The sequence below is a fragment of the Hydra vulgaris genome, chromosome 12 (genome assembly GCF_038396675.1).
Source record: "Hydra vulgaris chromosome 12, alternate assembly HydraT2T_AEP".
NCBI classification, from domain to species: Eukaryota; Metazoa; Cnidaria; class Hydrozoa; order Anthoathecata; family Hydridae; genus Hydra; species Hydra vulgaris.
Genome location: NC_088931.1, coordinates 24,586,897 through 24,658,985, shown reverse-complemented (window position 1 = coordinate 24,658,985; position 72,089 = coordinate 24,586,897). Strand labels below are relative to the sequence as shown.

The following is a 72,089-nucleotide window of genomic DNA, read 5'->3' as shown; positions in this document are numbered from 1 at the left end:
TTTTCATTTGTGAAAAAAAGTATATTTTATAGAATTAACATTTAACAAAACAATTTTTCTGTTTTTACTTACGATCTTACGAATCCTTTAAGATATCCTATAGGATAGTATAAGAATATTGCAATCCTACAAGACTTATAAGTTTTCTGATAATCAACTAGGGCAACGACAGAAGGGGCAACAAATACCCTTCCCACCCTGACTTATATATATATATATATATATATATATATATATATATATATATATATATATATATATATATATATATATATATATATATATATATATATATATATATATATATATATATATATATATATATATATATATATATATATATATATATATATATATATATATAAAGGAAAACATTATAGAAAAAGTCATTGAAAAGAATGTCTTTAAATTTTTTTTAAATTTATTTGTTGTTATTGAGGTAATAAAAGCGAAAGCGCATATAACAGAGCACCTCAAAAATAAAAAAAATTGAAACTGACTAAACATAAAGTTATTCTATTTGAAAACAAGTGAGAGCTATTTTTAAGCATTTTATTACATAATTAAGTTTTAGCATTCATCATTTAAATTAGGTCTTTTTTTGATTTCAAAATAGGCATTGTTTCCCGATTACGCAATTGCGTATTTACTTATGTTCAAGTTGTCTTCTTTATTTAGTTCTTTTGCGAATTTTTTGCGTCTTTTTTATTTAATTCAATTGCGTATTTACGTATGTTCAAGTTGTCTTCTTTATTTAATTCTTATTCATTAAATTACATTCTAAAAAGTATATTTTATGAAAGTCTTGATTTTTTTATTAAAGTTTAAAACTGAAACTTATCAATATCTTATAAAAAATTAGTATTTTAATTACTTAGTTAATAATACGCATTTGATTCATAAAACGTAATTAAATATATTTATTATGCCGCGTTTCGTAATTTTTTTTCTATTAAGAACTGTTTCGCAAGTTGCGGTGAGAAAGAGTTTCGTTTCGAAAGAAATTTGTTTTTTTATCATTATTTTAAAAAATTAAACCTTAAAATGTTCATATGTTGCAATACTGAAAATAAAATTTTATTATAAACATTATGGTATAAAAAAGTTTTATTTTTTACAATTATATCCGTTTGGCCAACAAAATTTTTTTATAGACTTCAAAACGTTGTTTAGCGAAAGAGCTCATTTCGCAAGTGCGACTTCCGTAAGCACTACTTTCGTAAATAGCAAAATAGTTTTATTTCGTAATTCAACTTGCGAAAGGCAACATTTCTTAAGTAGCATTTGCGAAATGAACATCGACGGTTTTTTTTGTTTCGTAAAATTCGGTACGAAAAAAAAAAATTCCTGATTCTCAATATCCTTCCGGAAGAATTTTATTTTTCCGGAATTGTACAAAATCTTCCGGTTAACAGCTCTAGTTTAGGTCGGTTTGTACCAAAGGTTTGGTTCAAAATGTAATCAAAAGCAAAAATAAATAAATGGTTCTTTTAAATATATAATTCTAAAAATAAAAATATTGCTATATGTATAATATAGCAATATTTATAAATATTGCTATATAAACGCATACACATTTTTCTTTCATTTCTGATGAGATTTTGTTGTTAATACTAATAATTAAATAAAACTAAGTAATACCAAATATGTATTTTTATTAAATAATTAAGTAATATCTCAAAAAAATAAAAATAAAAATAAGTAATAATTAAATAAAATTAAGTAATACCTAATTTTATTTAATCAAAATATTACATATTTAAAGAGCTTATTTAATTTTTTAAACTTCATGGAACGCATTAACAAAAAAGTTCATACCCTAAATCATTAAACAGTAATTTTTATTTTTAAACTCCTGATTATAAGAAGAAAACCCTTTTTGACTTTAAAATTTATTTAAAACAGTTTTTAAACGAAAAAAAGGAACCTGTTGCCTAAAAACATTAAAGATCTTTAAATGTCCACTTTATTAGTTTTCAAACTTGTGTATAGACTATGGTTGTGTATAAATGATGATTGTGTATAAATTATGAGAGAAGAGAAAAATTTGAATTTAGTTCATTTAATTATTAAGTTCTGAGAATTAAACCGCAATACGTCAAGAAATAAGAATCAGATCCCGAAATTATTAGAAAAGTGGACCACAAAACATTAAGGAATAAAATTCTGATCCCGGAAAAAAAAGCAATTAACTTTGATATTAAGTTTTGAAACTAAAATACTTAAAAACCAAAAAACAAGGAAAAAAAAGTTGGCATTTTACTGAACTCCATAGTATTGTAAATTTCAATCATGCCTTTAGCAAGCAAAACGAGGCGTAAATAAACAACTAGCTGATCTCAAAAATATATATATATATACTTTTCTGTTGTATAACGTATGTATGTTGCATGCGGTGGCCTATGACTGGACCTAATTTTAAAATTTCTAAAATCATCGAGTATGATAATTTTGGTTTTCAACTTACAACTTTTTATTTTTTTTATTTTTACTACTAATTAAAACATGAACTACTTATTTTTAAGTCTTCGACATTTTCAACCTACTGAAATTTCAACCAATTAAATTTTCAACCTACTGAATTTTCAACCTACTGGGTTTTCAACCTACTGAATTTTCAACCTACTGTATTTTCGACCTACTTTTTTTTCGATCGACTTTACAACCACGTCTTTTCTGGTATGTATTTTATTTTAATTAGAACTCAATCTAATCAGCCGTTGAGCGCTGGTTTATAATTGAGAGGTCTAAGGTTCGACGCCTTGTTTAGGTATATAAGGCAGAATGAAATTTCGTTGCATGCAGTTGTATTTGTTGTATAAGGTTGTAACTGGTTTTTATGTATTTTTAAACGCTAAATGTCGTTTTTGACGGCAAGCTTTATTTGCACGTGTCGCGTAGCTCAACCTACAAAAACCTGCACCTACAAACTTGATCTACAAAATAAAACATCTACTAAAAAGTGGAAATAATTTTCAGAATTCTTACTGAGGCAAAAATTGATTTCAACCGATTATTAGCTTTTTTCAATTCGACCGATTTATGACGTTTTCAATTTCGAACGAATTTTTTCTCAACCTATTTTAGAGACTTTTATTTTCAACCGATTTGCGATTGTTTGATTTTCAACCGATTTTCAGAGATTTTCATATCAACCTACTAGTTGGTGTTTTTACCGTTTTTTCCTTACGTTTTTAAGGTTTTTTTTTTCCAAAAACCATTAACAAGAAATCAAGAATACACAAGTTTTTGTTTTCAGAATTCCATCAACAAGAAGCCTATGTCATATCAGCCTATGGAAGTTACTGACCTCTTTGTATTATTTCTATTATTAACTGCCATTTTTATTTTAACTAAATGCATACAAAAACAAACTTGTGTTTTTTTGTTTTTGTATGCATATATTGGCAATATATATCACTCATATATATATATATATATATATATATATATATATATATATATAATATATATATATATATATATATATATATATATATATATATATATATATATATATATATATATATATATATATATATATATATATATATATATATACATATATATCAACGGCTGATTAGATTGAGTTTTAATTAAAATAAAATACATACCGGAAAAGACGTAGTTATTAAGTCGATCGAAAAAAAAGTAGGTCGAAAATACAGTAGGTTGAAAACTCAGTAGGTCGAAAACCCAGTAGATTGAAATTTCAGTAGATTGAAATTTCAGTAGGTTAAAAATGTAATAGACTTAAAAATAAGTAGTTCATGTTTTAATTAGTAGTAAAAATAAAAAATAAAAAGTTGTAGGTTAAAAACCAAAATTGTCATATTTGATGATTTTAGAAATTTCAAAATTAGGTCCAGTCATAGGCCACCTATTTGCAATAACCAAATTATTTTTTTTTCAAAATTATATTTTTCATTGACATTTTTATTCAATATTAATGAAAAAAGGTAACCATTTTATTCTTTATATCAAACAAACTATATAATGGCTTTTTTAAATTAGCATAAATGCAAGAATAATCCTAACGTATTCCGTTATTTTTATTGCTTCTTGCCGGCAAAAACAAAGCATTACTAATTTTGTAAAACTAGCAAGATAAAAAGAGAGCTCCAGACATTGTGAAGTAAAAAAAGAAAAAGAATTTACCTTATGAAGTCCCTATGCTTTGGAGAGAACCATTAACCCTAATTGATGACTGCTTTTTATGCCTTGTTCATGTTACTGGCATTGGAGGCAAAGAATAGCTTATCTTAACATTCCTTCAACTATTAGATCAATTCAACATTCTGACGAGATTCCAACTCTAGCTTTAACCCTTTAAGGCCTAAGCCTAGGTATTGTATCGTAATATCATATCATTAATTTATTTAGGGTCAAAATACCCAGTTCAAGAAATATTTATTGTACACATAAGTGTACATTGGGGATTTGAGATAACAAAAATGTTAAGGCAAATCCGCCACATCCAACAGCAAAAACAAAAAATAATTTTTTTCATAATTAAACACAACGTTATAACTATATATTACCCCCATTCCCCTGCAAAAACCTCAAATGAGCACCTTTCCAGCTCAGGTCCTCCCATGCTTTGCAGGTGTTTGCCCCCCAGCAACACGATTGAGTAAATAGAAGTACTTAATGACTGAAAAAAAAAAAAAAATTCCTATTTAAAAACTGTTTTGCATGAATTCAGCGTGTTATAAGATCATATGTGCACAAAATAATGTATTGTGCCTTATCTCCCTTATGTGCTTAAAGGAATTTAGCATGGCGTAAGTTCCTTATATAAACAATGATGTACAAAATATTTATATTTTATTTCTTAAAAGCATAAAGTAGCAGAACCTTTACAAAATATTAGAAAACATTGTTTTAAGCTTTGTAAAATAGTTTCCCTTCAGTCATTATTGCGTGTGCATATTTTTTGCTACACAAAATTTCAGAAAAGTATATGGCACTTCGCCCAAATCTTTACTTTTTAGTCAGTCCTAATCTTGATAGTGTATTTAAAACACGAAAATTTCCCGACACACACTAACGTCGTTTTTTATGAAGTATAGTTTCTAGAACTAACTCAGTCAATTTTAGCTTAAAAAAATGTCATGATTGAGTGCAATACTAAAATTTAAAAATGCCTATTTATGTGGAAGGGTTAAAATAACTATTTTTATCAGAAGATGAAAGCATCGCTGCTACAGAAACGGAAGAATTTATATCAGACTTGGATGTCTCCTCTAATGATAAACAATTAAAATCGTTTAGTATTTTAGCCAGATTGAACGGAATGACTTAGTGCGCGATTTATGACTTTCTACGCAAGCAGGAGAACGATTAGCTTCTTGATTAAAGACGAAGAATCTTCTTAATAAGTTTGCAAAAGCTTTTAAGCAAAATAACTGACTTTTTTTTTAGTCAATTTATTTTCTGTCATGATAAGGTCTCCTATTCCAGTTAGGTATTTTATTATATAACTTAACAAAATAAAGGCTTATCAATAGCTCAAAGCGAAGACTCAACTTTGTCTTTTTGCACAATCGCAAATAAACAGAATGACACCAATTACCATTCTGATTTTTGCGAAAGACTTAACATGACATTAAAATTGTGTCTAACTTGAATAAATGTGGAATAACTGAATTATTTGTGTAGATCTAAAAATGGTTTCTCCGTGATCAGCAGAAAAGTTTTACTAAATTCCCGTGTTATCTCTGTGCGTAGGAATGTCGATCAAGAATTCAATACTGAATAAAAATATGACCCATTTGCAATACTCTCACAGTGGGCATGTCAAATATTGTAAATAAAACTATTGATAGTAAAAAAGAAAGTATGCACATTTAGTTAAAAGTCTTTTGTGGTCTTGGATACAAAATAAAAATTCATTTTATAAATAGTTATCTTAAGGTGGCTACCCACTATTTAAATAAAATTTTTAAATGAACCCTTTTATCCCCCCATATTTAAACATTTCTATTGCATTGGAATCAAATAAGACAAAAAAAAAAAAAAAATTTATAATTTTATTATTACGTCATCAATTATGCGCATAATTAACTCAAAAATAGCATATTTTCTAACAAGGATAACTAGTTGCAGAGTTTTCCAAATTAAGTGAAACTTTTCAAAAATCTTGCTTCTTATATGAACTGTGTGCTGAGTCAAAAATAAAACTGATACTTTTATTTAATTCTCTGAAATTTACAATTTAGTATAAATCCCTAAAAAATGGCCCCATTGACCCAAATTTTAATTTGAATGGGATACCATAGCATATATATATTTTTGACTCAGCACATTCATCTAACTAAGTTTTACTTCTGTAAAAAATTTCAAACAAAAATATTTAACAAAACCAAAGATATCTTTGTTAGAAGGTAGAAAATCTTTAAATGGAGAAAAACGCATTGGAAAAAAAAATTCAAAAATTCAAATAAGGTCTGATTTTAGTACTTTTGACTTATGTCATTTAGCTCGGGAATAACTTAACAGTGTAGATAAGAACTTGGTTAAAGGTACAGTAAAAATATGGAGAAAAAGTGCATATTAGTTCTGGAGGAAAAAAGTTCCAACTGTCACTAAGGCCGTTGCTAAGGAACTTTTGGATGTTTGCCCCTTTTTAAGGAACAAAATTAGGGCAAACTTATAATTTTTTCTTCCATTGTCATATATTTTATTGTTTATAAAGGTTAAAACTTCCAAAAAATAGAAAGAAAATTTTTTTTTTTTAGACTTTTAATAGTGGGTAGCCACTTTAAACAGTTTCATAAAAATTTTGGAGATGTTAGTGAAAAGCAAGGAGACTGATTCTACCAAAATCATAAAACGATCGAAAATTGTTACCGAGAACGATGGGAGAAGCACGCGATGGCAGACTATTCGCGACGTTAGAATTATCTTGTTCTATCTCCACTTTTTGAAAAAATTGAGTTATCGATAGTGTTGTGTACCTCAGAATAATGTTTTTCTACTGTATTGAAATCTAAGAAATAAAAAAAAAAGTTGCCGAGAAAACATAAATTATAAAAAAAAATTTATATGCCGTCTCCTAAAATCCTTATTTTTCAAATTGTTTTATCTCAAAACTCAAAAATGTGGAGATAGAACAAGATAATTCTAACGTCGCGTATTGTTGGAGAATCAAACAAGATGACTCAGACAAAGTTAAAAGTTTTGAAGTTAATAAACAAAAGAACAACAATCAAAAATTCAAGACTGATATTTTTAAAATGCTCATTTTTAACAATTGACATTTCATCTGCTTACTTTTATTGTTTTAGTTTTGTAAAAAACTAAAACAATAAAATTTTTAAATTTAACAAAATAAATAAATTCGGTATTACGAAAAATTTGTAAGTCAGACTTGTGTTAAGCGTATCAAAATCATGTAAAGGCAAGTGTCAAAATTAATGTATTAAATTTTTGTAGACCAATGTTACAGGTAAAAGGACCTCAGAATGCAGTGGGACCTCAGAATGTCAGGTTTGAATTAAACCAACATAGAACTCGATTTTTTTAATTAAATTCTAAAAGCGTTGAACAATCTGATTAAAGAATATAATGTTAAGTCATAAACAAAAAAAAAAAATAATACATATAATCCTTACAAAATAATCTAAATTACGAAGACGTTGAAAATAAGTTTGCAGAACCTTATCAGAAATGTTGCTTTAAGACTCTAAAAACAGTGCTAAAAAGATGCGTGTGCAATCCAATTTTCTTAAAATTGTTTTTTTAAATACCTAGCATTTTGAGGTGCTGCACCTAACGTTTTGAGGTACCAAATCAAAAACTATATAACAAACTTTTTTATCCTTTTTTTTTATAACATTAACCAACTTAAAAAAAAAGGAATGAACAAAAAATATAAAAATAGGATTCAGGTAAACTTTAATTCAAAAAGAGGCGAATAGAGAACGCTAGGTTGTATTCTAGATAAAATCAGTTATAGGAATGAAGTTTTCAATGTCATCTTCATCAGACTCAAACTGAAGGCATTTTTTGGGTCCTATTTTACAAAAGGGTTTGATCATATTGAGTTTTAAACCTGTTTTACCTCGGCATGATGCTTTACTATATGAAGATTTCAAAACATTATGACAACACGAGCATTCTCGAAGTGAATGCTCGTGTTGCCATTAATGTGAATGCTTGTGTTGTCATTTGCTGTGCAAACATTCTTTCCACATGTACACTCTTCCTTACATTTATAGAATGCCTCAATTTGTTGTTGTAGCTTGGATTTCTTTTCTTTATTTGCTTTCTCCTTTTTGGCTTTGTCTTCCTTGATTAAAGAAACCGTTTCCAATATTTTTCCCCACTCCATTGAGCCGTGAACCTGGTAAATCTAATATTTTCTTTTTTCAATTTAGGTGTTACTTTGGTTAAAGGCAACAAGTTAGGTATTTCTTCCAGTGATATTGATTTATCAGATATTGTTTGATAAGCTTCCGTGGCACTTTCGTATTTATGTTTCCAATATCTTGCTGAGCCACAGCGAACATCTTTTGGAGATGAAACTGTTACTGCTGTTGATATATGATCTTTTTCGGTATTTTCATGAATACACAGCTTTGCTCGTAAAAACTTATCTTCCTGCTTTTGTGCAGTTAAGGGCACGATTTATGGATACAGTTCCTTGTCTCTTTTTGGTTATGTACTTTTGATATTTTGCATCCCAACGGTTCCAAAAAGACTTGCTAAGCTTCTTTATTCGGAGTGCTCGTTGAGCATTTGGTGATAGCTTAGTGAACGGTTTCTACAGGCTTGCTTTCTTACTTCCAAAACATTCAACATTATCCTTGTCAACTACGACTTGTTCAAACCTTAAAAGCACCTAAATATATTATTGAAATAATAATACAAGAAAACTAAATAGTGTAAGTTTAGTTTTCTTAATGAACAATATTAAAAACAAGGATTTTATTACAATTATAAAAAAAAATGTTTCATTTCTCAATTATGTGTAGATATTACCTATTCTTGTTTCTTATCTAACAGACTACCGACTCTTCTTCATCTTTTGTAAAAATGGAACAATATCCCTTTTCGTTTTCAGTTACAATGACACCATCAATTCGTTTATTAATTTTAAGGGGTAAACAGATTCTATCTGTTGACCAGCCTTGCACCCCTTCTTCATTTATTAGGCTGGCGCAGATGTATTTTTAATACATTGTTTCCAGTTTAGGATGTTGAATGCTGGATCTTCTTGACTCAATGCATGGGTTTGCTTGTGTCACTGTATTTATGACTAGGCAAATCATTCTATTATCTCCTTATGAGGGTACAGCTCTAAAACTCAGTTTTATGGTTCTGAGGCCGGCTGGTAGTCAGGTTTCCCGAATTCTGTGGTAGCTCTCAGAGAGGCTGATTCCATCAACAGCTGGAAAATATCAAAGTATTAACAGTGCCATGATGCGCATGGATGGTGTCCCTGTTTGTACTTTTGGTGTGCATTGCGGAGGCCACATTTGGAGCCCTTTGTTACGGCTTAGGGTTTATTAGTAGTAATGAGGCAATTGCTTGGGCTATTTAACGGTGTTCTGAGTACTATCTATGCTTTGAGTCAAGTTCCTCAATCTAATTTAAAAATGAATAAAGTACCAAAAACTATAAAACACAAAAAACCATCATCATCACCAAGTTCTCTAAACCTATCATTCACTAATATTCGTGGTCTTTGAAGTAACTTTTCTTCTGTTGAGTCTTATCTCTTGCAAAGTTCACCAGACCTACTTGCTCTTTGTGAGACTAATTTGAGTTCGGCTGTCTCATCTTGTGATCTTAGTGTTGATGGTTATCTTCCTCTGATTCGTAAAGACTCCAATAGTCACATGCTTGGCCTGGGCATTTACATTCGTAAGAATTCACCTGTTTGTCGTGAAACTAGGTTTGAATCCACAAACTATTCTTTCATGTGCTTTTGTTTAGCACCACTTCACTCTATTGCCTTACTCATTGTTCTATATCGCTCTCCTTCATCTCAAGACTGCACTCTTTTTGATGTTATTTCCGATCATATTGACCAAGCCCTCACTCTTTTTCCATTAGCTAATATAGTTGTTGTTGGTGACTTTAATGCTCACCACTCTGAATGGCTTGGCTCTAGTGTCAGTGACTCTGCAGGCATTAAAGCCCACAACTTTTGCCTTTCTCAATCCCTAACTCAAATAGTCAACTTTCCCACTCGCTTTCCTGACAACCCTAATCATTTACCTTCTCTACTCGACTTATGTCTTGTTTCTGATCCTAATCAGTGCTCAGTTTCTCCACATTCACCCTTAGGTGCTTCTGATCACAGTTTGATCTCTTTAAAACTAATATCTCATTCTTCTTCATCACTTGAATACCCCTATTATCGAACCTCTTACAACTACAATAAAGCTGACTGGGATTCTTTCCATGATTTTCTTCGTGATGGCCCTTGGGTAGAAATCTTTCAACTTCCTGTCGACAAATGTGCTTCTTACATAACTTCGTGGATTCAGGCTGGCATGGAATCTTTTATTCCCTCTCGACGATTCCAGGTCAAGCCTCACTCTCCTCCATGGTTTTCCTCACACTGTGCTGCTGCGATTGCCAATCCAAACCGTTACTTCCATATTTATCAGCAAAACAATTCTCCAGAAAACAGACGTCTGTTTATTACTGCTAGAAACAACTGTAAAAAGGTTTTGTCTAACATTAAAACCCGCTATTCTCAGGTCATGAAATCTCGTATCTCATCTCAAAAATTAGGCTCTCGTGACTTCTGGAGAATCTTTAATAATATCAATAATAAGGGCAAATCTATAATTCCACCTCTCTTGTATGGTTCAGACTTTGTCACCTCATTTAAAGACAAAGCCGAACTGTTTGCTAAAAACTTTTCATCAATATCATCTCTTGATTCCACTAGTTGCGTTCTACCTGATATTGCCAACAAACAGGTTGATCCATTGCTTGACATTCATATCACTCCAGCATCTGTATCTAAAGTGATCTCCTGCCTAGACTCTTCTACAGCTTGTGGCCCTGACAACATACCTGTTATTGTCTTGCAGAAGTGTTCTCCGGAGCTGTCGTCTATACTCTCAAAACTATTCAACAAGTGCTTATCAGAGTGTTGTTTTCCAGCCTGCTGGAAAGCCGCATCTGTTATCCCTATCTTCAAAAATTTTGGGGATCTGATTCGTCTAACTACCGTCTGCGATCTGATTCGTCTAACTACCGTCCCATAAGTCTTCTTCCTATCATAAGCAAGGTTTTTGAATCTTTAATTAACAAACACTTAATTTCTCATCTTGAATCTAATAACTTACTTTCTGATCATCAATATGGATTTCGATATTCTCGTTCTACAGCTGATTTGCTAACAGTAATAACTGACAGGTTTTATCGTGCATTAGATGAAGGTGGAGAGGTTAAGGCCATCGCTCTTGACATTTCAAAAGCGTTTGATAAAGTTTGGCATGCTGGTCTTCTCCATAAGCTTTCTTCTTATGGTGTATCCGGCAACATCTTTAAGATCATTGAATCCTTCCTTTCCAATCGTAGCATAAAAGTTGTCCTTGATGGACAACACTCTTCTTCTTATTCTGTAACTTCAGGGGTTCCTCAAGGTTCTATCCTTGGCTCTATACTCTTTTTAATTTACATTAACGATCTTCCAGATATTCTCACCTCTAAGGTGGCATTGTTTGCTGATGATACTACCATTTATTCTTGTCGTGATAAGAAACCAACACCCTCTGATTGCTAAGGTTGCATCTCTTTATCGAGCTCGCCACTTTCTTACCCTGGATTCTATTCTCTATCTCTATAAATCTCAAATCCGGCCTTGTATGGAATACTGTTGCCATATCTGGGGCGGATCTTCTAATGATGCCCTTTCTCTTTTAGACAAGGTGCAAAAACGCATTGTAAACATAGTTGGACCTGCTCTTGCAGCCAACCTTCAACCATTATCACATCGTCGTAATGTTGCTTCTCTTTCTCTTTTCTACAAATACTATAATGGGCACTGCTCTAAAGAGCTAGCGTCTCTTGTGCCATCTACTAAAATTCATTCTCGTGTTACTCGTCATTCAATTAAGTGCCATCCTTTTTCTGTGACTGTTCCTAAGTGCTCCAAAAACGCTTATTCGTCTAGTTTTTTTCCTCGAACATCAGTTCTTTGGAATTCGCTTCCTTTATCTTGCTTTCCTGATTCCTATAATTTGCAATTTTTTAAATCGTTATCTTGCTCTACAATCTTCATCTTTTCTCTTGCAGTAACTTCCAATTTTAATTAGTGGCTGCTTGCAGCCTTGTTGGAAGCGAAGATGTTTAAAAAAAAAAAAAATTGTTCCAAGATCTTTCATTAGTGGAAATTTTCCTGAACTGATTGCGGCCCAACCACGTTTATTGTTGATTCGGCACCACTCAATTGCTTCCTCTGACTGCTTACTTTTCATCATTATGACATCTCTTAGAACATTCGCTTGTTGGTTTAATTCTAAAGGACTTTCCCATATCTTATTTATCTTTTACTGAAAGGAATATCAAAACACACTTTTGTACTTGCGCTTTACTTTAGTAAAGGCACTTTAGTTTAATTTATTTAATTTTTTAAAAGCAAACAAAGAAAACACACTAAAGTGTGTTTTGAATAAAGTTTCGTGACAAAAATATAAGCAGAATATTCATTTCATAACGTCGAGATGAAATTAGATGCAAATAACTTTTTTTTTTTTTAAATTAACTTTCATTTTCCTTGCGTTTTGAGGTCCTAGCATTGTGTGGTGGAATGTAAAAAGTATATAAAAAAAAGTGAACCAAACATTTAAAAATATATTCAGCATGGAAAATAAATAATTTATGCAGAAATTCATGATTCCCTAAGCAATATTGGCAACAATACTACCTACTATTTAACCGGACATTCTCAAGTCCCTAATGAAAAAACAATGTCCTAAATATTTATCTAAAGACATAAAAACTATAGTATAAAATTATTAAAACATTTTGGCAATCTAGCCGGAGTATTACTTTAACTCATAAAAGTGAAAACAAAGTATATGCTCAAATATTTGGAGCTTAGCAGAATCTTAAAAAACACCTAACATTCTGAGATCCCTTTACCTGTAATGGCAAAGCGCCACTAAATTAAAGAAAACTGTATATAACCCCCCTTTAGACTCTAGATAGAGTTGCAATGTTTTCCACAAAATTATTGTAAATATTACTAAATATGTAAGTATATACTTACTTCTGGATAGATGGCTTTAAATGTTTTCTGTTTTAAATTCAAAATTTTAAAGAGTAATTTGTAAAGACATATTTACTGGCCTTGTTACAGATTGATCACATGTAACAGACAAATCACAAATTACACTGATCAACAAATAAAATTTTATTGTGCATATCTTGTTAACTAGGTGGTTTCTCAAAACAAATTAAATATGCTGATTTCAAATATGCAAACCATTTTTCACCATCACGTCAAGTTGTAAAGATATTTGGGTTCAAATCTTTAGTATTTAAGGTAAAGTCCCTAATATTGTCGAAAAAAAAGTTTTTCAAAAGTATGTCAACCTGGGTCTCAAAAGAAGCGTATTTTCATAGAGATTTTAGAAAAGATAAATATTTTTACTTAAAATTAATTGACACAAAAAATTATGTGAAAAAATGCTAAAGACTTTAAAAAAAAATTTAACAAAATGTTTCTCAGCATATTTGAAATCAGCATATTTAATTTGTTTTAAAAAACCACCTAGTTAACAAGATATGCACAATAAAATTTTATTTGTTGATCAGTGTTATTTAAGATTATTTTTACAAAACTGTTATGAAAAATTTGATTATAAATATTTTTTGTAAAAAACTCGTTAACTTAATTACATTAATTTAATCAATATCATTGCAGTATTTTTTTATTTCATGCATATCATTTTTTTTAAAGATTTATATAGAAAATTAAAAGATGCTTAAAATAAAATATGCTAATCCTCAGATACTCGAGATTTTTTAATGACAGGTTCATCGTTTGAAACTTTTTTTACGCCAACTGCAGGCACCGATAATCCAGGAATCTAAAAATAATTCAAATGCTTTAAATGAATAAAAAAAAAATTTGAACAATATTTTCAAATCGCAAAAGGAAAAACACAAAAATCTAAAATAAATATGTCCAAACCTCGGGACGAACTAGTTTTAATTTCATCTCGGAGGTTTGAATAGTTTTCTTTTCTATGCTAACTTGGACAATGACTTTATCAAAAACTTTGATAGTTACGTTTCCAAAAGTTTGAGAAAGGCTCTAAAAAAATAATTTGAAATCGGCCCTAAAAAATTTATTGGTTATAGAACATCACACAAAATCTATAATGATAACAATTATTTTGTTTATTATTATTTAAAAACTTCGTTAATATTTTTACTTCTTCATCAAACCTAAATGGACTTTCGGCGTCTTTATTAGAAGATAAATAGACGGTTCCTTCTAGTCCGTATTTAGGAATAAGAATCTGAAGAGCATTTTTTCTGACAAACAAAACATATCCAATTTCGTCACAGATTCTGTTTTTGAAATATATCTAAATTAAATGTATATAGCTCAGTAATTTAGAATTTGTAAAAAAAAAACAAAAAAAAAACAAACAAAGTGAACATAAGTTAACATAGTAAAGTTCACATTTATAGACATTTACTTGAGTATGTAGATTGATTGATGCTCTAGCAGCATATTGCGCCATTTTATGTCGATGATTCATATGCGAAGTTATAGACTATAAGTTAAAAAAAAAAAGCATTAATATTTACTTTCACTTTCTATTTTTCAAAACTTTTTTTGCGCGACATTTTTTGAACATGCAATCCTTTCTGATCATTGAGAAAATTTACATCTTGTCTACTTTTTTAACTTGCGTTTTATCTTTCAAGATGATGAGTTTTTTTATTTTTCATCAAATAAATCTATCTCTTTCAAAACCACGATTTTGCCTTTATGGTTTTGTGTTTGATTAAAGTCTTTTTAAGTCAACATTCTTGTCTCTAAATGACATATCAAAAGTAAAAGAATTCTGAATAAGATATTGTAACTAAAAACATTTATATAATGATATTTTCATCATAAAAACATATTTCTATATTATTAAGTTAATTTAAATTTGGACTGAATTGTAAATTTATAAGCATTTTACTTAATATAGTTAACATGTGATATGTTAGTCAGTATTTTCTTCACCTAATAAAAGGCGCAAGATAAATTTTTTTACCATGAGACAACCTCCTATTTCAATACATTAAGCCGTAAAAAAATAGACAAGCTATATTAATTGTAGAAATGTTTGAAAAATTAACACATAGGATAAGCTCTGTAATACAGTTTTCTTAATAAGCAAGTGTTATTGGTTATGTATTATGTGTAATGTGCTATATATAACCAGAAAATTCATGGGCACCCGTGGCGCCCTTTTAGCAACCTTTTACACTTGTAAATGATAATTATTTTGAGAAGTGATGTCGGTGAAGGCAAATAAATCTTATATATATTATGCATACTTAATGGAGTTTATAAGAGAAAAAGAATTAAAATTAAAAATTTAAATGACTTAAAACAAATGTTTAAAATAAAAATTTCATTAAAGAAATTCTTTATAAATTATATTACTCTCGAGTCCCAAATAAAGGAAGGAGGGGGTGGGTGGGTCATTTATTAATTTTTGGAAAATTTCCCCACCCACCCCAAGCTTATTAAGACCCCGTCCCCCTGTTTAATAATTTTTAATTGTTGTCAGCAAAAACTTTATATCTTAAAATTAAAAAAAAAATCAGCCTTAAAAATAAGAAAATAATTCTTTCAGTCATCGATTTGCGCATTTGACCGCAAGCCACGCTAAAATTAAATTGTTTTAATTAAAAGCATATTTTTTAAAAAATATTAGTTCGGATATAACTAATTGAGTTACAATATTGTAACGCAATTAGTTAATAAAGTTTAAATAAAATAAATTTGTTTTGACGCATAATCTTTTTAAAGTAATTAACGCGCTTTAAAATAAAATAACTTCCGCATGATTAATACGTCAGCGTTACACTATCAGGGAATCAGTGACCTGGGTAAATATATATTAGATTTCAATTCCTTTTACAACATGAAAAACTTCAGAATAAGATTTTTTGTTTTAACAATTGCTTGTTGACATTTTTTTATTTACAAAAAAATTAAAAAAGTTTCACAAAATTCTTTTTTGACACGTCCCCCCCCCCTCCTCCCACTCTCAACAACCCATTGAAACTTTTAGAAAGTAGACGGAGAAACAAACTTAATGGTTGTAGCTTATCATTGTTTAAAATTTAAAACAACTGATAAATAATCTTAGATAAAAACCATAAAAGTCTTTCTTTAAATAAAAAATGTACAATTACAAAAATGTTTTATATTTAAAGTACATGAAAAAAAAATAAAAAGCCCCCCCCCCTCCAACCTCTCAAACATACACATGATTGCAAATGGTTAAGACCAACTCTTCCCATCATTTTAACCAAAAAACAAAACATAATCTAAAAGTAGATATCAAGCTACAAAAATAACTGTCATGGTATTTTTGAAATTTTGTTAAGTGACCCTGCCCCTAATATAAGTGCAAAAACTTGAACTTTTTGCATTTTTAGACAGCTGGGACCACATTTTCATCTGCACTGGTGGGGGAGTTTTTTTTCGATCGGAAAAAAGTATTATTATTTTAAGTTAATACGTGTAAAAGTTAATCTTTTGCCGCTATGCCATTTCTGAAAAAATGAAATGTGCTTTTTAATCATACCCCTGATATATATATATATATATATATATATATATATATATATATATATATATATATATATATATATATATATATATATGAGCGCTCGAAATAGCAGTCGATAAACGATCGGCTACTTTCAGAAAAATTTGACATTTTGATCTACTAAAATTAAATCTGGTTGATCGGCAGTAATTGTTCGTCAAACTTTATTAATATTTAATAGAAAAGCATTTGATATACAGAAAGTTAAAAATATTAAACTAACATCAAAATTGTATTAAAATGAATTATATTTTAAATTTAATTTAATAACAAACAACTTATTTAAATTCTAAATAAAATAATTAAAAAAAAAAAGGCAAGTTTTATCTTAATTCTAAATAAATTAAAAACGGCAAAATAAACGTCTTATTTATTTTCTAAATAAAATAACTATAATAAAAAACAGCGAAAACAAAAATTAATTTATGTTTTATTTTAAATGAATAGCTTTAAATAAATTACTTAAAAAAAAAAAGGCAAAGTTTTATTTTAATTCCATATAAAATAATTTGTTTATATTCTAAATAAAATAATTAAAATAAATACAGCAAAACTAATGTTAATTTAAATTCTAAACAAAATAATTAAAATAAAAATGTTTTATTTATACTCAAGATAAAACATTTATAAAGAAATACGGCAATACGAACGTTTATAAAGAAATACGGCAATACGAACTTTTAAATTTTAAATAAACAATAAAAAAACAAAAAAAAACGGCGAAACAAACGATTTATTCAAACTAACGGCGATCTATACTGAAGGCCTTGCCATCGCGCAAACAGCGTATTTGACTGGGGGCCTATTTTTAACTGTACTTAACTATAATCGCCATTTTCGTTATATTGAAATATGGGTAAAAAGTGTTGTATTTATGGCTGTACTATAAATTATTTATCTGCTAAAAAGAAATCGGATAATTTGAAGATCTCAGTATATCGATTGCCTAAAAATGAAGAAGGAAAACAAATGTGGATTTGTTTTTCCAAATGCAAATCTAAATGTAACTAATGACACTGTAGTTTGTGAGTTGCATTGGCTGATAAATTTTGAAAAACAACAAGTCAGAGGAAAATATCGTCCTAAATTTCCACCATCTGTTTGGCCAGGCATACCTTCTTTTCAAATTCCCACTCAATCTTCTCCATTACGTTCAACAAATTGTGCTTCTTCGTGTTCTCAAAATTTCGCTGAAGATGAACTATCAACCTTTTTAGAAAAAGATAGAGTAACTTTTGCTGAAATGAAAAAAATTATTTTAAGTAATGAAAGAGATTTAGGTATTCCATCGGTATGTTTTATGATTATTAAACACTATTCATTTGCAATCACAAGCTTATTCAAATGGGGTTCCATGTTTTTTAATCAAGATTAGTGACGATTTGCATTTTGAAACTTATCACTATGGAGTCAAAATTAAAATTTCTTCAAACAGAGTTTCCAAAATTAATGCATGTTCAATATTAGAAGAAGTCGTACGTTATTTAAAGAATTTGATTCTTGAAAGAAAAGAAATTGTAATTCAAGAACATTTAGCTTCTATGGGTTCACAGTGTATTGGTAGTAAGATTTATTCTAAAGAAATTATTATTAGATCTTTTCAGTATTTTGCTACGTCCAGAAGTTTGTATAATCAATTGCGAACAGATTACCAATTGCCTTCTGTGAGAACTTTGACAAGAATAACTTCAAAAAGTAAACGAAAAGCTTTTTTTGACAAATATTTTCCAATCTATTGAAGAAAAACAGAAACTTTGTTTGTTATTGCATGCCGAGGTTTATGTTAAAAAAATGTTATTATATCATGGTGGTACATTGTTTGGAAAAGTAATAGACGATTCAACTTCTCTTGCAAAAACTGAGTTGGGTTTAATGGTTAATTGCTTATTCGGTGGACCATCGTTCATTACCAAAATGACACCTAGTAAGTAAATTAAACTCGCAATTTCTTTTCGAACAAATTAGCATTACTATCCAATCAATAAAGGAATCATTGGGTCAAGTCAAAGCCATAATATGTAATGAAAAAAGAATTAATCATGCATTTTTTAAAATCTTCGAAAGAACAGTTCCAAATAAACCCTGGTTGACTAATGATGGTATTTTCTTAATCTTTGGTTATGTACATTTGCTTAAAAACATTAGAAATAATTGGCTTACTGAAAAAACTGGCCAACTTATTTTTTATGATAAAGGAGTACATAAAGTAGCACGATGGGATCATCTTAAAAAGCTTTATAAACTTGAATTCAAAAATTTAGTTAAATTATCTAATTTAAACGAGGTTTCAATATTTCCAAAGCCAATTGAGAGGCAGTCAGTTTCTACCTGTTTAAGGATATTTTGTGACAAAACTTACCATGCTTTGATTAACCATCCAGGACTGCAGCATATAAAAGAAAGACAAGACACAACAGATTTTATTAACATTGTTGTATCGTGGTGGAAAGTTCTCAATGTTAAGGGAACAGATGCAGATATTAGATTTAATGATGAACTTCAAGCAGTAATTAGAGATCCTAAAGATAATAGGTTGGACAATATTTTAAATTTTGGAAATATGGCTTTAAAGATGGCTGAAAAGCAAGGTAAAAGAAAGAAACAACTTACTTGTGACACTGCACAATCAATTTACCACACGTGCAATGGTGTTGTTGAATTATGTCGATCATTATTGAATAGCTCACATCAATAGTGAGTTTTCTACTAATCCATTGGAAAAAGAGTTTAGTAAATTGCGACGAGGTTCTGGAGGCACATATTTTATAACAGTACAACAGGTGATTGAAAAATTGAATATTTCAAGAGCTAAGCTTTTACTGTCACTTGATAACCTGGCTGTTGACATAAGTCTTGATACAACCCATTCTTGTCCAAATTGCGGCTTTTTATTGGATGAGTCCTCTGCTGAGATATTTGACAACTTACCAGATCTTGAATCTTTCATTTCTCCTGATACAAATATGGCACTTATATACATATCGGGGTATTTAACTCGTAAAGATATCGAACTATCAGAAAATGAGCTGCTAGAAAAAACTACTTTTTACCACCAAAAATATGGACAATACATAGACTCAATTGACCGTGGTGGACTTAATATTCCCACTGATAATACCTGTCAATGGGTAATATTTTCTTTTATAATTTTTAATGCGATTAAGGATCAAGTATGCAGAGTTTCATTGAGCAATATTCTAATGATGGTATCAGAGTTTTACAACTTTGAGACGCATCGACATCACGGAAATATTCTTTCAAACATTTTTTAAAATAATTTATGTAAACTTCTGACTCCTCGTTCAAATACAGAACCAGCTCAAAAAATATTAAAATTGTCATGAATTCTTAAATTATTATTGCAATCTTATTGCAGACTTTTTATTGTAATTTTATGTATATGATTATTACTTGTGTTTTACAAATAGAGTGTTCAATGTCTTTTTTCTTCAACTCTGAGTTTCACTATTACTGGATCTTCTGGAAGAGTTACTAAATCTCAAAATATAATAGGTTTTGGGATTTAGTAACTCTTCCTAAAGAACCAGTAATGGCAAAACTCAGAGTAGAAGAAAAAAAAAAATTGTTTTTACTAATATATGTGTGTGTATATATATATTTACACATACATATATATATACACATATATATATAATATATATATATATATTTATATATATATATATATATATATATATATATATATATATATATATATATATATATATATATGTATATATATATACATAGATCTATAGTTTGTTGTCTTTGGGAAGAGCGGAAGGAAAAAAGTGATTCTTACGCCAACACATACGTCACTTTTAATTACTTTTGACTTTCGTCCAACATTTGCGTGTTGGACGAAAGTAAAAACCATTAATTTAATTACAAATAAATCGTTTTTTAAAAAAAGCCACAAAAACGCAAATTTAATTGACCAGAATGTTTTAAAAACATTCTGAATGTTTTTAACAATATAAACAATGTTTTTATTTTAATTTTTTTTAATAAAATGTTTTTATTTTTAATTTTTAGAAATAATAGCCTGACCCGCAAGGGAGTGCTGCTACATCTACTATCTTTTAGCCTGACTTGCAAGGGAGTGTTTCTACATCGACTGAGGGTTTGGTTGGGGCAGGCAGTCTATCAAATAATAAAAAAAAATAATTCCGGTCTTGCATTTTAATTTTTACTTTTTGTCAACAAAATATGGAAAAAACTTTCGGACAACATCTACGGGTTGTATATATATATGTATATATTTATATATATATATATATATATATATATATATATATATATATATATATATATATATATAATATATATATATATATATATATATATATATATACATTAAACACATTTTTGTTTTGTTTTCGCCGTTTAAAAAATAGGCCCCCAGTCAAATACGATGTTTGCGCGATGGCAAGGCCTTCAGTATAAATTGCCGTGTTCAAACTCTAAATAAGATTAAAGTTAAAATGGCAATAGCAATTTGATTATGGGAGGTAAAAAAAAAAGAATTTCAATAAAATTTAATAAAAAATAAATCATTTAAAAAATGATTTGATTAAAAAATGAATGATCAGCCAATTAAAGTTGATTGGCAACGATTGAATAATTATTTTGAGCGCTGATATATATATATATATATATATATATATATATATATATATACAAATATACATATAAAAGGGTGATTCACATTGTAATAGAAATAAATCCACGCCGCAAAAAACATTCTAATAAAGGTTGCCTGTGTTACTTTATCGCCTAGGATCATGTGTACCAAAAATTAGACTAGTAGAAGTAATTTTAAGGGTTACCATGTGATATATAATTATTTTTAATTTTTTCATTTTTTTAAAATTATATTTCAAGAATATTAATAAACTAATTTATTAATAATGAATATAAATTTCAGATAATATAAATTACATATTTCTAGAATTGTAGGCTGCACTTAATACATTTGTGTTGAATAAAATATAATAAAATAAGAGTAATAAAAATAATTTAAACTCAGTAAAAAAAAAGTATGAATAGCATACTTTTTTTTTAGAAAAGTAAGTAAAATCCTATTTCCACTTCGCGAGGCAGTCTATCTTAGTTGTATATCTATTGTATATCTATTGTAGAATTGTATAATCTACACTTTACGATACATATATATAATTATACATATTATTCACTAAACCAGCCAACTTGCCTAATACCTAATATCAGAGCGGTGGCTATGGCTGACAAGGTTAATTTCTCTTCTCATTATCTAATTCTTCTGCATTGGGATGAAAGGTCTTAACTAATATTACTGGTGATCAACATAAAGTGGATAGAATTGGCATCCTTGTGACTAGATGGTGGAATGGAAAATTGTGTAAAAAGTGGAATTGCGTTCCAAAGATTGGTCAAGGTATGGGTGAGCAACAAGCTGATGCTTGTATAAAGTCTCTTTAATATTGGAAATTGAATTGAATTTGGAGCCTAATTTTTTACACTGCTTTATCCATTACACTGGGTTAAACATTGTTGCCTGCACATAGATAGCTAATATTACATGTGTTTGAAGTCATGCTTTCCACCATTTTCACAACTACATTTGAAACCAGTGGAACCTGAAGTGGGACTTTTTAATCATTTTTAGATCCAATGGCCAGCAATCAACAAAGATCTGTTCCTAATGGGAACAAAGAATATCTCAACTGTGATTTTCAATTAAAGGTTTCAAAAAAAACAAGGGATGATTACTTAAAACTCCCAAATTTGTGCCTGATTTTTCATGGAAGATCAACTAGAACATCAGTGTTGCATGTAAAGTTTCTTGCTTCAGATGCAACACACAATGCACGTTTGATGGCAAAAGCTATATATTTTCTAAAGTTTCAGGATTAATTATTTTAAAGGAAAAAAAGTAGTAACAGACATAAGTCTTTTTGTGGCATTTATTTATAGACAGTTTTAAAATGAAACTCTTTTAGCTGAACAAGCACATTCAATGATGCCAAGCTTTTCAGCCGATTCAAAAATATCCAAATGGTACAATTGAAATTGATGCAGCAAAAGCTTTTCATCGCCACCTCTGGTATTTTTCTGAAAACTTAGTAGGATTGGCTTTCTTTGATTTCCATGTTATCCCATGGCAAAAAACTTGAAACAGAAATCTCTCAAAAAACTTGATGCTGCCACATTTGATTGTCACAGTCTATTGTCTTCCATAACACAACTGCAGAATTTTTCAACCTAATTTTTCAACACACACTGCAGAACTTTTCAATCTAATTTTGAAGTTTGGCATAGAAAAAACTAAACCATTTTTAATGAAAAAATCTTCAGAGTGGGAAATGGATTCAACATACCTTAAAATTCATTGATGACCTTTATTTAATGGACCTTGTGCTTCACACAAGGTCCATTAAATAAAGGTTATCAATGATTGCTCAGAACAAGGCATAGCTCTTATAACATCCTTTAACACAAGCATTACGAAAGGTGAAAACCAAAAGCAGTTTCTTCTTCAATTGGTTGATTTTTGCCAGAAGGAATTTCTAAATGCATCAAAGTCTGCCCCGATGAAGATAATCCGTCGATTGTTAAAAAAAAACTGTTGACAAAGATAATTTTGTTTTGATTGCCAAGTGCGTAGTTGTAATATGTAGTACACTGTTTACAGTGTACTACATATTACTACAAAAACTAACATACTCACATATATATGCACAAACACACATATATATATGTGTGTGTGTGCGTGTATGTATATATATATATATATATATATATATATATATATATATATATATATATATATATATATATATATATATATCTACTATAGCATATTTATGTGAGCACTTGCTCACTTTTTTTGCTTATAATTGATACAGCATTTTTAGAAAAAGAAAAAATGAAGAATAATGAATGAAAAGATTTCTGCCCCATGCCAAACCCTCAGTCAATGTAGCAGCACTCTACTGCGAGTCAGGCTATTTGTTAGCTGATGTATGTACTGAAGCCCCCCGCAGCAGGCTATTTCAGTATGACATCACACTACTCACCTAAATCAGCAGTATAATATATATATATATATATATATATATATATATATATATATATATATATATATATATATATATATATATATGTTTGTTACTGTGGTAGATACAAATATACTGTGCAAACCTTTATGAAAGTATCTATATATGCATATACATTACCTGTACGCTAGTTTTATTCAGTAAATCCGAACTTGATTGATAAGCTCCACATGCTACACCAAGCAAACGATGAACCATTATATCAGGATACCTAATATAAAAACATCTAAACTGATATAAAACTGAAAAAAAATTTAATTAGTTGTATATTTTGTGTAAACAATTGTATTATGTGTAATAAAAAAAAAAAAAGTAAAAAAAAACAATAAAACATTCAAAAAAGAAAGCTAAATGAAAGTTAAATGTAAATGTGCCTGCATATGGTAGAATTAAAATGTGTATAAATAAATATGTTTACATATGGGAGATGTAAAATGTGTATAAATAAACGTGTTAACACATGGTAGAAGTAAAATGTGTATAAACTAATGAGTTTATATATAGTAGAGGTAAAATGTGTCTAAATAAACATGCCTACGAATGGGAGAAGTAAAATGTGTATATATTGGAGTTGCAAGTCCATAATGCTGGTAGTCAGAAAATTTTTCAGTTCCTGAACAAAAGTAAAGAGCTTGAGTCATAGATCTTGTAGAGAGAATTCGAAGCATTATATTTTTGTATGGATCATCTTCAAAGATAGCAGCATCCAAGGAATTTTGAAGACTTTTTCCACTTGATATATCTATTGGCACATTCTAGAAACAATGATATTTAAAATAACAGTAATAAAAAAGTAAAATAAAAAATTCTTTAATAATAAATTTTTGTTTACCAAGCTAGCGGCTGACTTGATTAAAGTTTCAAACATTGCAGCTGAAGGCGTTGGATGTTTTCTGAGAACCGAATGCTGAGGAAAATGCTCATATAACTTTTTTGCAACAGAAATATTTGCTAACAACATAAACTCTTCAACTAAAGAATTGGTGTCCCTAAAATATATGTAAATAAAAATAAATATTATATGAACAAAAATGGTTTTTAGTAGAAATTAGTATAGACAAAAAAAATTTTTAGGAGGAAAAAACTCAAGATTAATCTGAAGATAATTGAAACATATTAGACATACTAAGTTTTTATGAAAAAATGTCAATGACAAATTAAAAAATAATTTGTAAGTGCAAAACATTGAAAAAAAAAAAAAAAATTCTTTTAGTGAAAAAGATATGAAAGTAGCATTCATGTTTAAAGTTTTCTCTATTGCTTTTTTAACTTTTTAATCCTTCTCTATTTTCTAACTTTTTAATCTTTCTCTATTGCTTTTCTAACCATTTAAACCTTCTCTATTACTTTCTCATACATCCTTTTTTATTATTTTCCCATCCATTTTATCCTTTTTTTATATTTTTAATTGAAAATTAGTTTTGTATTTAAAATGTATTAATCTCTTAACTGTCACCTAATTTTGGTGCGCAATAACTCCAGTGTCAGGTTTTGGTGCGTAATAACTCTAGTGTCAGGTTTTGGTACGCAATAATTCCAGTGTCGAGTTTTAATGCACAATAACTCCATGTCAGATTTATCTTTAAAAATTACAAGTATTAGGTAGAGCAAACAAAAATAATCAGAAAAACATCACATTTGGCTCAAAATTAACTTTACACAGTTTGTTTGGTTTATTATAATACACTATGCATCTTCTTGTAGCATTATCTTTGCATATCATACCTGGTTATTAATTAGAATTAGTACATCAAAATAGGTTTCCTTTGATTGTTGGGCACCCATGTTGCTCAAAAGTGGATTCCACTTATTCTGTAATTTAAAACAAATTGTACTATCAGCTTTAGTCTAAAGCAAAGAGCATTAAGTTAACCACTCTTCTACTAGTACGCAATCTTTTACTAGTTGGAACAACAACTTTACCAGGATGGGTATCATCACTTTGATTTCAGAAAATAATTTGTTCATAACATCATAATTATCTCTTTCAGAGAAAATATTTGTGCCATCAATCATATCATTGAAGTCACTAAATAGTGACTTCAATGATATGATTGATGGCACAAATATTTCCTCTGAAGGAGATAGTTATGATGTTTTTTGAAATACCAGATTTTAGAAATATCACTAAAATCTGAAATTTCATCATCACTTTTGAGCATGAAATCAAATTCAAATTCAAATTCAATGTATTCTGAAATAGATTTTACATTTTATGGAATATTTACATATAGTACAAGTACTAATTTTAAGCAAACACCATAATAAGAAACTAAAACACCTAAAAAACAACTAAAAACACAAAAAACACAAAAAAACGTAAAACAGTACAATACTTAAACGAAAAACTTTTGGAATAATAATTAAGTAAGAAGTTTGATAATTTAGGACAAAATTTAAATTACTTTTGTACATCTATCTAGAAATAAAATTTTTTATATAACTAATTGAAATATAGCAATAAAAGAGAAGTAGATTATAATAATATACAGTAACAATATTTTAAATAATTAGACATGTTCGGACTGATTGACGTTTTTCTGTTCGCCTGTGTTCGTATGGTCCGAACCACTGAACCGGTCGAACACGAGCAACAATAATTTTGTCAAACAACCCGGACACCCCAAACACGGTACAGAAAAACTAATGTCGAACCGAACACCGATCGATCACCGAACAGTCATTAAACTAAAAATCTCGAACGCTGTCGGACGTCGAACATGCAAAAAAATGACACAAGAAGCGGACAATTTTTTGTTGTTGTTGTAATTCTTCATATTTATTGGTATTTCATATTTACAGGTTCGTAGTAATTTCTAGTACAGATTTAAGTGAAGTAAATACCGGTAGTAAATTTTAAAAAAAAGTTGAGTAAGTTTTTAATAAATTTTCTTAGTGTTTGTCCTTGGCATTGAAATGGGAATTTTGCAGATCCTTGTCCATTCAAAGTAGCATCAAGGCTTCAATTGTTTCTGGTGCAAGATTGGCTCTCCTGTCATTAGTAATCAGCTTTGCAATGGAATTCATTCATTCACTTGGGGCTGAGGTAGCAGGAATGGCAAGAACAAAGCTAGATACAATGAACAATACTGGAAATGTCTCTTTATTTTTTCCCCACCACTTTAGTGCTTCATTCCCCAAATTTTTTAAATCTTGAACATTTGGTGCCACAACTTCAGTTCTACTATATTGTTCAATTTCATTATTCTCAACAGGGGCTGTTGAGTCAATAAAGGAAGAAAGTGAAGGCAAAATGTGGTTAGATAAAGGCTTGGTAGAGGAGTGCTGGTTTTACTGAGGTGGAGAATTGGTCAGTGATGAGTTTGTCTTTTCAAAATTACAATATTGTATAAGACGTTGCAGGTTTTCGTTTGTTTCTATAAGCTTGGCAGAAGATTTTGTCTGAAGACTTTAAAAGACTTGCAAATACGTATTTCCATACGTATTTCGTATTGTAATGCATTTATTTTCCGGTAAACGTCAACTAAATAATCACCCCAGAAACATCAAAACACAATAATCAAAACAACGTACAGAACACTTAAAGGACACTTACTGTACACAGAACTGGACACTGAATCATATTCCCCTCTGAAATTCACTTCTCAATACTGGACACCTGTCCGAATATGGTAATTTACCTTGCACTCTCTAGCACTTATGTAAAATATCTCTTCTCTTCCCTCAGAACTACAACGGCCTGATGTGTTCCAAATAAGTGGTGGAACTTTAATAGCTTCCACTGCGAAACAATAGCAAAAGTCTTGAAGTAATTTAAAGCTGTGGTGAATAATTTGAATTAAAATGGAATAAATTCAAGAGAGATAATAATGCTGAACTAGTCGTACAACCGAACAGTCGAACACTTTCGGAAAAGTCAATCAATTTTAATCGATTTGGCCCAGAAATGCCGGCCCGGTCGGACGCCGAACATGGCGGCCATAAAAAAGTCGGACAATGGCGGACATCAGACAAAACATTCTTCAATCAAAACCGAACATTTCGATCACGGACACCGTTGAAAATTTTTCAATTCAAACCGATCAATCATCTTGTAAAATTTTTTTGTCTCGGTCGCACATTGGACACAATTTGGCCCATGTCCGACCATCTCTATAAATAATGTAGTAATATAAGTATCGGTAATAATAATAGGCAATAACAATAAAAACTCCAGTTATTGGTAATAATAATCAAAATAATAATAATACAAACGATAAAGATAACAATTCTATTAATAATAATAATAATAATAATAATAATAATAATAATAGTATTGATAACAATAATATTAATAGTAATAATAACAACAATAGCAACAATAGTACTAACAATATTAAAAAATAGCAATATTTATAATAGTGAGAGTTGGTAATAGAATAATGATATTAATTTGAGAAAAAGTTAAGAAAGAGCAAGCATTAGTAGTAATAAATTAGCATTGAAATGAAGAAAGTAGTAGAAAAGAACTTTAGAAAAGATCAATTATTAGTAGTTATAGACCAGCATTGAAGTGAATAAGGTTAAGATGGATAGTAGATAGTTAGCAGTAGAGTAGCATAGAAATTAGGAAGAATACTTGTTTAATAAAAAATTAAATACACTGTTTTTGAATTTGGAAAATGTAGGGAGAGATTTTATCTGTGAGGGGAGACTATTCCATGTGCATATACTCTGATATTTAATCGATTCATGTCCATAACAAACAGTTCTATGTTTAGGTATAGATAATTTGAAGTTTTTAGCTCCAAATTATCAATCGAAGTTGGTAACGAGTATTTTTTTAAAAGTAAAAAAATCAGTAAATGGAGGAGGTTAGGTTTTATGTTGCTGTTTCCAAACAAATAAAGATTGGAGTGTTGAATAAGGTCTTTTAACTTAAGTATCTTTGATATGTAGTAGAGGATATTTGGGTCAGAGTTAAAATGCTGAAAATAGATTATTTTTAGGGCTTTATTTTGGAGGTGAGATAATCTTTTAAGTGTTAGAGATTGGGTTTGTCCCCATATTTGACAAGCATATCTAAGATTAGACTCAAAAACCACGTCATATATTTTAAGAAGCGTTTCAAGATTAAGATGAAGATTAATGTCGAACTTTGGCCAACATACCGTTGGACCTGCTTAGTTTTAGTGCTAAGTCTTGAAGATGGGATGCAAAACTTAAATTAGAATCAATTTTGATACCAAGATACTTGATAAAATTCACAGTACCTATTTTTTGACTACTTAATCTGAAATTCATTTAATTTTTGTTTTTAATTTTTGTTTGACTTGATTTAAAGATAATAACTTCAGTTTTTTTGGAATTAAGTGATAATTTATTAGATAGAAGCCACTGGAGTAGATTCGCTAAGTCATGGTTTATATTTTTGTTTATCTTTTTAAGTGATTTGTTTATTAAAAGCAGATTGGTGTCATCAGCAAAGTGGTAAGCAGTGGAAAACTTCAGAGAGGTATTAAGATCATTAATAAAGAGAAGGAAAAGTAATGGTCCTAATACAGAACCTTGTGGGTCACCATTTGTTGATTTTATTAATTCAGATTCTATCCAATTAATAGAACAAAATTGTGTTCTATTTTGAAGATAAGAAGAAAACCATTGGAGTGTTGTGCCTCTGATACCGTAGTACTCCAACTTTCTGATAAGAATGGAATGATCAACTGTATCAAAGGCTTTCTGGAGATCAACAAAAACACCACATGCAAACAATTTATTGTCCAAAGCTGTTCTAATTTTTTCAGTTATATCAATTAGTGCATGAGTTGTTGAATGATTGTTTCTAAACCCATACTGATTTTTATAAAGACACTTGAATTTCTCCAGAAAGTTGTAGAGTCTATTGTGCATAGCTTTCTCAAATAGTTTGCTTATATTTGAGAGAAGAGAGATTGGGCGACAATTAGAGTAATTCAGTAGAGAACCTTATGTATTGGTGTCACTTTAGCTTCTTAAAGAGATCTGGGAAAATTTTATTTCTAAATGAGTTATTCATAATTATGGATAGTGGCTTTGAGATTATGTTCGGAATAAGCTTAAGAATAAATGTGGGAAGGCTGTTTGGGCCCAGACTTTTTTTTTTTGAAGTTTCATAATGAGACTCGATACCTCAACTTCAGTCACTGGCTTAAAGAAAAAAGAACTTTCAAAGTTGCTTATTTTATTTCTATATAACCTAAATTTATCAAAGAGTAGATTTCTTGTATTAGTATTGTTTGATTTAACAATTTTTTTATAAATGACATTATTGGTTGAGATGGATTTAAGAATACCAGCGGTTATCCATGGTTTAGATTTAAGTTTAATTTGTTTTTTTGTTAAAACTTTGTATGGAACATGCTTGTCTAGAACTTTTTCAAATGTATTTAAAAAACTTATCATTTTTTTATTTATATAGACGTCCTTTATTTACACCTCCCAGTTTATACTAGATATATCTTGTATAAAGGTGTCAGTATCAAAGTTTTAAAAGCATCATCTTGAGATTTTTATATTCTTTTTTTTTGGTGTAATACCAGGAATACAGAGAAACTGGGCCATGTGGTCTGAAATAGAAACTGTTAGATTGCTAGAGATTGTTTCAGGAGAATAGAAGTTTATAAAAATATTATCAATGAGAGTTTTGGTTTTTGAGGTTATACGTGTTGGAAGTATAATGGTTGGAAGAAGCGAGCAAGAGCATAATGTTTGGAGATAATTAGAAACAATAGGAGATTCTCTAAAATTAATTAAGTCCATGTTAAAATCACCTATTAATATAATATTTTCCATTAATATAATGTTATTAATATAATAAAATCCAAGGCTCGAATTAAGTGATCCTGAATTGCGATATCTGGAAACGCTTCTGGTCTTTAAATTTTTAGTTTTTTAGAAACCATTAAAAATTGTGATTTAATTTTTAATATTTCATTAATAGTTCATTTGATAAATCATCAGATAAAACTAGAAAAATATATACAGTAGAATGTAATATAAAATAAAAAATAACCGCGAATCATAACAGTCTAAAGGAATTTAGTGGTGATCAAATATTTTAAATAAAAGAAATCGCCAAACAAGATATAAATTACTTTTATATCTTGTTTAAATCTTATTAAATATTTTCTTATAAATCAAACTGTCAATGCTCATAACTCTCCAATGCAGATATCTATATAAAATTAAAGACAGAGGAAGTAATAGTTTTTAAAACACATAAAAACTAATTTAAACTAATTAAAGTTACTTTAAAACTATTTTTTAAATTAATTTTATTATCAATTAATTAACTTATAATTTAAAACATTTAAATTTTTAAATAAACAAATCTTCTAAGTTTCCCCTTAAACAAAAACTAATTTTAGTGTTTCATACAATGCACAAATGGCTTTAGTATAATTTCTTGCAATTCAAATTATCTTTCCTGTAACTTCAATTCAAAAGCATTAAATATTAAAGTATTTGATAAAAAAACTTAAATATTTGAAAATATTTGAAATATTTTTGAAAAATAAACCTCAATTCTTTTTTTTGCATGTCAATTGGATCATGGGTTTCACTGTCAATATGAAAACGCACTTCAGGAGATGCTAATGTTAATGCTCTGTAAATAAAGAGAAAATATTAGAACTTACTAATTCATACATTTGATGAATAAAAAAAAATATAAATACCCAAATTCTATTCTTTTGGCCTTCAGTTTTTTAGCTAACTCATTTAGATTCCGTACTGAAATGGCAATTGGATCTACTCGAGTATTATCATCAATTATCATCTGTGCCTCTGCATATGTTAATGCAGCCTAAAATAATTTGAATGCAAAAATTAAAATTGATGGTGATAACTTGATAAAATAAAGTAGCATTTTTACTTATTGCAATAAAACTATATAAACAACCAATAACATTACCTTTGAGCATATTACACTTTTTGCAAAGTTGACATTCACTATCTCTGCATCAGGAGTCATCTCCCATATACAAGAGAAGGCAAACCTATATTGAAAAAAAGTACTGTATAAGTTTAGACACACAAAAGAAACTTGAAATCATAAAACCGTTTACAATAAAAAATTTACCTTTCTTCTTTTTCATGGAGTGAGCATAGATCTGAACTTAGCAATTCAGGTATCATGTCAATTCGCTAAAAACAATTTTAAATTTATTTTTACAAATCTATTTAATGTGTTTTAATGTGTTTAATGCTAGTTATATAGAGATTGATGCAGCGGAAATATATATATATATATATATATATATATATATATATATATATATATATATATATATATATATATATATATATATATATATATGTATATATATATATATATATATATATATATATATATATATATATATATATATATATATATATATATATATATATATGTAGAGTTCTATGGTCAGCTACGCAACGAGCGCAACATGTTTTTAAAAATTTAACTGACTCATTATATTATAATTTTTAGTTTTTTTTTTTATGTTTACACTCAAATTATCCTTTTTTATTATTATTCACACAAAAAAAAGGATAAGAAGACAATTTGAGTAAAATAGAAATAAAAGACAGCGGTCAGCTACGCAACGCGCAAAAAAGCTTGTTTTTTTATTTTAAAGTTTGAATTATTTTTTCTCCGAATCTATAATTTATTTTTTTATAAAAACGTTTTTTTCTTCAAAAACAATTATTTCATTGAAGTTATATTTATAAAAAATTTTTAATATAATATTAATTACACGTCAAATAAAAAGTTTTCAAAAAACTATGCGGTCAGCTACGCAACAATCAGCCACGCAACATGCGAATTTTTATTATAATTCAAATTAAAACCCAAAACAAATCTAAAACTATATTTATAGCTTGTATTTAGAAACAATAAAATTTATTTATAAAGTTTATAAAGATAATTTTACAGTAAAAGAAACCTGGACCCGGGGTGGAAAAGGGGGAGGGGGCTTTAGAAGCTTCAGTACTCTCACTTTTTTAAATAATGGGGCTAGGGGGTAGGTAATACAATTTCCTTTTAAATGTACTCTTGATATTTTTATCTGCTCACAACCTTATTATATAAACGTTTTTAACTCAAAGATGTATATAAATACATTTATTTTACTTGCATTTACTTTGGAACTTTGATCTTCAGAGCTTTAAAAGCATCAAGTATTTGGACAATAATTGAACAACTAAAATAATTTAAAAAGCAACAACTAGAAGTTCTTTAAACGTGTAAGCTGTTATTGTTGATCGAAATGTATTAGGGATAAACTGAATAAACATTCCGAGCTTAGTTGCGCAAAAAAAGTCACCCCAAGAAAACTTGAAAAGTATTGAAAAAAAAAAGTAAGACTTTCAATAGAATAACAATAACAGGTAAAAAAAAAAACGTTTTAAGAAATCATGCAGTCAGCTACGCAACAATCAGCTACGCAAAACAAATCTAATATTTATTTATGGCTTTTATTAAGAAATTTTTACAGCTTTTTAAGGTGATTTTTAAATTACTTGATCACTGCTAAATGTCTAGACGCTTCTATCGCTTTGATATTATGCAATATTTGGCGAAAGCTGCTCACCTACAACGTTACCGTCTAAAACCTGAAAGTAATGGCATTTATGCAATTCTTTAATTTTTTTTGTTTTCTTAAAAAAGGTGCTCAAACCAAGAGAGTTGTTTATCTCTAGCTTTTCTTTATCAGTCAGTAATATAACGGTAATTTTTAAATTGTTTGTTGCGGCTGCCAAATCGCTAGCACAAGAAATTATATATTTTTCAGTTAAAACATTTTTTCTGGCAACACGTTTTACAGTGGCTCCAATTCCATCAACAAATCCTTTTCCATGCATTGCAGCAAAAAAATGCCAGTGCATTTTAATTGTATGCTTTTTTTCTAAAATTTTCATTGATGCCAAAATATATTTATTTTTAAATTGTGATGTTGCGTTGTCACTGAAAATATGAACTTCTGTAATATCGTCTGATAGAAGCTCGATAATTTTATTTATGTTTGGAACAACAGATAATTTTGTATGATCGCTTGAATCACAAACTAGCGCAAAAGATTTAATTTGACGATGCCAAACTGCACATGTAAATATAGAAATGTGATTTTGACCGAAATGAGCTGCTTGCGTTTCGTTTTGGTAAATACAAGTATAATTTTCTGCCCAGTCAACTTGAATAACAGCCTTATTTGAGTCTTTTTGAATCGCTGATTCTATATTAAATTTAAATACGGACGATTGACTGCTCTTGACATTACAATGAATAATAAACTTTGCACGCATTTCTTTAATATGTGATAATAAAACTGCAATTGTTCCTTCTTTTTTAACCTTTTCTATTTTGATATACGATTTTGCTTGAGGTTTCTGCCACTGATTCCATGAAACATCTAACTCAAATTGTTCGAACTGAAGTAATAATTTATCAAACATATTACAAACAGTACATTCTTTGCAAACGGCATTGAAGCATTGTTTTGTTGGTTTTTCACAAATAAAGTTTAGAATCATAGAGTTTCCCGTTTTAATTGTAGTGAATATATCTGAACCCCGCGAAAGTGATTCAAGAGAATAACGCATATTTTCATGTAACATGCAAACGCACACGTTATGAGGAATTGATGATACACATCGAACGTAAATTGGTCTCAACTGACAAAATTTTGACAGGCTTAATTTAATATCTGCATTGTTTAGCTTAAACTCTTCGAAAGCTTCTTTTAGCGTATATAACATGTGTCGAATTTGAACACGCACCTTTTTTTCTCCTATCACTACAGAAGTATAATCTGCTGTTCTTGGGGATATTCGACTTACTTCATCGTCGCAATAAAAATTTTGTATAACCACTAAGTCTTTTTCTCGGAGACTGTTTGTTGATTTAGGAATTGAGTAAGTTAATGGTTGAGTTTGATTGAGTAAACAACACAACAGTTCCTTTTTCTGAACAAGACTTTTGGGAAGAGAGCGATTCAATTTTTTTATATACTTTCCTTTAACTTGCACATTTGCAAATGATGAATGATTTGATTCGAGAGATAAAGATGCGTCTTTTTGCCGCAGTCGAAATTTTCTCATTCTTTCTAAACTTTTTAATCTTTCAGCTGCAATTTTTCGAAAATCTTTTTTCCATCTTTGTCTTCGAAGTCTAGCATTTTCTTTAGCTTTGAATTTCTTTTCTTCATGATTTCTACTCATGTAATTCTTTTGATTCATTGCTTTTTCTATTTTTTATCTTTATAGCTGTAATAAAAAAAGTAAACATTCAAATAAATGTAAAAATTACTTAAAAACTCTATAAAAACACAATGCTCACCTTTTTTATTTTCATTGGATGCGCAAGCAACTGGTTCCTGCAGTGATTCCATATCTTTATATTGACTATAAAGTCTTTTGGAGTTTTAAATAATTTCTTATTGACTATAAATGTTTTGAAGTTCAAAATAGTTTGGGCAAAACTATTTGTTGCATTTAAAAAAATTGACAAAATTTGCGACATTTAAATGTTTAGTTTTGGCAGTCAGCTACGCAACAGGAAGTTGAGTGGGTTTTTTTTTAACTATTTGATGCCAATTTTTTTTAATTATTGCAAAACCTTAATATGGCTAATTAGTTGACGTAAATAATCGACAAGGATTTAAAAAAAAAATTTAAATTGATGAAAAAAGACAACTTTTCCTTCCCAGCGGTCAGCTACGCATCATGATTGTGTAAGAAACTATTTTGCTTATATCGCGTGAAATAACTAAAAATTAAATGTTAGTGCTTTAACATATTAAACCAGCTTTGCAGCCGACCAATTTAAAACTAATTGGAAAAATTTTGGATCACTACAAGATTTTAAAAAAATAATGAAAGTTAAACACTTTTTCTTAAATGAAATTATACTTTTTCCGTTTACTTTAAAATCTATAAATAGCTTGTTCAATTTTTTTTTTTTTTCTTTAATTATTTTTTTTTAACATTTAAGACTATATACTTATAGTAATGGAAAAAAAAATTCATTATTTTTATTTTTTAAAACGAGATTTGTTTTAATAACCGCGTGGAACTCTACATATATATATATATAAATTTTTTTCCAACGAAATTTTTTTTTTCTTTTAGCTTAACAAATAGTATTTTTACTTGATCAACAAGATACACAGTAGTTCCTCGTTGTTTAGCTTCTTCATCAAGATGAGTTCCAGGCTTTACAAAATGAGAAACATCAGCTATGTGTACGCCACACTATTAATAAAAATTGTTTTATTAACAAAACTTATGATTTTAAAACTTTTAATATAAAACATTTTAATTATTATAATTTAAATATTTATTATAACTTAAATAGCACTTTTATATAAAAACTAACTTCAAAATTTCCGTTTTCTAAAGGTCTCCAGTGCAATGCATCATCAATATCTGTACATCCAGGAGGGTCAATGCTACATATGTTCAACTCACGCAAATCATGACGTGCTAAATAATCCTTAAAAAAACAAACATTCTAAAATTGTACTTAATATCAAACTAATATATATATATATATATATATATATATATATATATATATATATATATATATATATATATATATATATATGTATATGTATATATATATATATATATATATATATATATATATATATATATATATATATATATATATATATATATATATATATATATATATGTAAAAGCATTTGCAAGAGTAAATGAGCAAAAGAGCCAAGAAATGCTAGTTTAGCATTTCTTGGCTAAGTAAGTCACTTATCATAGTTTTTGTTTGTACTATCAGTTTTTAGATAAGCTAGGATAGTACAAAATAGTTTTTTCTTATTGCCAATAATATTTTAAGACTAAATTTATTTAATGGCTTTTAAAACACAATTAGTTTTATTTTATATATATGAAACAATTGCGGAAAAAAAATGCTTTTTTTTTTTTAGTTTAGCATTTTTAAAATAAAATATTTTAAAAAGGAAATTGCCGTAATTATGCAAACATTTTTCAAGTAAACTTTAAATGCATGAATAAGGAAATGTGGTGAAACAAGAATGGTTTTCATTTTGTAATTTGCAAAAGAAAAAAAGTGTTGTCTTAATTATCCCTGGAATAAAGACAGAGTATAGAAACAAACTAAAACAAAATCCTAAAGCAGAGCAAAACAAAAACAAATGAAACTGAGCGCAATTAAAACAGAGTGGTACTATAAAAAACTCATTTTCTCATTATTTATCAAAATCATATTAATTTCTATATTTTGTTTATCAAAACTTATCAAAAAATAAAAATATTTTGTGCACATGTTGATATCACACACAAAGGACCAGCAACTTGCCTAGTCCGCCAAATCCTTTTTAGAGTTTTCACTGCTCTTGCAATTTTTTTCTCCAAGCGAACATAAAAACTTAATCATAAATATGATCATCATTGTCTTCAGATACAATTATATAAAATTTAAACTTTTTTATTCCACTCTATTTTAAAAATTTAACCTGTTCTGTTATACACCATGGCAACTTAGGAAGATCATCCAAAACATGTTGTGAAAAAGGTTGATGAGGTACATCATGTTCTAGAAGCAAGACTTCTTTTTCTGTTGCTTTGTTTCCACTCTCACCTAAATCTCTAACATAATGTCCCTAAACATAAAATCTACTTCTTAATAAAAATATTATATAGTAATATGCATTTGTAATCTAGCAAATAAGTTTTGAATTACTAATATAGTAAATATTGTTATCAAATTAAAAAAAGTAAAAAAAATCAATATATAAAGATGTAATTGTTATAATTAAGAAAAAAGATAAAACCAATAACATTAAAAAATGGCATTACCAATGGATATCTTGAATTTCTAGGCCAGCAATCTATGCTCACAATTATTTTCTTTTGTTGAAGAAGCTCCCCTTGTCTTGATTCAATCATAATGCGAGGAATTTGCCTATTTGCAGCTATAAACATATGTTTTAAACCCTTAAATAAAAAATTAGAATCAAGTTAAATAAGTTATAAATATGTAAAACTTTATTTATTGTAAAATAATTACTTACTTTTATATTTCCGTTTGGTGATAACATACCACAGTAAGGTCTCCAATTTCTTTTTATAATCCCCACAACCTGGAAATTAATAAAGCATAACATATAACATGCATACAATTGTTTAATAAGATACTGTTGTTAAAGCTTGTGTCATTGAGAAACCGCAGGTTGAGTTTCAAAGAATAATGGAAACATTTAACAATTTAGGAGCATTATAATATTTTTTGCAAGTGCTTAAAAAAAATGCTTGCCAAAAAAATACAAGTATTTTTATAAATTGCAACAAATTTTTTTTTTAATTATCAAATACTTTAATGAAAAAATTGTGATAAAACTTTTATGTAGGAGTTATTTTATTTATTATTTAAATGAAACGTTTGCTGTTTTTATATTATTTATTTTATTTATAACTTAAATGAAACTTTTTTTTCTTCTTTTTTTGGCACTTTTATTTTAATTTAAAAATTTAAAACATTTTTTAAATTCTAAAGAAGAGATAAAAGTAAAAACATAAAATGTTTTGTTTAAATTCTAGATAAAATAATTATTATAAAAACAGCATAAAACAAAAAGTTTTATTTAAATTTTTTATAAATTAATTAAAATAAAAGTGCCAAAAAGAGAAGAAAAAAAAGTTTCATTTGAGTTATAAATAAAATAAATAACATTAAATAAAGTTTAACTATCTCAGTTAAACTTTATTTAATGCAAATTTTTTGCCTTTTTTCTTCTATTTTCTATTTAAATAGAAAATAAAAATAAAATTTTAAAATTGTGCACACCAGCCTAAAAATGACCATTCAGCCTGCGCTTTTTTAGGCGCCAGCATTAAATTTCAATTGGAGAAGACTGTATAGCTATTTCATATGACACCATCAGTAGTACTTCATGTGTATTTCATGTGCACAGTATAAGATATATATATATATATATATAAGTATAACATATATATATATATATATATTTATATATACAATATATAATTTAAAATGTTATTAACTCAAAGTAGTGTTTATGATCATGGGTGAACTCCCACTCCCACTCAAACATGGATGTATAAAGCTATGAATAAATATATATTTAGTTTAAATTAGAATAAAAAAGTTCAGAGCCTCAGGAAAAATATACTTAATTTTGGACTTTTATTGCCTATTTTAAAGCAAGTGTGCCATTAACTTGCTGTTAACTGACAGTATGCTTTGGTTTTCTATTTACTAGTTCATTTTGATTCCACATACTTGAATAAAGCAAAAAAGACATTTAAATTACCTTTCCTGTTTCTTTGATGTGTTTTTTTACTTGTTTTTTCAGTTCATCTTCAATCTAATGATCAAGAAAGATTTTTTAACAGATAGGACAATTCTCATAATAAAAAGTTTGATGTTGGTTTAAACTTTTTTTTGTTATTCTAAATAAAATATCTTCTCATCAGTTAAAAAAAAGTAATCAATACATACGCATCTAACAGCAAATATATATATAATATTAAGGGTAAATATAGTATAATAAAAAATAATATAGTAATATTATAAAAAAATTCTTTTAACGCATTTACTATGTTATTGGAAAGTAAAAAAGAGACAAAAGTAGAAAAACTTGAAAAACTTGAAAAACTGAAAATTGTATAGAGTCAGGAAAACATGAAAATGATGCTTAAAGAAAAAAATAGATAAATAAAAATAATTTGAACACAAAGAAACAGTTACAGTAAATTGATGCAACTTTGCTAAAAAATGGACATAAGTCATACAAGTGTTTGGTTAGTGGAACAAGAGCTGCTAGCTGGCTTGAACAACATCCATGGCAGTATTTATAGAAAAGATAAAAAGATGCAACCTTACAAGGATCAGATAGAGGCTCAAGCTTGACATCTAGAACAAGCCCAACTATATTAAAATGCATTTTTTAACCATGTTGAAAAAAGAAAATGCATCATAAGATCATAAGATGAAACAGCCCAAGTATGATGACAGTATTCCATACAAGGACAAAAAAAAGAGGGGCATTACAATTGAGGAGGTCACCCTTTTTTTTTTTTCAAATTCATTTAAAACTCTATGAATTTTAAACTCCAAATCAAAAACCAAACAAAAAAAAGTTTAAAAAGCTGAGAAACAGTTTTACCACTAGTCTACTACTGCATGTTAATATGGTAAACCATGGGAAACCAGCAGCAAAAAATAATCCGAGAAAATGTAAAGTAAAAGAGTGGTAAGAAACTTGGTACGAGTCATCAATAAAGAAATATTAACAAAATTGAAATAACCGACAGTTAGTGTTGTCCACAATGTATAACTTTAATACTGGGATCAGAAAAAATGATTAAATTTTTTTTTTAAATCCCCTAAAAACATTATGGAACAGGTAGACTTGTTAAATAGTTTACAAAGTATTGAAATAAACTTTTGTAAAATTGTAGCAGAAAAAATGTTGAGACCACAAGCTGTAAAAAAGTTTAGGTAAAAAATAGATTTAGCAACTAAGTTCAAGTGATATTGATGTCTTTCTAATAATGAAACTGAGCACAAGCTAGGGTTGGAGACAAGACACAAACCAAAGAGTGAAAGAAAGTGACTTGGTTATCCCACAAGGTGGGTAACTAACTGGGTAAGAGATTAAGAAAGACAAAAGTTTTAAACTTAGTTCCATTAGAGTCAGTGCCAGGCCACTTAGTGGTAGTACCAAGCCATTTAGTGTTAGAATTTAAGTCTAACAATAACCACATTGGAAGATAGATAAAGAAAAAGAGCTTGCTCAATTTTATCAAAAAAAACATAGAAAAGTGCTCAGTCTTAAAAAGATAATGATTCCACCATTTTTATAATTTCAAAAAGATGAAATGCAATTCCACCATTTCTATCATTTCAAAAAGATAAAGAATGATTCCACCATTCTGTCATTTCAAATTAGCTCAATAACCTTAGGGATTTAATCATTTAAAATTACAATCAATAACATTATTTCAAAATTCTTTAAACTCTTAAAACATATTCCACAAACTATGAAACATATTCCGCAACTATGAAACATATTCCACAAACTATGAAACATATTCCACAATTATGAAACATATTCCAACTATGAAACATATTCCAACTACAAAATATATTCCACAACTATGAAACATATTCCACAACTATGAAACATATTCCACAACTATGAAACATCATCAAAGGAGTGTTTTACTGTATGATCTTTTAGTCGGTATCGAACAATAAAAAATAATTTGTTGCTAAACAGGAAAATTTGTGACAAAAAGTACAATTTGTTCCGGATATATACATTTTCATCTAATCTATGATACATTTTTATCTAGTTTAAACTTAAAAGATTTTAGTTGCATCATTGCATGCAATTTTGCAACATTAGCATAATAAATAATATATCTAAAATCTACTATTTAAATTTAAAAGCAATCTCTATTAAATCAATTGATAGTTTGAAAAAGTTATGTTAACTTTAATACATAACCTTTTTATCTTGCACTTCCTCGTCTAGCTCTTCATCTTTTTCTTCAAGAATAAGAGAAGATGGAGATACCCATTCATTTTCAGGCAACATTTCCACTGCAACAATATCATCTTGAATTGCACGATTTAAATTTTTTAAGCCTTGCAAGAAAATCTAAATAAATAAAAAATTTCTAGTATTTTTTCAAACAGAAAAAGAGAGGAAAAGTAGTTAGCAGTTTCCATTTCCTTTTTAAGGAGAAGAAGTTTCCGGCAAAAAAAAATGTTAATGAGAATTAAAAGAGTTAGTTGAAGTATTCAAAATTGGTTTAAAGTAAACAACATATACATAGTTGTTTTTACAATTAACAGTGTAGCTATAATTAAGAAGCTAGTCAAATAGTAAATTCAAAGCAAATATGCTTAACGCAAAATATGCAATTATTAGTTGTCAAAACTGTTTTTAAAATTTTTATTGTTATTAAATTGAAAAAAAGACTTTAAAATTAAAAAAATACTATTTTGGTGATTACCAAAAGTATTGATAGATATGATGTATTGATAGAGATGAAGATGTTTTGATGGCTACAATGATGTATTGATAGACATAAAGATGGACTGATAGGTATAATGATGTATAGATAGATATGATGACACATTAATTGATATAATGATGATGATATGTGTAAATGTTAGTTTTTAACTAAACTTTGTTATTTACTAAATTCAAATTTAAAAAAAACATACCTCGTTTTCTCTGCCAGGAACACGAACAGTAGCTTCCATATAATTTTCTCTTTAAAATAATATTTTACGCAATAAAAGGTTATATATATATATATATATATATATATATATATATATATATATATATATATATATATATATATAAAATAAAGAAAACTACATTTTTTTTTTTTTAACCTCTTTACTTCCAACAAGGCTGCAAGCAACCACAATAAGAGTTGGAAGTTACTAGAAGAGAAAAGATGAAGTTTGTAGAGCAAGATAACGATTGACAGACAACTTAAAAGATTGCAAATTATATGAATCAGGAAAGCAAGATAAAGGAAGCAAATTCCAAAGAACTAATCTTCGAGGAAAAAAACTAGACAAATAAGACTTTTTGAAGCACTTAGGAAAACTCACAGAAAAAGGATGAGAATTAGTTGAACGACGTGTAACACGAGAATGACTTTTAATAGATGGCACAGACGCTAGATCTTTAGAGCAGTGCCCATTATAGTATTTGTAGAAAAGGGAAAGAGAAGCAATGTTATGATGATGTGATAATGGTTGGAGGTTGGCTGCAAGAGTAGGTCCAATTATGTTTACAATGCGTTTTTGCGCCTTGTCTAAAAGAGAAAGGGCATCATTATAAGATCCACCCCAGATATAGCAACAGTATTCTATACAAGGACGGAGATTTAAAGAGATAGAGAGTACAATCCAGAGTTATAAAGTTTTTTTCAGCCAATCGTTATTGCGATAATGATTGGCTGAAAAAAACTGAGCTTTATCTGAATAAAAGTTCACCAGCCACTTTGAGCCCCATGCTGTAGTAGAAATGAGATCCTTTTCAAGCACCCTCCAAGCAATAAGAGAGTGTTGGCTTCTTATCATGACAAGAATAAATGGTAGTGTCATAAGCGTACAATGCCACCTTAGATGTGAGAATATCTGGAAGATCGTTAATGTAAATTAAAAAGAGTATAGGGCCAAGGACTGAACCTTGAGGAACCCCTGAAGTTACAGGATATGAAGAAGAGTGCTGTCTATCGAGGACAACTTTTATACTACCATTGGAAAGGAAGGACTCAATAATCTTAAAGATGTTACCAGATACATCATAAGAAGAAAGCTTATGGAGAAGACCAACATGGTCTTCTCCATAAGCTTTCTTCTTTATCAAACTTAACAAACTTTATCAAAAGCTCTAGAAATATCAAGAGTGATGGCTTTAACCACTCCACCTCTGTCTAATGCACAATAAAACCTATCTGTTATTACTGTTAGCAAATCAGCTGTAAAACAAGAAGATTGAAATCCATATAGATGATCAGAAAGTAAGTTATTAGTTTCAAGATGAGATATTAGGTGTTTGTTATTTAAAGATTCAAAAACCTTGCTTTAAGGCTATATCAGGTAGAACTCAACTAGTGCAATCAAGAGATGATATTGATAAAAAGTTCTTAGCAAAAAATTCAGCTTTGACTTTAGGTGAGGTGACAAAGTCTGATTCATACAAGAGAGGTGAAATAACAGATTTACTTTTATTAGTAATACTGTTAAAGATTCCAGAAGTCACAAGAGCCTAGTTTTTGCGATGAAATATGAGATTTTATGACCACAGAATAGCGAACTTTGGCATTAAACAAAACCTTTTTACAATGGTTTTTAATAATAGTTAGCAAGTGTCTCTTTTCTAGAGAATTGTTTTGCTGATAGATATGGAAGTAACAGTTTTGATTGGCAATTGCAGCAGCACAATGTGAGGAAAACCATGGAGAAGAGTGAGGCTTGACCTGGAATCATCAAGAGGGAATAAAAGATTCCATGCCTGCCTCAATCCACGAAGTTATGTAGGAAGCACATTTATCAACAGGAAGACAAAAGATTTCTACCCAAGGGCCATCACTTTATGTTAGTTGTAAGAGGTACAATGATAGGGGGATTCAGATGATGAAGGAGAATGAGAAAATAGTTTTAGAGAGATCAAACCGTAATCAGAAGCACCCAAGGGTAAATGTAGAGAAATTGAGTACTGGCTAGGATCAGAAACAAGGCATAGGTCAAGTAGAGAAGGTAAATAATTTGTGTTGTCTGGAAAGCGAGAAAGTTGACTATTTAAGTTAGGGATTGAGAAAGACAAAAGTTGAGGGTTTTAATGCCTGCAGTGTCAGACACTAGAGCCAAGCCATTCAGTGCGATGAGCATTAAAGTCACCAACAACAACAATATTAGTTGATGGATAAAGAGAGAGGGCTTGGTCGATTTAATCAGAAATAATCAAAAAGAGTGCAGTCTTGAGATGAAGGAGAGCGATATAGAACAAAGAGAAAGACGATAGAGTGAAGTGGTGCTAAATGAAAGCATGTAAAAGAATAATCTGTGGATTCAAACCTAGTTTCCTGACAAATGGGTGAATTCTTACGAATGTAAATGCACATGCTAAGTATGTGACTATTGGAGTCTTTACGAATTAAAGGAAGATACCCATCAACACTAAGTTCACAAGATGAGACAGCTGAACTCAAAATAGTCTCACAAAGAGCAAGCAGGTCTGGTGAACTTTGCAAGAGATAAGACTCAACAGAACAAAAGTTACTTCGAAAACAACAAATATTAGTGAATGATAGGTTTAAAGAACTTTGTGATGACAATAATTTTTTGCGTTTTATAGTTTTTGGTACTTTAGTCATTTTAAATTTTTTAAAGACTTGACTCAAAGCATAGATAGTACTCAGTACACTATTTAATAGCCCAAGCAATTGCCTCATTACTATTAATAAACCCAAAGCCGTAACAAAGGGTTCTAAATGTGGCCTCAACAATGCACATCAAAAGTACGAACAGTGACACCATCCATGCGCAACGTGGCTCTATTAGTACTCTGATATTTTTCAGCTGTTGATGGAATCAGCCTGTCTGAGAGCTACTACAGAGTTTGGGAAACCTGACTACTAGCCGCGCTCAGAACCATAAAACTGAGTTTTAGAGCTGTACCCTCATTAGGAGATAATAGAATGAGTTGTCATAAAAACAGAGACACAAGCAAAATCCATGCATTGAGTCAAGAAGATCCAGCGTTCAACATCCTAAACTGGAAACAATGTATTAAAAATATATCTGCGCCAGCCTAATAGATGAAGAAAGGGTGAGAGGCTGGTCAATAGAAAGAACCTCTTTACCCCTTGAGTCTTTACCTTGGAGGCCTTCAACAAGACAGTAGCCAGATGCGTTTAGCATCTGCCCAAGATGAGTAAAAATCTTTTTTATAGAGACACCATCTCTAGCCTTTACTCAACTAAGAGCCCCAAGACAGATTGTACTGGTTTACATGCTACCAGTCACAGGATAACCTGACCTGACAGGTAATTTATAAATGAAAATAAAATGCTAACTTTAACTCAAACAGAATTTCAGAAAAAAGAATTAAAATTTTTTTTTTTTTGTTACAGTATTCATATCTATGGAGCTATCATATCATGGTGGTGGATTAATCGGTATTTCAATTAATTTTTACAAATAAATTCTTACAGTTTAAAAAAAGGAAATACAACTTCTTATGATTTTATTTCGCTTTTTTCATCAGATATGATCGTAAGTTTGTCCTTTATTTCTTACTGTTGTTAAAGTTATATTTGATATCATTTCTGCTAATTCTTCAGTTTTTTTTCTTATTGGTACTACATTACAAGTAGATTGAATGTCAGACTAAGGTGCTGCTTCTACTTCCTCATGTAGAAACAAATATCTCAAGCTAATTTAGCAATTTCTTCTTTCAGTAATTCTCTCAGAGACTACATTTAATAGTTTTTAACCAATGTTAGTATTTTGTTCTCTAAGATTTTGTAGTAAAAACAAAATAATTATGTCAGATTTTATTAGATCACAGTCTCCTTTTCCCAATGCCATCACACTTAACTCACAACATAAAGATGCTGAACAATATCAGAAATGTGTTTTATTTCTTCTTCTGATAAAATCAAATTTGTTCTGAATATATCTAACATATGGTGTTTCAATTAACATTTTTTAATTCCAAAAATCGTTTTAACATACTGATTAGAGAATTCCATCTTGTTTAGTATCCAGAATAGGCCTAAGCTCTTTTCAAAATCTGATCTACAAACGTTTTGAAGGGTATCATTTTAAGTGATAATTTTCTAAACAGACAATTTTACGAACCTTTGATATAATAATACTATAGTCCTCATTAAATTGCATTTCCTTATCAACAAAGCTGATACTTTCCTCCTTCCAGCATTATTTATTTTCATCATCAGGGTTGGAAAAAGATTCTTTATTTTTATCTAGCTCTTCCATAATTAGTTTTTCTCCAGTTGTTTCTGTTGCTGAACTTTTTAATTTTGCATCATTTGAGACCCAACATTACATACTTTTTAAAAACTTTTTTTTATAATATTAGAGACCTGTTTGATGTAAAAGGGTCTTGTGGCACCCGTAAAAAAAATTTTTATCAAAAATTTTCTTAATCCAGTATTATTTTATTATATAAAACACATTTAAGGGGTGTCAGCTGACATTTTCAAAAAAAGTTATTTTTAGCACCACCCTAATGCACCATCACTAACACACCCAAAGATATCATTGATCAAATTTAAGCTATAATCATTTAACTTTTCAATAACAATATTAACTGCTCTTTCTAAAGGCATTGAACCATTTATTCTAATCATTCCAAGACCATAATAAAATTTGCCTGAACAATGTACATTAAGACACAAATACCTTCTAGCTCACTCATCAAGAGAAATTGAAGACCTTTCTCCAGTTATATTTTTTGGTAAAGCTCTTGAGCAATTTTTAATTTTATTGAGTTTGCGTAGTTCATAACAGTTGCCTTTATAGTATGTCGATAATCAAGGATTTTAAGTCCTTGAGCTTTCCAGCCTTTTTAATATTTTTAATATTTATCATATTTCTTTTGCAAATTTACGAATTTGCAAAAGAAATATGATCTACAGCTGTTAAATGAGCTAATACTTCTTCAGCTTTGTTACCTGTTTTATTACAGTAGGCAGCAACAATTGGCTGTGTAGTTTTTGTCTTTTCTGAAATTTCGGTCTGAAACAATTTTGGTCTCAAAAATGTTTGTGCTCTAAACAATATAAGAAACTTGAAGCCGATGAACGGTATTTAATTTTGACTGAACAATATTTGCATTTGCACAATGATTTCGCTTTGTTTTCAAATGAAAAATGCTTCCAAATGTCAGAACAACTTTTTCCAGATGACATTGTAAATGGTGATTAGGCTTCTCTACAGTCCCATTGTATTATTTGTTTACATTTTTTTACTGGTACTAAAAAAGTGAAAACAGTTGTTATTGTTACTTAAAAAATGCTATTTTGTTATTATAACAACAAAATATTAATAAAAAAAAACTATAACAATTATAGTACTTTAAAGCAAAAAATTAGTTGGTTAATCGTTTGCTAATTAATTGCTCAATGTATAATTTTTATTAATTGTTAATTGTTTACCACCCCTAATCTAAATGATACTTGCCCAAACCCAAGCCTATTTCAGCAGGACATCATCAATGCTTTTTATGCTAAGTGCACAGTATAAAAACACAAAAGTACACTAAGCTAAGTGCGCCACATATAGCTAAGTAATCTGACATCATAATAAATTGAGAAAGGCGAGGGCATCAGTGCATACAACAACTTACTATCTAGGTAGAACATGCCATGGGACTAGAATGGACTGCTGCTAGATTAAATGAAGGTTGGGGCAGCAATTATTTTTTTGATCTTTTTCAAAAAAATACTGTGAGTCATAGTAAATACTAGTGAGTCTATAGATGAGAAAAATTTGTCAGATAATGAAACTAATCAGAAACAAGAACAACAATTTACTTCCTTGTCAGAAGAGCTTAAGTTCTCCATCAGAAAGACAGTCGAAGGGGTTTCACCAAACTGACAAAAAACAGAATCAACTTCCAAGCTAATGCTCAAAGAAATGGCAGTATTTGAGCTAACAAAAAAACGAACAAGCAACTTAGATTTGTTGCACACGGCTTTGAAGTCAATCCAAGTAGCAAGTGTGGAGGCTGAAAGGTTATTTTCTGCAAGTGGTCAATTTGTCACTAAACTAAGGTCAAGGTTAAATGATGAAACACTTAATGCTATATGTTTTTTAAGCAAAATTTGAAGCCCTTTGCTCGTAAATTTAGATATAACTTCGTCTTTTAACAAGGCAATGATCCAAAACATTCTGCCATAGCAACAAAGTAACATTTTTGAAAGAATGACATTAATGTGATCGAATGGCCTGCACAGTCCCCTGACCTTAATTAAGCATTTGTGGTACATTCGACAGACCAGAAAATTAGAGATTAAGCTTACAGAAGTCAAAATGATCTGAAAGCAGCCATAGTTAAAGCATGGGAGAAAATAACTCCAGAAGGAATCAAATCTCTAGTGGAATCGATGCCTCGACATCTGCAAGCAGTTATTTTTGCAAAAGGTGGCCCTACTAAATATTGAAAAGTAATATTTTGTTTTAAAATTTGGAAATTTTCTTATTTGTGCCATTTTTTTTTTTTTTGCGAGAAAATATTTGATGAATATAAGTACAGTTGATTTTTCTATGTCATATGAACTTATATTAGGCAATTTTTGAATACAATTCTTCAATATAATGCTATTTTCAAATAATTTATAGTTTTTTCCCTTGAAAACGTAACATATGCGAATTTTCAAAAAAGAAAAAACTTGTGCCATTTATTTTTTTGTCTACTGTATGTGTGTGTGTGTGTGTGTGTGTGTATATATATATATATACACATATATATAAATATATATATATATATATATATATATATATATATATATAAACAAATATATATATATATATATATATATATATATATATATATTTTATTGTTATTCACCTCCTCAAGGCCGAGAAGGCCACTACAGATGAGGAGGCTACTTAATAGTGGTTATAACCCTCTCTCAACTCTATAACTCCGAAACACAAATCTTGATGAACAAGGCCGCTGCGCGGAGAAACAAGTTGAGCGTGGTACTACCAGGGACGTGGTGGGGATCGAACTCGGAACCTCTACATATATATATATATATATATATATATATATATATATATATATATATATATATATATGTATATATATATATATATATACATATATACATATACATATATATATATATATATATATATATATATATACATATATATATATATATATATATATATATATATATATATATATATATATATATATATATATATATATATATATATATATATATATATATATATATATATATATATATATTAGGGTGTGCCACTTTTAAACTGACCAAAATATTTTCATTAGAACTCATTCTTAATCATCATCATTAGGCCCCAGGACCCACCAAAAAAATTTTTAGACTTCTAAGTACATGGGTTCAGGTAGAAGCAGGTTTCATATGAGAGGTTGCGTGATTATTGAAAAAAATATCGCAAACATCTTCATTTTTCAATCATTTTTGATCTAAAAAAAATATTTCCTTAATTTTTAGCTTTTTAAAAAATCACAAATGAGTATTTATCACAAAATAGCAACAATAAAAAGGTCAAAATCTTTAAAAATCACATAAAATCAGTTTTTTTCATATCTTTTCCAACTTCTTTTCTGTTTTTAGTTACAACTTGCATTGTGTCTTGTAGTAATCCTTCATCATGGGTTTGAGCCACAAAATCTTGAACAAGTCGAATGTGGCGCTCAGCCCTATCATTGACCACTGCAAGGTTTGCTACTTGATTTTGAAAATTTGTATATGAAACATTTGAAACATTAAAGTTATCATCTATCCATGTTTTTATCATTTCTCTAGAAATACCTAAGTAAGTAAATATCAGCCAGGACTCCTCTGTAACAAAATCAGACAAAACTGACATGGGAAGTATATGTGTTGGTGAATCTGGTTGTTCTGTACTGAACTCATCAAGTGATGGAGGATCAAAGCTTATCAGCTTTAGAGCTATTTCAGTTCTTTCCTTTGAATCTAGATCACCATTTGCTATTGAAAGAATAACCAACTGAGGGGTCAGGTACCAACTATGACGAACCGGGCTTGAATGGAGCTTTTTTGCCAGGGGACCATACTTGGATTTATATAGCTCATTTGACATCATTTCTAAAGACAGTTTGAAAGCATCCAAATCATTTGATGGTGCCTGGGCTGCAATAGGAGACTTCAGGAAGTATGATCCATAAAATGTGACAATAAAGTCAGTTGACATTTGCAACATATCTTTCTCACTTTTATTCAATTTTGAATTTATCTTCGAAGTCAGCTGCATGGTCATCAAGTATAGGCAGTCAGCCATGAATCTGGCATGATGATGTGCACCTGGTTGCTTGAATTGGAAACCAGGTACATGACCCCCAAGGTGGAAGAGCCAAAGCACTGGTCGTTGAAGCACATGATCCACCAGGAACTTTATAGCACTATTGTACTTTCCAGTGTTAGAGGCAGTTGTATCTGCACTACAACCAATGATTTTGGTCAGTGAGCTCATAGTATTTAAAAATGTTCTGAATAACAATAGCTTGATCCTGTCCTTTAGATGACTTAATTTCTAAAACTCTGAGCAAGAAATCTAGGGGTTCATTGACCTGGAGTGATGAAAGACTGAGAGCTAGCCTTTCTACAGTTTCAGACATTTTTTTTTCAGTTCTATAATGCTTGACAAGTTTTGTATCAAAGTGAAGGACAACCTTTAAATCTCGTACTTTGTCTAGATTTTCTTCTCTGACCATTTCTGCTTCATTTTCTATAACAATCTTTCTGTTTCTATGCAGACCACTCTTTGATACAGGAACTGTATTGAGATCAACACCAGCGATACTGAAAAGTGAGGCCAGGAGTGAGGTTTCTGCTCTAACGCTTGCCTTATACCTGGTCAAGAATGGAACCCATTTGTCAAGAATGTCATTCATTGAAAGCTGCAGGCAAACTCTATCTTTACTAATCTTCTGTTTTTTTGGTGAAGGCTCAAAATCACTATCATTATCAGTTGCACTTGTTCCACTTGATGAAAATGATACTTCCATCTCAAAATTTGTCATTCTTTCCTTTTCCTCTATTGTTTTCTTCTTTGACCTTTCCCGTCTCTCTTTTTCCCGTTCTTCTCTATGCATTCTCTCTATCATATCAAACATTCTTTTTTCTCCATCTTTAATTCTGTCATGATAAGATTTGTCTTTACTGTTGTCAAACTTTACCATTTCACCTCTAAATGCTTTCTTCAGGAACTCAATGTCCTCTTTTTTTGCATCTTTGTCTCTATTTTCATCATTTTTGATCAGATTTAAGATATCTGTTTTATAAACTTGAAATGTACAGTTTGCCTCATTTACAAAATCCTGTTTTTTTTTATTTAATTGCTCCTGTTTCTCTCTATTTTCATAAAGGGTTCTAACTTTGCATAGTTTCTGGTAGCGATCATAAGATTGTACAAGCTTTTCCTTGACTACTTGCTCTGTTAACCGAAATTTTGAATCAAAACCACCCCTGTCCCAAAGATTTAACAGTTCTCTGAGTATACATACACCAGTGAATTCCCCTCTGTTTATAAGTTCACACTCCCCTTCACTGCAAACCATAAATCTTGACCCTGACATTTGTGCACAGGATAAGTTTTGTTTATAGTTCTTTGATCTTAGCCAATATATTCGACGACAAACTTCTCCCATTGTGGGTAGTCTAAAAAAATTAAAAGTAGGTTTACATTGTTTTTCTACATACAACTATTTTTGATAGACAATTTTACTCAGCTTTTTCTAATACTTTTTAAAAGTAAATAAAAAATATAACCTGTTTGGTGCAAACATATGAAGGGGATGCTGAAGCAAGTAGAGTGTTCTTCTACTCCTGTTGGTTCGTTGAGGAGCTGGACTTCTGCTTTGGGATGTACATGAGGATCCTGGCTGATGGTTCCTGCTAGTTCTAGGAGAGGTATTTCTCAAAGAAGAATGACTTTGGCATAAGGAAGGCTCTTTGGAACTCTCCTCAGTTCTCTCTCTTGCTGCACTCTGACCTTTTCTGGTCCTAGAGGATCTGCGGAGGGTTCCATCATCATCACTATCCATTATATATCTTTTTTAATTTAGATATTTCTGAAAAATCAAATGTAATAGAAATCAATCAAATCACATCAAATAAAAAAGAAAATAAAAAACGACATATGAATTAGTAAAATTGCAGATGTTTTAACATTTAAAATGATAGGATACAATTTTATAATGAGTATTGGTATTTTTTTGTTTTCAGCAGGCCTAAAAATTAAAATTTTATTAAAAAAAACACGTTTAAGGTCATTTAAATGCATTAAAATTACATTATAGTTTAGAACATAATATTATTTTCTCCGTTTGATGTTTTGAAATATTTTTTTAGACCAAAAATGTCTAAAAATTGAAAGAATTCTGTAAAATTTATGAATAATCACGCAACCTCTCATATGAAACCTGCTTCTACCTGAACCAATGTACTTAGAAGTCTAAAAATTTTTTTGGTGGGTGCTGGGACCTAATGATGATGATTAAGAATGAGTGCTAACAAAAATATTTTGGTCAGTTTAAAAGTGGGACACCCTAATATATAATATATATATATATATATATATATATATATATATATATATATATATATATATATATATATATATATATATATTATATATATATATATATATTATATTATATAGTATTGAGAGAATTCGTATTATCTGATGTTTTAAAGAAGTTTATATATATATATATATAACATTAAGAGAAAAAATTACAACAAATACTTTTTGTAAAAATGCATATTTTTAATTTTTAGTTTAAAAATGGCATTTTCTAGGCAGTGAAATCTAAAATAATAATTTTTTTTATAAAATGATGATTTTGAAGAACTATTTTTTTGATAATTATAGAAACCCTTCTGATATTTAAGGGTCTTGAGCTACCCATAAAAATATGTCTTTAGGGAGTATAAAGTCTTCTCCATTTGAAATTTAATGCCAGTGCACGAGAAAGCGCTGACAGAATGATTTTTAAATTAGCCTGCATTATCTTATAAAATCATTTTTTTCTGCCATTTAAATTAAAATAAAAATAGCGAAAATAATGTTTTGAATAAATACTAGATAAATCAATTAAAAAAAAAACTGTTAAAATGATTTATTTTTTTGGCAAGCGCTTTTTTATGCGCTTGCTAAAGTTTTTGCAGATGTGTGGGTTGGCTCGAAAAGACTTGAGCGCAAAAGTGCTGGCTAAATGGAGAATATACTGGGTATATATATATATTATATATATATATATATATATATATATATATATATATATATATATATATATATATATATATATATATATATATATATATGTATATATATATATATATATATTTTATAAAAAATTTCAAAAACTGAGAAATCAAAACTTTAAAGCAAAAAAGTATTACCTGCTTGCAAAAAAAGTACCCTGAAAATAAAAATTTTATATTAAAATATTATATTTATTATATTTTTTAGCTATCTTAATGTTTTTAAATAAACTTGTTAATATTTCAAGCTTGACTAACCTGTAAATATTTTCCACTTTTAACACCATTTTGAATATCAGAAAGTGGCAGATGTTCTGGAAATATAGCATTTCCTTCATTCTAAAATTGAAAAAAAATTGTTTAAAGTGCATTTAGTCAAATGAGGTTTTTATATGGTTATTTAAAAAAAAAAAATTCACCTACAAGTACTAATAGTATTTTTAAATTTATTAATAGACTTGAAAAGTAATATAATAGACTTGAAATAAATAAATATAATAGAAAATAAAGTAAATATAATAGACTTGAAAATGGAAATAGTATTTAAATTTATAAGTGACATAGGACTTCAGAATGATCTTTAAGTTTATAATTAGGATTATATAAAAAGATATGGTGGCACAACTATTATGTTAAAAGTAGGGGAAACGTATTTTCATCAGAACAATGTTGAAATAAATATTAACAACTTAATAACTCAAAAACAAAAAAATAATGTAATCAATATTGATTACAAACTCTGTATATGATTTTTTAAATGCTTTTGAAAATGTTCATGTTATTACGTATTAAACACGTATTTTTTTACGTATTACGCGTAAACATATGTTTTTATTTTACTTCAACTTTATGCTTTACTTTGTTGTACATAACTGAAGCTAAAATAATAAAGAATAATGATTGTAATGATAATATTCATGGATAATGACAATGGATATATTATCATAATGACAATGGATATACATTTATATCGTCACTAAAAACTTGTACTTGGATGTGCAGTAAAATCATGAGGTTTCCTCAACAATTATTTTTATACTGCCACTTTTTATCTTAATATGTTTCTTCCAACAAGGTTGCAAGCAACCACTATTAAGTTATGAGTTCCTAGAAAACAAAGAATAGGATTAAAGAAAAAGGAAACAGTTAACTGAAGACTTAAAAAGTTGGAGGTTGTATGATCAGGAAAACATGAAGATGAGTGAGAGTTTTGAGATTTTGTTGATGTGTGAAGAAACTAGATGAATAAAAAAATTTATACCATGGAGAGACAGATACAGTAAAAGGATGTAATTTTGCTAAATGACAAGCCAAGCGAGAATGAGTTTTGGTTGATCGAACTAGAGATAATAGCTTGTTTGAGCAGTGACCATGATTGTATTTGTAGAAAAAAGAAAGAGATGCAACATTACAACAATGGGAGAGTGGCCCAAGCTTGGCAGATAAACCAGGCCCAGCTACATGCTTTTGGACTTTGTCTGAGAGTGAGAGGTTCGTTATTTGTTAATATAGGAATATCAACAATATTTTGACAATTATTTGCAGTAAATAACTGTTGAGTTATTTACTGCAAATAATGCAGTAAATAATTCAACAACAGTTTGGACCTTCAAGAACTTTAAAATTGCAGTTACAAAGAAATGATTTAATAACCTTAAAACTTTTCTACTAAGAAATTAATACTAGAGAGGAGACTAATTGTAGGATAATTAGAAAAGTCAGTGTTTTCAAGAGTTTTTAATTATTGGAACCACTTATTTAGCACTTAACAGTTTAGCCAGGATTGAAGAAAGTTCTGGAGAACACTTTTGTAAGACTATGATGGAATTGTTGTTTTAACCAAAAGCTGTAGAAAATTAAAATTGAGAATTGACTTTAGCATTGAAAGCTAAAGTGATTTGGATGTCTAACAATGGGTTAATCTGTTCAACTGGAATGGCTGGAAGAGTATGGCCATTAGATTCAAGAGTCAAATTAGAAAAAAGGTACCTCTGCCTTACTCTGGGGAGAAGTAGTAAGTGACTGGGGTTGATATTTGACCAGGGCCAGGTTTGATAAAATATAGCCGGGGCCAGGGCTGAGTTTGTGACTGGGGCGGCATAAACATTTATACATCCTAAAGTTTTTTTTTTTAAATTCAAAATTCATATTATATTTTGTATATACATGCATATATATAAATATCATTATGATCAACATATATATGCATATATAAATATCATTTTAATCATTATAATCATCATCATCATCATCATCATCATCATCATCATCATCATCATCATCATCATCATCATCATCATCATCATCATCATCATCATCATCATCATTATCATCATCATCATCATCATCATCATCATCATCATCATCGCCAGGCTTTAGCCTTCCTCTTTTATGCTGTTTCTTTAATATAAACAACTTAGAGCATTTTTTTCCCCTAAAGCTCATTTATACAATAAGGCACTCTCTTCAAATTTTCTTACTTCTACCACTGTCATTTTCTACAGAAGCTGCTACCTCTCTACATGCTTATACCTAAATTACTTTAATCTTTCTTAACAAACGTTATTTGTTTTTTAAATCTATATAAGATTATGCCTCCTTTTCTTGTCTTGCTTGAGTCACACCACACATCCATCAGACCATCTCTTTCAGCAAATACTACACCATTTAAATACCAAAGTTTATATAACAATGAAAGGATCTGTATGCCAGCATCTAAATAAATAGCAAACAGATATGTTTATATCCATAATATGTATGCATAAAGTGCATCTTGGAAGCTTTTATTACTTTATTTATCAAAAAATGTTGAAAAATATTTTTCAACATTAATCATTTCTTTAATCTTTTTTACAAAAGCATCTCTCTTAAGAACAAGTGTCCTTTTATTATTGCAAGAAGCCAATGTAAAAAAGTCCCGTCTGATGTTAAGCTCTACAATTCTCAGTTTACTAAATCTTATATCTTATCTCAGATGTTAGGTTCTAGAGACTTTTGGTTAGTCTTCAACAGTGTCATTAACTAAAGTAAGTCTAACATTTAATTTCTAATTCATGGGTCTGATCTTTTTACTTCTCTCCAGAATAAAGCAAAGTTATTTGCAAAGAAATCTTACTCTAATTTGACTCTTGAATATAATTGCCATACTCATCCTGACAGTTAAACAGATTAACCCATTGTTAAACATGGAAATCACTTTGGCTTATAATGCTAAAGTTGATTCTCAATTAAACACTTCTACAGTTTGTGCTCCAGAATAGATTTCCATCATAGCCTTGATAATATGTGCTAAATATGTTCCAATTTTTCAAAACTCAAGAAAACACTTTGACCTCTCCAACTATCATACAATTAATTTTCACTCTTTTACAAGTTTTTTTATATAAAGGTTTTGAGTTTATTAAATTATTTCTTTCTAACTGCAGTAGTAAAGTTATTCTTGAAGCCCTACCCTCTTCTTTATTTCAAGTAACTTTAAAGGTACCACAAGGTTCTATCTTTGCTCCTGTATTATTTCTTATCTATAACAACAATTTTCATCAAATCTAAAGTGACTCTATTTGCTGACAATTCAACTTTATATTCTTGTCTTGACAACAAATCTTCACTTTTTAATTGCTTAGAACAAGCAGCCAATTTTAAATCTCTCTTATGTAACAGCCTAAGGCTTGCAGTGGCTTATGGATTTTAATTCTGGATTTAAAATCCGCAACTTTTGTTAGACTTCAAAACTTATTTATTTACTGCAAAAAAATATTGCAATAATGTTGGCATTCCTATATTGAATAGGAATGTCAATATTATTGCGATATTTTTGTTGCAACTCTCTAACTCTAAGACAAAGTCTAAAAGCACATTGTAAATGTAATTAGACCTGCTTTATCTGTCAAGCTTGAGCTACTCTCTCATTGTTGTAATGTTGCATTTCTTTCTTTTTTCTACAAATAAAATCATGGTCAATGCTCAAACGAGCTATCATCTCTATAATGCTAAACCAAAACTCATTTTTGCTTTGCTATTTATTCAACAAGTAGCATTTTTTTACTGTCCTTTCATGCTATAAAAACTTTTATTAATCCAGTTTTTTTCCTTGAACATCAAAAAAATCTTATAACTCTTACCCATCTTTATGTTTTCCTTTTTTATACAACTTACAACTTTTTAGTCTTCAATTATACATTTCCTAGTATTTTAACTTATTCTCTATTTTAAAGTAACTCATAACTTAATAGTGGTTGCTTGCAATCTTGTTGGAAGTAAATTACAGTTTAAAAATATATAAATGTATGCAAGCATTTAATAAATAGTAAATGTAAGCATAAAATTATAATATATTAAGTATTATAAATTTTTTTCTAGCCCTGGCTATCAACCTCTGCTAAATCTTATAATTTTGCAGGGTTTGCAAAAAGTCTCATTTTTAGCTGGGGCTGGGGCCCCGGTCACTTACTAGGGAAAAGTAATAAGATTATAAGACAAGAAAAGGAGCTATTAAATTTTTTTATCAAACAACATTTGTTAGAGAAAATTAAAGTGGTTTGGGTAGCAGCTTCAGGAGAAAATGGTAGAGGTAACAAAACTTGGAGGTAGAAGTAACAAATGTTGGACAGAGTGCATTATATATGGTATGAATGAGCTTTAAGACACTTCCAGAAAAAAATGTGGTGTTTACAGAAATTGTGCATTACTTTAATTAGCTAATTGTTTTAAAATATCATTGTATTAGTGTTATTTAAAATTTAAACAACTCTGTTATCAAAACAATTAGTTTTAACTAAAATGTCATTAAATCAAGATAAGAAGCAGGAAAAAATTTTGCATTTTCTGGTTGAAAATCCTGGTGTATCAAACAAAACAATTTCTAAAAAGTTGCAGATTGCTTTGAGAACAGAGCAGAGCATTGTGAAACGATTTAAGGACACTGATACTATCAAAAGGAAATCAGAAAGCGGAAGAAAAATTTTTTTGTTTGACTAGATCTTGTTAGAAATCCGGAGATTTCTGTTTGAACATTAGCAAATAAATTTAAGATAATAGTTTCCACTATACAAAGAGTGAAGAGAAATTGTGACTGCAAATCTTATAAAACGAATTGTGAAGAAAAGCAAGAAAATGTTGCAATTTGTTGTTTAAAGCTGCTCTATAGAAAATTATGTGCTAAAAAATCTTGTTTGATTATTGATGAAACTTATTATGCTGCATATTTGCAATCTCTTCCAGGACACAAATATTCCAGGACACCAGTATTATTCAATAATTAAATATTCCAGGACACCAGTATTATTCAATAATTAAATATTCCAGGACACCAGTATTATTCAATAATTAATCGCAAGAAACTGAATTCCCAATATAAATGCATTGAAATGGAAAAATTGGCTTAAAAGTTCTTAGTTTGGCAAGCAGTTGGTGAATGCGGGGAATAAACATCTTGTTTTGTGACTAGGGGAATAATTAACACTAAAATATACATCAAAGAATGCCTTTTGCCATCTTTAAGATCTTATACAAGTAATCCATTACTTTGGCTCGATTTAGCATAACGTAATTACTCTGAGACAACTTTAAACTGGCTCAGAGAACATAAAGTAGATTTCATTGAAAAACACTGAAACCCACCAAATTGTCCTGAATTACGTCCTACCGAAACATATTGGGCTATTGCCAAAGGAAAACTAAGGTTCAATGTAAAAAAAGCTAAAAAACATCTAAGACTTAATAAATGGATTAGAGCTTCCAAAAAAGTTCACCCGAAAGCTATGCAAAGGCTGATATTGAGTGTAAAATGTAAAGTGTGTGCGTTCTCACGTAAACAACTTCACAAACTTATATGAAATTTAAGAATATTGATAAATGTACTTTTAAATTATATATAACATTAAATTTCAAAATAGAATAGATATAAAATAGTTGAATTAATATGAACTAAACTTGAATTAATGAACTAAGATTGAATTAATATGAACTAAATAATATGAAAGTCAGGTGAGGTTATCCTGCTACTGGTAACATGTAACCCAGTACAACCTGCTCCATGTCCTGTTGCCTGGTAGGATACCCTTTTTTAGGCAAAGGCTAGGAGAATCCAACTCTGACATAAAACACCCCCTGCCTTGGGGCTCTTGGTTGAATAAAGATTAGAGATGGTGTCTCAATAAAAATACTTATCTTGGACAGACGCTAAATGCATCCGGCTACTGTCTTGTAGAAGGTCTCCTAGGCAAAGACTTAAGGAGTGAACAGATCTTATCTGTTGAACAGCCTTGCACCTCTTCTTCATCTATTGGGCTGGCGTAGATGTATTTATAATAGGTTGTTTCCAGTTTAAGATCTTGAATCAGCATTCATTGTTATTTAGATCTTCTTCACTGAATGCATGGGTTTTGCTTGTGTCTCTGGTTTTATGACTAGGCGTAAAGACTCATTCTATTATCTCCTAATGAGGGTACAGCTCTAAAACTCAGTTTTATGGATCTGAGGCCGGCTGGTAATCAGGTTTTAAGAACTCTGTGGTAGCTCTCAGAGAGGCTGATTCCATCAACAACTGTAAAGAATCAGAGTATTAACAGTCCCATGTTGCGCATGGATGGTGTCCTTATTAGTCCTTTTTGTGTACATTGTTGAAGCCACATTTGGAGCCCTTTGTTACGGCTTAGGGTTTACTAATAGTAATGAGACAATTGCTTGAATTATTAAATAATGTACTGAGTACTATTTGTGCTTTGAGCCAAGTTCTCTAATAAATTTAAAAACAACTAAACTATCAAAAATTATAAAACATAAAAAAGGTTCTCTAAATCTATCATTTACTAACATTTGTGGTCTTTGAAGTAACTTTTCTTCTGTCAAGTTTTATCTCTTGCAAAGTTCACCAGACCTACTTGCTCTTTGTGAGATTAATTTGAGTCTGTTTCATCTTGTGATCTTAGTGTTGATGGTTATCTTCCTTTAATTTGTAAAGACTCCAATTGTCACATGCTGGGCCTGAGCGTTTACATTCGTAAGAATTCACCCATTTGTCATTGAACTAGGTTTGAATTCACAGACTATTCTTTAATGTGCTTTCGTTTAGCACCACTTCACTCTATCACCTTTATCACTATGTTCTATATTGCTATTCTTCATCTCTTGACTGCAGCAAGAAATGCAAAAAAGAATGCACTTTTTTTGATGTTATTTCTGATCAAATTGACCAAGTCCTTTCCATTTTTTTTTCAGCCAATATAGTTGTTGTTGGTTTTTTGATAAATCTTTTAAATTTAATTAGTTTATAAATTAGACATCATAACTTCAAGACGTAAAAGTGTTGTCATACTAATGATAAGATATTTTAATAGTTAAAATGTCTTTAAAATGCTGCATACTTCTTTGCAAGTTGAACTATCACTCTACTTCAACAAAATATCAGTTTATAAATTCCCGAAGAATCCAGAGGAGAGAAAAAGATGGAGCGATGCTATCCCAAGAACAGATTCTAATGTTTCAGACTATATAGCAGTATGTCGACTGCATTGGCTAGATGAGGCAACTTTTGAAAGCAAATATTTGAAGCAATCAAAAATGTACAAACTTGGTGTTCCATTATTTCTTTTAGATATTTTCAATGATTATTCATTTCTAGCTTACTATAATGGCACATTTCATTTTCAACTGTAAACAAATTAAAATTAATAAAAATAAAATCAGCTTTATTTATGGCAGATTTTTAAAGAATAAAGAAAGTTCACATAAGTCAAAATTTCTATTTGAGCACCTTAATGCTATGAGAAAAGTTAATGAAGGTAAAGTTTTATATACTTCAGTTATTATATGTAGAGCATACAAGTATTTTGCTATGTGACGAAGTTTATACGATTGTTTGAAGCAGTTAGATTTTTAAAGAATAAAGAAAGTTCACATAAGTCAAAATTTCTATTTGAGCACCTTAATGCTATGAGAAAAGTTAATGAAGGTAAAGTTTTATATACTCCAGTTATTATGTGACAAAGTTTATACGATGTGTATTGACTACAAGTGGCCAAGTATACGGACTTAAACACCGTCAAAAATAATCTTAATGGAGGAACTAAATTTTATAAATAGTATATGTATGAATTTAGATCCATTGAAAAGAACTTCCATACTTTTAATTGATGAAGTTTATATCAAAGCTTCATTACTTTACCAATGAGGTGCCTTGTTTGGTCATGCAGTAAACTACCCTGAAAAGTTAGCTCAAACAATATCATTTATAATTAAATGTCTTTTTGGAGGTCCAGAATATATATGTAAAGCTCGACCTGTTGCAAATCTTTCCTCTGAATCTTCAATTTGCTCTATGTCAACAAATTGTTGATACAATAAATAATATTGATAATAGTAAGACACTGGCAATAAATACTTATGGCAACCCTGTAAATCATTAATTTTTTGAAATGTTTAAAACAGTTGATAGTAAACCATGGTTAACAACATCATGATTATATCTATTATATGATTTTGTGCATCTCTTAAAATCTATACAAAACAATTGATTGAAAGAAAAGACTGGTAAGCTTTAATTTTTGCACAATCGAGAACTGGCTTTGGCTAAGTGGAGTGATTTGAAAACTTTATATAAAACTGAGTGCAATAGTCTTTTTAAACTCTCTGAGATTGCAGCTAAGCCAGTTTATCCAAAACCAATAGAGAGACAATCTGTAAAGTTTTGTTTGTCTGTTTTATGTGTAGTAGTTGTGTAGTAGTAAACAGTAGCTGCCATAAGAATGCATCCAGAGATTGAAAATAAAGCATTTGAAAGTACTACTGTATCAAAAAAGTTATTTCTTTTTGGAATGTTGTTAATGTCAAAGCACCTGGTGCTGGCATTTTAGAAATGAGTTTTGTGGAGAACTCTACTCAGTTGGTGATCAACAGTTACAACTGCTACGAGATATTGCTGAACTGTCAAATTTAATAAATTCTACAGATAAGCAAGTAAAATAGCTTACACTAGATACCAGCAATGCAATAAAGCATACATGCTACGGCTGAATTGATCCAACTAAGTATGTCTTAATAGGTTGGTTTTCAACAGATCCACTTGAAAAAGCTTTTTCTAAGCTTCGAAGGGGATCTAGAGGTACTTACTTTATAAATGCTAAATCAGTAATTGAAAAAATTCTTATTCAACATACTAAATTGATATTACAACTTGACATTCTTGTAGATAGTATTGATGGTCATATTTGTGTCATATGTTGTAGAGATATTTCTACTGATGAAAAAGAAATACTGGATAATATACGTGATCTTGAAAGCTCAGTTAATAAAACTATATTAGTGGCTATAGTTTACGTAGCCGACTATGTGAAAAAAAGCAAAATAAAAATTTAGGGGGACATGAAATTCCTTTGTCCATTGGTCAATATATATATTTTTTTTTCACGGTGCTATTGGCTCTTTATGCAGAACATTTTGTGTTACTCATTTCAGTTAATAGCAGTTAATACAAATTAAAATCACAAAAAAGTAATGCAGAATATATTCTAATATTTTGCTATAGAATTATGCACTAATTACTACTCCCAGCAGAAGCAAAGAATCTAAAACGAAAATACTAATTTGAAAAATCATAATTCATATGAAAATTAGCTTTGTAATTTAATATGCTTTTTTCTTGTTATGCTTTTTATTTCCTCAGTAGACTTTATGTCTCTCAATATATTTGGATTTGTAAATATTTACCCAGTTGAGATACATTGCTAAAACTTTTTTTTTGCACGAATCAATTTTTGATGGTGTTTTTCATTTTTGGCGATTTATAATTTTTTCCTTTTATATTTCTGTCTTTATATAAGATTTTTATTTGAAAACATAGACTACCAATACACCTTTATGAAAATACAATCTTAAATGAAAAAAAAGTAATAAAAGTTCAATCAGTTTTTTGGCATTTTGCGTGATCAAGGCCTGTTATTATAGAAGGCCATGCTAGAAACCATTGTAAAAAGGTTTTGTCTAATGCCAAAGCCTGCTATTCTCAGGTCACGAAATCTCATATTTTATCTCAAAAATTAGGCTCTCGTGATTTTTGGAGAAAATTTTTAACAATGCCTATAATTGGGGCAAATTTGTAGTTCCACCACTCTTGTATGGTTCAGATTTTGTCACCTCAAAGTGATTTCCTGCTTAGACTCTTCTACAGCTTGTCGTCAGGACAATATACCTATTCAATGTACCTAGTCTTGCAGAAATGTTACCTGGAGCTGGATTCAACAAGTGCCTATCAGAGTCTTGTTTTCCAGCCTGCTGGAAAGCGGCATCTGTTATCCCTATTTTTCTGGAGAGCAATCTGACTTGTCCAACTAATGTCCCCTTAGTTTTCTTCCTATTATAAGCAAGGTTTTTTAGTCTTCAATTAACAAACACTTAATTTCTCATCTTGTATCTAATAACTTACTTTCTGATCATCAATATGGATTTTTGTCTTCTCATTCTACTGCTGATTTGTTAACACAAATAACTGATAGGTTTTATCATGCATTAGATAGATGTGGAGAAGTTAAGTTATCGCTCTCGACATTTCTAAAGCCTTTAATAAGATTTGATATAATGATCATAAGCTTTCTTCTTATGGTGTATCAGGTAACATCTTTAAGATTATTGAATCCTTCTATACTAATCGTAGCATAAAAGATGTCCTCGATGGACAGCACTCATCTTTATATCCTACAACTTCAGGGGCTCCTCAAGGTTTTATCTGTGGTCCTATACTCTTTTTTACATTAGGGATCTCCCAGAAATTCTTTCATCTAAGGTGGCACTGTTCGCTGATGATACTAATATTTATTCTAAGAAGGCAACACTCTCTGATTGCTTGAAGGGGGCATTTGAGCTTGAAAGGATCTCAATTATGCTAAAGCATGGGATTCTCAGTGCCTGGTGAACTTTAACTCAGATAAAACTCAACTTTTTTTCAACCAATCATTATTGCAATAATCTAGATCTTTCTATATTTATGAATGGTAATGTACTTAATGAGTCATCTACCCTTTATCTTCTAGGATTAACTCTTACTTCCAATCTTTCTTGGAAGCCATATATCAAATCAATTGCAAAATTAGCATCTGCTAATGTTACATTTCTTTATTGTATGTGTCCCTTTTTTACTTTGGATTCTATTCTTTATCTCTATAAATCTCAAATCCATCTTTGTATGGAATACTGTTTCCATATCTGGGCAGATCTTCAAATGATGCACTTTCTCTTTTAGACAAGGTGCAAAAATGCATTTTAAACATAGTTGGACTTGCTCTTGCAGCCAAATACCACATCGCCATAATGTTGCTTTTCTTTCCCTTTTCTATAAATACTAAAATGGCCACTGCTCTAAAGAGTTAGCATCTCTTGTGCCATCTACTAAAATTCATTTTTGTGTTACTCGTCATTCAAGTATATCTAATACCTTTACTGTGACTGTTCTTAAGTGCTCCAAAAACTCTTATTTATCTAGTTTTTTTCCTCAAACATCAGTTCTTTGGAATTCGCTCCCTGTATCTTGTTTTCCTAATTCATACAATTTGCGATCTTTGAAGTCGTCTGTTAATCGTTACCTACTGTAAACTTCATCTTTTTTCTTCCAGTGGTTGCTTGCAGCCTTGCTGGGAGTGAAAATATTGATAAAAATATATGTATATCCTTTAAAGTATCCATGCAAATTATTCAAGATTTTTTATATTAGGGAAACAGCATAAAAGAGGAAGGCTAAAGCTTGATGATGGTGATGATGATGATGATGATGATATTGATGATGATAATGATGATCATATTGATCATGATGATGTTTATATATAAATATACATGCATATATATATATATATGCATGTATATATATATATATATATATATATATATATATATATATATATATATATATATATATATATATATATATATATAAATAATATGAAGTTGGAATTAAAAAAATTTACTTTAAGATGTATTAATGTTTATGCAGCCCTGGTCACAAACCCAGCCCCAGTTATTTTTTATCAAATTTGACCCTGGCCCCAGTCAAATTTCAACCCCAGTCACTTTCAAAGTAGTAGCCCCTTGGCCTTTAGGAGGTGAAAATAATTTAAAAAAAAGATAGTACTAACATATTCTCTACCTTTTCTAAATATACAGTTTTAGCTAATTTGTCAATCAAGTAGGAATGTCCATTCAGGTTTTTCACATATTCATCAACTAGAAATAGAAATAATAAAAACGTATAATTATTATATTTATAAACTAATTTAAAAATTTTAAAAGCCTTAACTTTTGTAAAATTGAAAAAAATATAATAATAAAAAGAAAAAAAAGTTAAATTATTGGCACAATCTTGCAAAATTTTTTAATTATACCAATGTGAAGTATTTAATAATAAATAAGTTAAAATTTTAATGATGCAAAATAGAACGTCTATTTATAAAAGCTTATATGTTGGGCCAAATCTATTCTTCCATACATTCTTGTGTATTTAAATTAAAATAATTTAAAAAATGGAAGTTAATTTAACTTTTTTTATAAATTTAAAAGCATAATGGGTAACTGAGCCTCTTTTACTGAAAGTAATTAAGCAAAACTAAATTTATTAATTTTATAATTTATATACTTTAAGTAAACATAACCAAACAAATATAAAGTAAACATAAACAAACAAGTCATATATGAAAAGTTGAAGCTTTAGGTATGAACTTACTTTTTTTTTCATTTCAAAATATTTTTTATAGATTTTTTTAAATAATGCGAATATAAACTTTTTGAAATAAAATAAAAACATAGCTAACCTGTAAATGCATTAATTCCTTCCTGATGTGCTTTTTGTTGATTAAGTTTATCATTTGTCAAAAGCACAACTTTTATTTCATTTCCTTTATTTGCATTACTTCCAATGTGCTTACCTAAATAACTGAAATTTGAAATTTTATGAAACCTAAATTAATAAACTAGAAATTTTTTAACAAACATAACTATTAACTAGTCAATGAACAACAGTTACCTAGTGGCTACTCTGATGCATCTATCATTGTAATCATTAGCTGTTTCACCTTTCTGTCGAGATGTGAATGTTTTTCTAAATAAAATTTTTATACTTGTTCAACTAAATTAAAAAAGTAACACTTATAACCACACCATCCAACAACACAACACCCATACACCCAACACAACACCCATAAAACACCAATCTTTGGCCTTACCATGTTCCACTACAATATAAAAATAACATTTAAAAAAAACATACATATGATGCTCATTTGAAAAAACATATGCACACTTTTGTTTCATTGCTATAACTTCTCGTATTCTTTTGTAGGCAGTGTAACTTTGGTGTTTAACCTTATGAATGATAACAAAAAAATATATTCATTGACATAATGATCATAAGCTAAAAAAAAATTATATTCATTTTTCATAAAACATTTTATGAAAAAATGTCTTATTATAAAAAAAAAAAAAAAAAAAAAGCCTTTTTCTAATTAATTTAATAATTTAATTTAATAATAAAATAAAACTTAATCTAATATAATTCTCCATACAAATTTTTTTTAAAAATACCCTTATTTTTAAAACACCCTATTTTCTATCATTAAAAACTTCAATAAAAACAATTTTTTAAAAACAAATTTGTCTATTTTCTATCATTAAAAACTTCAGACTTTTCAGTTGACTAAGTTTTAATTAATTTTGCTTTATATGAATATAGCAAATAAATACAGAATTCTAAGTTAAAATAAAATAAAATTATTAATTTCTGTTTCAACTTGAAATTTATTGACAAAAATAAATAACAATACCTCATTTAAAATTAGATAAAAAGTAAAAAAACTACAGAAAAAGAGCATTTCAGCTAATTAAATCTTAAATAATTTTGTTTTTATATGAATTTATAAGGTAAAAAATAAAAAGGAAAAATTAATAAATTAAACGAAAAATTATTATTTTAGATCAACAAAAAAGAAAAAAATATTCTAAAAGAAGAAAAGAAAATGAAATATCTGAAAAAAAAAAAAAAGTAATAAGGTAATGAAAGCATAAGTAAAAAAAAAAGTTAATGAATGAAATAAACAAAAAGAAAAAAAAAAAAAGAAAGAAAAAAAACAATAACATTTAACATTAAATATCTAAAAAACTATTGAACTATCAAACATCGGCAAAAGGCATTGGAAAAAGATTGGCAAACCAAGATTTTTATTTTTTCATAATTTCCTAATATTATTTATTTATGACTTATTTTTAGTTAGCTTTACATAGTTATGCTGTTATGCAGTTTTCACACTTTAAAAAAAACTGTATGCGGTATGTTCACACTTTAAAAAAAACTAGATTATTTTAACATAAAATCTAATAATCTCAAAATTATTAGCTTTTTTTTAAAAAGGTAAACCCATTTTGATTATATAAAAAATAAGTAATCAAAAATACTAAAAAAATCGATAAAAACCAAGAAATCTAGACAAAAACCAAAAGAAAACATTTTTTGGGTGGAAAAAAAAACATGATAACAAAAAAAAAAGTTTTTAATTTTAAATATTACCTCCTGTAAAACAGTTTGGAGTAATATAATGTTTTTAAAAACATCATCTTGAATAACATCCATCTAAGAGTAAGTTAAATTAATAAAAACAAGTAATAACCAAAGTAATAATAATAAAACAATATATAAAAACATAAAAAAATATTAAAAAAATAAAGAAACAAAAATAAAAACAAGTAATAACCAAAGTAATAATAATAAAACAATATATAAAAACATAACAAAACATAAAGAAATAAAGAAACAAAAATAAAAGCAAGTAATATACTAAAAAAACTAATGTTAAACATATAAGAATATTTGATTATTGATCTTTTAATGGTTTTGATTATTAACGTTGTAAAAATCATTTCTATAGTCAGGTCATGAAATCCAGTAAAATTATCCGGTAACACGAAACCCAGTACAAACTGTCTTATGTTTCACTGCTTTGTAGGATTTGCTTTTCTAAGCAAAGGCTAAAAGAAGTTAACTTTCTGTTATTAATACTATCTAATATCTGTTATATTCACAATAAAACCTACTTTTATCTGTTATACAGATAAACGTAGATTACCAATGCCTAAGTGTTTCAATCTATTTTTTACAATACTTATTGCCTTTAAAAGTAACTTTTCATCAGTTAACCTTACCTCCTGCAAAATGCTACAGACTTAATTGCTCCTTCTGAAACTAATTTAAATTTGGCTGATAGCTATTATTCCTTGACTTGCAACACATCCAATAGTGACCCCTCCAACTACTACCAAATTAGGATTGCCAGATGTTCAGCTTTTACAAAGATACAGTAAAAATAAATGAATCCAACAACTTACATACAGCTGACTTGTTAACTGTTACAACAGAAAGATTTTATCATGCATCAGATGATGGCAATAAGGCAAGGGCTGTTGCTATTAATATCAAAAGCTTTTGATAAAGTCTGACATGGTGGTTTCTGCAAAGTTGCTGGAAAGTTTTGGAGATTATTAAATCATTCCTTTCTAACCGCAGTACCAAAGTCATCCTTGAAGATCAACATTCTTCATTTCTAGTGACTTTTGGAGTACTAAAAGGCTTTACCCTTGGTCCTGTATTGATCCTCATCTTTATTAATGATCTTCCTGACTATCTTACCTCTAAAGTGGCTCAATTAACTGACACAACAACTATATATTCCAGTCTTTACAAAAAGTCATCCCATCTTAATCACTTAAAAAAGCAGCCAATTTTGAATCTGCAGCAAAATTCAGTTATATACTTCAAACAAGTATTGATAATAGAAATCCCATTGATATTCCTTTACAGGTGAATGGCAATACTCTTACTGAGTCCTCTAATTTAGGTCTTGTCGGATTATCATTCACTGCAGATAGAGACAAAGTTAGCATCAGCTAAAGTTACCTCTATCATGCTTGCTATTTATTTACTCCCAATTCTATTCTTTCAAATATCTTATTCATCCCTGTCATCATATTTGGGGTGGTTCTTCTAAAGATGCCGATTCTCTGCTTGACGAAGTTCAAAATATATTATAAAAGCTACTATCCCATAGTCATAAGGTCGCACCTCTTTCTCTTTTCTTAACACTATCATGGTTGTTGAATCTCATATCCCATAAACCAAAACTCATTCTCACTTGACTCATCATTTATTCAAGTCATATCCTTTTACTGTATCTGTCCCTTCATGTTCTAAAAACATCTCTTCGCTAGTTTCTTTCTTTGCACATCAATGCTTTGGAATGCCATCTCATCATCGTGTTTTCGTGACTCATTGTGCAGTTTTTTGAGTCTTTTAAAGTTTAGATAAGCCATTAAAATGAGACATTACTGTTTGTTCGTAATTAAATATAACTAATTATTTCTAATTAAAGCTGAAGCTTATATTGTTATCTATTTTGCTATTTGAGTTACCAAGTAGAAGTCACTGCTGAATAAACAAAATGCCAAGTGTCTTTGGTAGGCCCTGGGCCACAATTATTTAACTGCTGTTTTAAGTGAATCAAGTTGAATAACATTATTTTATTGCACACAACTTATATGATATTTTTATTGTAACATTTTATTGCACACATTGAATGTTGCTTCTTACTCATATTTTCTTAAACACAATCTTAAAAGATAGAGTTAATAATTCAAATTGATGGAAATATTTTTAGCCAGAACTTTGACATATTTTTGCCAAGTTGCAACTATAACACTTTTAACTGTTTAAATGTTCTAACACTTTGCCAAGTTTGTAACATCCTAAAAAAATTAAAACCTCACATGGCCTAGAAATTTACTAGATATAAAGTTATTAATTTATGTATGGGAATATGACCCTGAAATCAAATGAATGTATTTGATTTCAGGATCAGGTTTTTTAAAATGGTATATTGAAATGTGTTGAAGAGTTTGTTAAACCAAAATGTACATCAATGAAATGTTTTATTTAAGCAAAACCAACAAAAATACAAGCAATACATTTTTACAAGCAACTATTTTTGCCTCACTGTATATGAGAGATTGAACTTGTTTATAGGACTAAAGAATCAGATTTGTTAATGACACTATTAAAGATTTTCCAAAAATCTTATTTTTAAAAAGTACAAAAAATTTTCAAGATAAAATACAATATTTAGTTATCTAAGAATGATTTCTTAGAATTAGACAAGCTTAGCGTAAGACAAACTTAGCATTAGACTCTTTTGCATCAAATTCTTACAACAATATAAAGAGAATGCTCTCAAGAGAGTTATTCTGGTGAAAATGAAAGAAATTATTTTGATTGGAAATGGAACCTTGTGGTACTACAGATCTAGTTTTAAAAAATGCACTTTGCTGCTTTGTGTTGTTCACAAGTTATAGAAGTTTCCACTGAATATAAATACAATTCTGAACACCCAAGAGCATAATAAGCAATATAATACAATACAACATATACAAACAAAATATAATAGCTATGTACAAAACACACCCACAACGCTCCTTCTGATGCAATCAAAAATATACATTCTCCTGAACGTATGACTGCTTCATCAGATAAAGTGTTCAATTAACTCCAAAATGATGAAGATAATGTAACAACTTTACATGTAAACCACCAATATTTTGAAGCCTCACTACGATTTCCAATTTCTGAACCCACTCCGAAAATTCACGAGTGAATTTTTGATCCAGAAATTGGAATTGAATTCTCGTAGAAAGTACTGTCTGTCAAGAACAACTTTAATATTACAGTTAAAAAAGAATAATTTAATACTTTCAAAATTCAAAATTTTCAAGAGTAACAGTTATAATAACTGTTATTAATAACTTTTAATAACAGTTATTATAACTGTTATTAATTTAATTAACTTTTTTCTCACTTTAAAACTAAATAAATTTTCCAAATAAACAATTAAGCCTATACAGTAATAAGAATACCTGATGAAGAACAACATTTGTGTCAAGTATTAAGTAATGTGGATAATCACATAAAGTAGAAGGCATTTCTGGATTTGAACTTAAAACAGGAGTTTCATTCTCACATTGGGTGCATCCCTCACTGCCACACCATATATCATCACGTAAGTAATGCTCACGGACTATTTTAATGATGCCACCTTTACGTGTTTTCTTCACAAAAATCTTTGATTTTTGCATCTGTTTAATTAGATTTTAAAATTTTAAAATTTTAATATCTTAAAATAATTAATTCAGAAATTAACTAAATTTTTTAGATAAATAAAAACTATTTATCTAAAAAGTATTGTTAATTTCTGAAACCTTGTTATATACTAAAAGTTTTGTAAAAGATTCAATAAAAGCCTAAACACAGGATAAAAACTTTATTCTATTTGCTATATACTTTTAAAAACTTTATCTAACAAAATTACTATATCTTTATTAACTTCTTTAAAAATTTCTATCAAAAATTGCAACTAGAGAATTTACTAGAGAAAAAAAAGAATAGACTTATAGAGCAAGGAAACAATTGACAGAAGGCTTGAAAAGTTGTAGGTTGTATGAGTCAGGCAAACATGAAGATGGGAGAGAGTTCCAAAGGGTTAGAGTGCAGGGAAAAAAACTAGATAAATAAAAGTTTTAGAGCATGCAGTGGCAGATACAGTAAAAGGATGAG

The 72,089-nt window shown here is 29.1% G+C and overlaps 1 protein-coding gene across 1 annotated transcript; it reads right to left on the bottom strand.

Moving 5' to 3' along the window:
- Window positions 1-13,888: 13,888 nt before the first annotated feature.
- LOC100215214 (exosome complex exonuclease RRP44) lies at window positions 13,889-71,653 on the bottom strand. Its single transcript, XM_065812654.1, has 27 exons — window positions 71,393-71,653; window positions 68,004-68,066; window positions 66,711-66,805; window positions 66,468-66,542; window positions 66,256-66,377; window positions 65,595-65,671; window positions 53,723-53,803; window positions 53,603-53,622; window positions 42,129-42,177; window positions 41,404-41,556; window positions 39,202-39,255; window positions 37,942-38,010; window positions 37,727-37,864; window positions 37,384-37,530; window positions 36,258-36,374; window positions 36,032-36,133; window positions 31,977-32,041; window positions 31,809-31,893; window positions 31,573-31,700; window positions 31,416-31,502; window positions 24,750-24,906; window positions 24,452-24,672; window positions 24,038-24,128; window positions 14,682-14,759; window positions 14,412-14,567; window positions 14,168-14,290; window positions 13,889-14,063 (listed from the first exon to the last, which is right to left on the bottom strand). Exons 1-27 carry the CDS (start codon window positions 71,609-71,611, stop codon window positions 13,974-13,976), a joined length of 2,862 nt encoding a protein of 953 aa, XP_065668726.1. The 5' UTR covers window positions 71,612-71,653; the 3' UTR covers window positions 13,889-13,973.
- Window positions 71,654-72,089: the final 436 nt, after the last annotated feature.

What these genes read in the sequence shown, in the direction of transcription:
- LOC100215214 (XM_065812654.1), bottom strand. Translation starts at nt 71,611, where the DNA reads ATGCAAAAATCAAAGATTTTTGTGAAGAAAACACGTAAAGGTGGCATC. An exon ending in AGGAAGTGCAAGATAAAAAG is followed by an intron (nt 39,256 to 41,403) that starts GTTATGTATTAA and finishes CTTGATCATTAG; the next exon opens with ATTGAAGATGAACTGAAAAA. An exon ending in AAAGTGTAATATGCTCAAAG is followed by an intron (nt 31,701 to 31,808) that starts GTAATGTTATTG and finishes AAATTATTTTAG; the next exon opens with GCTGCATTAACATATGCAGA.